This window comes from Sturnus vulgaris, unplaced genomic scaffold (assembly GCF_052056855.1).
Source record: "Sturnus vulgaris isolate bStuVul1 unplaced genomic scaffold, bStuVul1.hap1 Scaffold_194, whole genome shotgun sequence".
Lineage (NCBI taxonomy): Eukaryota > Metazoa > Chordata > Aves > Passeriformes > Sturnidae > Sturnus > Sturnus vulgaris.
Window position 1 is genome coordinate 7,060,032 of NW_028276164.1, and position 70,048 is coordinate 7,130,079.

The 70,048-nt window shown below is 51.6% G+C and overlaps 3 protein-coding genes and 1 pseudogene across 7 annotated transcripts in view; 3 read left to right on the forward strand and 1 right to left on the reverse strand.

Moving 5' to 3' along the window:
• Positions 1 to 7,117, forward strand: part of LOC148218221 (uncharacterized) — an 84,969-nt gene extending 77,852 nt beyond the window's left edge. Inside the window, exon 4 of the mRNA XM_088157927.1 lies at positions 5,948 to 7,117. Coding sequence (XP_088014053.1) covers positions 5,948 to 6,739 — 792 coding nt within the window. The 3' untranslated portion in view covers positions 6,740 to 7,117. The remainder of the gene's footprint in view (positions 1 to 5,947) is intronic.
• A 2,322-nt stretch (positions 7,118 to 9,439) lies between these two features.
• On the forward strand, positions 9,440 to 27,546 carry LOC148218223 (uncharacterized). 4 transcript variants are annotated; one of them, XM_088157966.1, is made up of 4 exons: positions 20,773 to 21,072; positions 21,170 to 21,241; positions 21,330 to 21,401; positions 26,650 to 27,546. In XM_088157966.1, exon 4 carries the CDS (start codon positions 26,660 to 26,662, stop codon positions 27,314 to 27,316), a length of 657 nt encoding a protein of 218 aa, XP_088014092.1. In that variant the 5' UTR covers positions 20,773 to 21,072; positions 21,170 to 21,241; positions 21,330 to 21,401; positions 26,650 to 26,659; the 3' UTR covers positions 27,317 to 27,546. The 4 variants fall into 4 exon arrangements, with proteins under 4 accessions (XP_088014094.1, XP_088014092.1, XP_088014093.1 ...); XM_088157967.1 differs by lacking the exon at positions 21,330 to 21,401; XM_088157968.1 differs by lacking the exons at positions 20,773 to 21,072; positions 21,170 to 21,241; positions 21,330 to 21,401 and adding an exon at positions 9,440 to 10,256.
• LOC148218224 (uncharacterized) lies at positions 24,076 to 38,193 on the reverse strand. Of its 2 annotated transcripts, none has more exons than XM_088157965.1 (2): positions 38,133 to 38,193; positions 24,076 to 25,832 (listed from the first exon to the last, which is right to left on the reverse strand). In XM_088157965.1, exon 2 carries the CDS (start codon positions 25,146 to 25,148, stop codon positions 24,375 to 24,377), a length of 774 nt encoding a protein of 257 aa, XP_088014091.1. In that variant the 5' UTR covers positions 25,149 to 25,832; positions 38,133 to 38,193; the 3' UTR covers positions 24,076 to 24,374. The 2 variants fall into 2 exon arrangements, 1 of the variants encoding a protein (XP_088014091.1); XR_015800562.1 differs by lacking the exon at positions 38,133 to 38,193 and adding an exon at positions 36,666 to 38,011 and having other exon boundaries at positions 25,064 to 25,832.
• Positions 38,194 to 38,579: 386 nt separating this feature from the next.
• LOC148218225 (uncharacterized) lies at positions 38,580 to 44,971 on the forward strand (annotated as a pseudogene).
• Positions 44,972 to 70,048: the final 25,077 nt, after the last annotated feature.

Sequence of the window (70,048 nt, forward strand, 5' to 3'; positions counted from 1 at the left end):
CCCGGGCTGTGGGAGGGCAAAGGCGGAGATGAGGAACAGCCCTGGAACGGCCCCGAGCTCGATCCGAGATTGGCCTGAGAACACAAACAAAGTTCTCCGCAGCTCCCGGCACGCGTTTCCCGGGCCAGCGCGTTAGGGCTCCGACGCAGCCCTAAGAGCCAGCGCCGAGGCTGGGCCGTGTGTAGAGCCCGCCCCTCGCTCCGATTCGCTGATTCTGCCGTCACTTCTCATTCTCGCGCGCTGATTGGGAAGAGCGGGGACAAGCCCGCCGCCGGGGCGCCCCTGGCGCGGCAAAGACACCATTGTGGGAACGTCTGTGTGGGCCGGCAACGGCGACAGCCAGCGGAGCCCGCGGAGGCGGCCCCGACGCGGGTAGGAGCCGCGCTCGGTTCTGCGGGGGCTCGGGGCTCGCTGCGGGCCGAGAGAGCGGCAGCGGATTCTGATGGGTTCATTGTCCCTGTGCCTGGCCCGTGGGCTGAGGGCGCCGCGGGAGCGGCTGCCCGCGATCTCCTTCCTGCTGGGGCCTCTGCAGGAGCCGGTGTTGGATCAGCGCTGGCTCGTCTCGGGTCCTGGAGGTACTGAGGTGGCTGCCCCGTCCTCGGGACGCTGCGCTGGGGGCCGCCTCCGAGCTCTGCTTCGGCAGCTACCGGGGCTCGCACAGACGCTCTGGTAATGGCTCCTTTGCCGCGCCAGGGCGCCTCGCCTGCCTCACTTGGGCCGGGCATGTCCTTGCTCTGCCCAATCAGGGCGAGAGAACGAGGAGTGACGGCAGAATCAGCCAATCGCAGCGAGGGACGGGCTCTGCACGCGCCTGGGACTTGCCTGCTTTTCCCCGAGCTCCGCCATTTTTCGGAAACCTCGCTAAGGAGCCGTCTCGGGGCTGGGCCCTGCACGGGCAGGAGGCCAAGGAACCGCTGCTGCCCTGAACCGCCGGGAGCTCGGGGTGTGCGGGAGCTGAGGGCGCTGGGAGTTGTGCCCAGCCCGTGTTCCCGCAAGCCTGAGGGCGCTGCGGGACCGGCTGCCCGCGGTCTCTTTTCCGCTGGGGCCTCGGCAGGAGCCGGTGCCGGAGCAGCGCTGGCTCGTCCCGGTTCTTGTGGGTGGCATAGAGGTGGCTGCCCTGTGTCTGGGGCTGTGCGGGAAAATTCCCGTGGCCAGAGGTTTCTGTGTCCAGAGGAGACAGAGGAGTCCTGTAAAACTGACTTTCTTCATGGACAAAGGGAGAGGCCATGCGGTCTCTATAAACGCACCCTCCTTTTTATCCTCATTTTCCCGGCTGCATTCCCCCTCTCCCTTTCGCCACCGACTGAGGTACTTTGAAGGCTCAGACTTCCCGATCCGACTAGTGCATGTCCTCGTTAATATGCACTCCTCTTTTTGTATGACATTCGATATTCCTGGCTCTGTTAAGTGTTCCTCTTTCTCGAAGGTCAGGATTATAGGATCTAGGCCGAGCCCGCTATCTCCGTAAATTAGTGACGTTTTCTGGAACTGATGGTTTGTCTTGTAACTTCCTTTTACACAAGATCTGGCCCTATCTCCAGGCACATTCATCTTACTCTGTTGAAACCCTCTTCTCATTTTCTCAGTAATTATCCTTACTAACTTTAATTACCATTGGCTTAGTCTCTTTTCCTTGGTCCTCTTTGGTTTGGGATTATTCTCAGTGTCCTCATTCCTTGTCCTTTTGTAGCCGTTTCTGGATCAGGAGGCCTGGCTGCCACCTCCATCCCCTTGCTCACCTGCTGAATGAGCTGCACTCAGCAAGGTGTCGTGCATGGTAAAAAGATGAGAGTTGCTACAGGACATCAGAGGAGGAACAGCATTCGTTTAACCCATGGTGTGCCAGGGAACCACAAGAACGTGTCCCATTCCCATCCTTTACCTGTTTGGACTAGTACATGAGCTCCTTTCTTATTTCCTTCGTTATCAGTATTACCAGTTTTCTGTTGTCATGTATTTGCCAACAGCAGTTTGAGCTATTTAATTTTCCACAAACTCCTCCTCTTTGTGTTAACAGATAATCTGATCCCATGCCATGGTGAAATGTCTCGTTCTTCCGTGGATTGTTCGGATGGAAGTTCAGGAACTGGAGCTGTCTGGGCTATTATTTTTCGGAGGACTTTTAATATATTCTTTAGTTAATAATAATAATATGAAAATGAATCATAATAGTAATAATGATAATAATGTGTAGTTTTTAAGCTACTTATGCCACTGAAATTATGGATGCATTTTCTGTCTCCTGATAGGATTGCGTTACGGTTCCCAAGGGCTGGTCCATGGTGTTGTAGGATTTTTGTGGTGTCTCTTCATCTTTTCCCCATTTTTAGGCGTGCCCTCCAGCCAGGGAAGAGTCGATTGACCACTTTTCTCTAATTAAATCATCAAATACTTGAATTCCCAATTAATTTCTCAAGGCAAGGAAAAACACTTCAGTGCTCTAATATACCCTATGTAACATAGACAGTGACAGCACATGTTGGAGCAGGGAGAGGGATGATTACCCCCACTTTTTTTCGTAAAGTTTACCCAACATTCTCCGTTTGCTGTTTCCCTTTGGAGCTTAACCAATTTCTGTTGCAGTCAGATATCCCCAATATGGACTCTGCCTTTAGTTGTGCAAATTCCGTCTGTGCAAGCAGGCAGAGCTGGGGGTGAGGGACAGAGGGAATCACCGAATTCCTCCCCCAGGCAGGAAGACGCTTGTATATTGTCCACACTTTGCTCCAACAGTGTTAATTTCCATTTCTATAGGTCCTCTCTTGGCTGTCTGGAATGAAGCTTCTGTTCAAGACCAGCCATTGGAAGACTCACATTTCATCCCCCCACCATCTCCTTTTATTTTCCTTTTGTTTTTCTTTTTAACAATATTCTATTAACTGTTTATGCATTAAAGCATCTCCATTAATAGTCTTCTAGTATTGCAAAGTGCAACCTAAAGGTGAACACCTAAAAACCCATACCAAAATTTTGCCATCATTAATAGACATGTACAAAGATACACAAAAAGTTTGCAGTGCAATCAATTTTTTTCTGCTTCTTCTCCTAGGAGTAAAAAGTGCTTGTCACATCCCTGACCCAAACCTAACTGATGATATAGAAGTAGGATTATTAAAAAAAATTAATATAGTGGTGAAATCTTGTCACTGAAAATGTGGCAAAAACAAAAGCAATCCAACAATATCTTTCATGTGAGAGTCAAGGCATTACTTGATTCTGGCCAGGGTGTGGAACAGAAATCATTTCATCTACACATAGCCCGAGTGTGCAGAGAAAATCATTCCATGACATGTGAGTTTTGCTAGATTTTTCCTAAACTTTATGCAGTCTGAACCCATTGAAATCCATTGGTTTAGTGTTTGTTGCTTCCAAGTTGTGACGTTCTCAGTATTTGGTTTCCTATTGGACTCGGATTTCTTCCCGTCTAATGTTAATTAGATCCACACTCCCGGAGTTCATTGTCAGCCTTTTCCAGACCAGGTGTCTCCATCTGTGCCGAGGGCAGTGTCTGGCGTGGGTGTTCCTTGATGTTTGCTGATGTTTCGTTTGTTCACTTTGTGGGTATCTTTTGGACTATTCCCAGGCGCTTGAAATGGTTAACTCATCTCTGTTGAACGGTGGAAATCTCTTTAAAAAACCCTTTCAAATTCCTTTCCCCGGTGCAAAGGAAAACCAAGCCAGAGTAGAGAAATTAGATTTTTTAAAAATTATATTTGGTATATATTCCAGCAATGGAATCCCAGTCAGCCCAGTGTGTGAGTGTAACTGAGGGGCAGAGTGGAATTGTGCCGTTGTCTTCCCCAGCAGCTGTGGCAGTGCAGGCACAGAAAGCAGCGAAGCTCCAGCAGTGGCAGCAAGGATTGGCCCCAGTGTGTGGAGATGCCAAAGGAGGGTGCCCAGGCAGAGGATTTCAGCAGAGGATCTGTGGGCAGGCCCAGGGGCTTGGCCCGATGTGGAGCCCTGGCTGCTGCTGCGTTGCCTTCAGTGCAGGGTCAGTGGTGCCCTCCCATGCTGCTCCTGCAGCCGGGAATTCCAAATCTCCGGTGCTTGAGAGCCCCTGAGCCCAGGGTGAGGGGTCCCCCCGTGTTGAGCTGTGCTGGCGGCTGTTTCTGTGCTCAGGGACACTTGGAATGGGCCACGGCACTTGGCCACCAGTGGTGCTTCTTTACACTCCTTAGGCAGGACCCGATGGCCTGGGTGGATGTTGTGAACAGCAAAGTGCCAAGGCAGGCTCTGTGCCAGCCCAGCTTCCTGTGGGAGAGATTTCACCAGAGACAGGATTCTGGCCACAGACTGCTTGAAATATCCATCCCTTATCTCCACCCCGCACTAGGTGGAGAATTAGCAGGGTAAGGAATTCCAAAGATTAATTCCAAGGGAAATAATTGAATATCTGCCCTGGGTCTGCCTCTTATTCTTGCCCAAGCCAATGGCAAAAGCTGTATCCATTGCATCTTGGTTTCTATCACCAGCTTCCAGAGGTGTTTCTTTATTTCCCTGTTTATTCTTTCTACCTGCCCTGAGCTCTGGGGGTGCCAGGGATTGTGGAGGTCCCATTGTATTCCTAAAGCAGCCATAACCCCCTGAAGGATCTTTGCTGTGAAAAGAGTTCCCCATCTGAGAGTCTGTTTTTTCCACAATTCTTTATCTTGGAGATATTTGTTTTAAAAATACCTTAATAAGTGATCCAGAGATTGCTGAAGAAGTCAGAATAGCTTTTTTCACCCTGTTAGCTGCCATGCTGTCACCAGAAGATATTTGAGCCTTCCTGCTCTGGGCATTTCAGTGCCAGGCTCTTCCAAGCACACCCAGCTCCGCCGGTTGAGCTGACCATGCAGGCGGTAACCTGTACTTGGTCTAATTCCCTTTCCTTAATCAGAGCGTGTATTGGAGCTCTTTTCCCTTCTCCTGCCCTTGAAGAGCCATCCATAAACACATTTTGTCCCTCAGGCCACGGAATGTCTCCTAAATCTCTCCCAGCCTGGCTCTGGAGCTCTGTCACTTGAATGCAGTCATGGTGGGGAGCGCCAAGGCCGGGCCCCCCCGTGCTGTGGTGGCGGCAGCAGCGGCTGCAGTGGGGAGCGAGTGCGGGCGGGAGCGGCCGAGAGCCCAGCGCTGCCCCAGCCCGAGCTGCCCCAGCTCCATCGCTGCCCCTGCGCTGGGATGCTGTGGGTTTGGGGGGAAGAGGGAGCCGGCAGTGGCTGCTGGACCTAGGGGTAGCAGGAGAAGGGAAGGAGAAGCAGGGATGGAGAACAAAATGTTCAAAGGATGCACGGGGAGGAGAAGGTGGGATTGAGAAGGAGGAATAGTAGGGACACAGGAGTAGGAAGAGCAGAAAGATGAAGGAGCACAAGGTTCCCCCCTCCCTATATCTGCAGCCTCTCCCCAGGCCTCAGGAGCATTGTCCCCATCACATGCAGCAGGTGACCGGAGAGGGGGATCCATGATTTTCACATGGGTTAATCTTGGTATTTCTGAGCTTTATTTGGTTAAATGTTGGTGCTTTGGTTTTTTGCAGGGGCTGAATCTCAGTATTTTGGAGAGGTTTTTGTCTAAATCTTGGTGTTCTGTGTCATGATGGGAGGATTTTTCGTCTTAATCTTGGTGGTTTGGAGGTTCTTACGCAAGATGTCCAATGTCTTCCTGAGTTGCACTTGGGCAGGGAAGAACCCCCAGCCCAACACACTCTTCTCTTCTTTTTTCCCCAAACCAGGATTTTTCATTCCCAAGACGTTGGCAGATGGAGGAGGAGGAAAAGCCCCAGAGATCCCTCTCGAGGAGCGGCTGCAAACCCAGCCCAGGGAGCTGCGAGGAGGAAAGACCCTCCCTGAGCTGGGAAGGCGGCCGGAGATCCAGGCAGAGCTCAGAGCTGGTGGAGAAGCCTCCTGGAGGGGAGAAGCCCCACAAGTGCTTGAAATGTGGGAAGGGTTTTAACTCCATCTCTCAGCTGATCCAGCACCAGAGAATCCACACTGGTGGAAAGCCCTATGAGTGTGGGGATTGTGGGAAGAGCTTCAGCAACAGCTCCGGCCTGAGCCGGCACCAGAGGATCCACACTGGGGAAAAGCCTTACGAGTGTGGGGAATGTGGGAAGGGATTCAGAGACAGCTCCAGCCTGATCCGGCACCAGGTGATCCACACTGGGGAAAAGCCCTACGAGTGTGGGGAATGTGGGAAGAGCTTCAGCGACAGCTCCAACCTGATGCAGCACCAGGTGGTCCACACAGGGGAGCGGCCTTACAGCTGCTTGGAATGTGGGAAGAGCTTTGGGTGGATGTCCGACCTGATAAACCACCAGCGCACCCACACTGGGGAGAAGCCCTACAAGTGTCCTGAGTGTGGGAAGAGGTTTCAGAGAAGCTCCACTCTCATCAGACATGAGCGGATTCACACAGAGGAGAGGCCCTTCCGCTGCCCCGACTGCGGGAAGAGATTCAACCGCAACTCCACCCTCACTCTCCACCGGCGCATCCACACTGGTGAGAGGCCCTACAAGTGTCCTGAGTGTGGGAAGAGGTTTCAGACCACCTTCAATCTCCTCGAACATGAGCGGATTCACACAGAACAGAGGCCCTTCTGCTGCCCTGACTGTGGGAAGGGCTTCACACGCAACTCTTACCTCATCAGACACCAGAGCATCCACACCAGGGATGCGAGTGCCCCAGGTCTGGGAGGAGCTTCGTGCTCTGCTCCAGCTCCATCCCCCATGGGAGGATCGGTGTTGGATGATCCCCAGTGACCCCCGTTGGGCAGAGCCCTGGTGATCTGTGGTCCTGGTGATCCGTGTTGGGAAGACACCTGGCTGGGGGGGTCTGCATCATCCTGTCTCCCTGTGGGCACCTGGATGAACTCAGGGGCAGGAACGTCAGGACACGACATTGGGAATTCTTTGGGGAGAGTGGATTTGTTGACTTTCAATCCTAGAAAATCTTCTTTGTTCAATCCTGTATTCCGATGGCATCTAGGAATACTGAATGGTCATGGAGGTCTTTTCTACTGTGGTGGTTTGTAAAGATTTCCTGAAATTTTTTATCTGCTGAGACCTGGCCAGTCTCCCTTGTATCTGACAAGTACCAATCAGTGTAGGATTTTTAATCCTGACACATTGTTACACCAATACGGAAGTTTATGCCTCTTTGTGAAACACATGTAAAGACAAAAAAAACCGGGAAAGTTCTCTTTCCCTTCCGGCCTCTCACAAAGTAACGCCGGCCCAGGCTCCCTCCACATGGCCAGGCGGGCTCTGACGCAGGGCTCTGGAAGCTGCCGGTCCTCGTTTTCAAGCAGAGACCCCGATAGGCAGGGAAGGGACAGGAAAGCCCCGTTGCTCAGATCCTACCCCCTCCTTCCCAGCGTGGCCGAGGCTCAGCAGAGCCCTGCCCTGCCGCTGGCCCGGAGCGGCTCCGAACGGCCGGGCCCGCTCTGCTGCCCACGCAGGCTGGGGGAAAAACAACTGAGCCCTGTTCTGGCAAGGCCCTACACACTCCTGCCTGCTGGGCAGGGTGGAGGAAGAACCCCCGGCCCGTGGCTGGAATTGAGTGCAGCGGGCGCTGGAGAACAGCCATGAAACCAGAAACTCATCACGGCTCCTCTGACTAAAGCCCTTTTTGAACATGGGTCTTATCATTGAAGTTACTGTGGCTATTATCCAGTTCATTTTGTGGGTTGATAAGATGAGGAATTCATGGATTTTTAACTTCCTCTGGAAAACAGCCACATGGATTCAGAGCTATTGCACTCTAAGTGTGTAGTTTTGGGGTTTACTTCAATAATGGTACTTACTGTGAAGAAGTTATAGCAGGGGAAATTTACTCCCAGCCTATCACACAGTTTTTTAAGTCCATTCCACCAGTTTTCAAGGAGTTCAGATCCACTCTAAATGCTCATGATATCATACAGTGGTTGGTGTTGCTGATATGCCTGTTCTATTTAGCAGTCAGAGAGAGGGGAGATTGACTTGGATAACAACCCTGATACCTACCCCAGGAAATCGAGATGCTGCCCCAGAGCCTGACCCTGCCCCACAGCCCACTTCAGAAAGGAACCACCCAGAGTAGGTAGGGGAAGGAGATGAGCCAGATGCTGAAGGAGTACCTTTCCCCAGCTGGTGAGAAACCCTCCCCCTGCCTTCAAGAGGGAGAGTCTGATGGTGCAGCAGTGGAACCCACAGACATTACATCTGTCCAGGTTCCAAATGTACCACAAGGGCAGTCACAGCCAGCAGCAGTCACCCCTGTGGAAACAAAGTCTAAGATGAAAACAAAGCACCTAGATAATAAGGATAAGAAAGGAGGGTCCTCACAACCAGCAGGGGAGACAGAGGTTGAGATCATCACCAAGTCCCTGTTGTATCAAGGTAATCTGTGAAAAGACATTGTATGATGCACCGTGAGGCTTTTACAACCTGATTACTTTGGGTCTGGGACCTTATGGGTACAGGTGTGCAAATGGATGGTAGAGAGGAAAGGAATTTGGGATCCTTGACCCAGGACTCAGGTGTGGATCAGGTATTTGTAAGGGAGCCAGGCCTCCTTTCCTTCTGGGAGTGGCTTTTAATGAGTTTGAGGGAGAGGTTTTTCCACAGAGAGAGAATGCAGGAGCACCACCATAGAATGCCTTGGAAAACCCTTGAGGAAGGGATCCAACAGCTGAGAGAAGTGGCAGTGCTGGAGGTGCTCTTTGGGAGGGATGGACAGCATGACAATGACCCTGACAAGGTCAGGTGCACAGGGCAGATGTTGTGGAATCTGGCAGACCTGGGGCCATCTCAATACACCACCTTCATTGCAACAATTAATGCTGATAATAACAGAGACAGTGGGTTCTGTTGCCAACAAGCTTAGAAATTTTGAGAGTATGATCAAGGCTCGATACAGGCTCATGTCTCTGCTGTAATTGTCAGACTCCAAGAGGAGATGAGGGAGATGAGGGAGGAGATGAGGGAGGAGGGGAGGAGGAACAGTTCCCAAGCAGCACCAGTGCGAGTCACAGACCCTAAAGTTAGAATACACTCTGAGTATTTTATTGATAACTTACATCTTGCACTTCATGACATTAAATTGTGTTAATCAGACTCTGTCATATCACGAGTTCCTGGAACACATTTTCAAGCCCTTCCAGCTGTAGCCCAAGGGAAGCTTTTTCTGTCTTGCATCACAAAATTGGCAGGTGTTTTGCAAAGACAGCCCTTTAAAAAGGACTTGTTACGTGCATTAACATCCAAGGGGTTGCTTTCAAAGACAGACAAAAACCCATGATCAAACAGCATCCAACATATTAAAAACAAGTACTTTATTTTTAGCTCTTGCTTTTAATATTTTCCAAGCTGGCCTCCTCTTCCACTGCAGTGTTTTTCTTTGGACAGAAAAACACCTTTGCCAGATGATGTGACTTAACAAGGCAAACAGAACTTACACACAATGGATATATTAAAGCTAAACATGCAGAGTCCCATTTCACAATCATCATCATTTATTTTCTGTTCATTTTGTATTGAGAAGGGTGAGAACTGTATCTCAGATCCCCTGGCTAGTTTGGTGCCATAGCCACTGATTACCTGTCCTTTCTAATTATCTGTCCTTTCTGTAGTTCCTCTGGCCATTTGTTGCTCTTTGATCGCTGCCTCCTTCACCTGATTTTTATATTTTTCTGGATTTGTGGGGGTTTTTATATGGGTTTTTATTTTTTCTTGGTGGTTGTTTTGTTTGCCTGCTTTGTTGGGTCACAGTTTTAGTTTTGTTATTTGGTTGGGGTTTTTTCCAGTTACCAGTAGGAATCAGCTTGTGATTTGGATTGTAAAGTTTTGAAGACAGGTGTTGCACATAAAGGTTGTTTTTGTTTTTAAAGTCATCTCTCACACAGCTCTGCAAGGCCCTGTGACTTTGAGGACTGTGGGCTCTCAGACAGCAAATTGTGCATGAATAGGAGACTTGTAGTTCCTATCTGCATTACACACAGCAAAATGTAAAGTGTTTGGAATGGGATCAATTCTAACCTTTTTTTTTTATTTTTTTTTTTTTTTTTTTTTTTTTTTTTTATTTGCTGCCATGCCATAAATTGTGTCAGATTCATCAGTGAACTCGGTTCTTCCAGGATGGAGTGTGCAAGGATAATCCCTTAGCTCCTGTGTGGAGCTGGTGTGCACCAGGCCAGACACAGCACTGTCATCCACAGCCAGCCTCTGTCTGCACAGAGAGCAGGGAGCTGCAGCTCTGAGGAACTCAGGGCTTAGTGAGCAAACACACCAAATCCCTCAGGTAGATCAGTTACTTTACTGGACTATTTGTTGCTATGTATTTAGTATATATTTATTTATAGTATATGCTGCTGGTATATTTTTATATCCCCACCCAAAGCTGAAAAAAAAGAACCCTGGCAGTTTGCTTTAGCTGTGAAGTCAAGAGACTCATTTCAACAGGTTCCAGCTTTGCTCCTTGTTTGAATTCAAAGCAAGCAAAAACCTCTTCTGTTGGTCACATCAAACCAGCATAAGTCTGTGAAAGACAGAAGAGTGTAAAAATTAGTTCATTTTCTAGTACTTACAGTCTTCTAACTCAGCCATGGGATAATTATGCCATAATTCACTAGATCAAATAACTGATAAAAGCAATAGAAAAGAAATTTTTTTAAAGCTAGGTTTAAAAAAAATGGATTAATTTCATAAACAAAACCATGTAGTAAAAATACAGTAATTTAAACTTCTCAAAGCCCTTTGATAATGGAGCCCTGCACCCTAGTCATGTGCAGTGCAGCCTCAGCTGTCCCTTTGAGCCCAGAGCTGCCAAGGATCAGGGCTGGGATGAGCCTTCACCCAAAAGTGAATCCAAAATCAGTCGAGAACAGGGCTCACACACAGAGCAAAGTCTCAAGACCAAAGCCAAACCTCCATTGGGTTGGATTTGTTTAAACACTGAATTGTAGAAAATTTGCTCATCCTGCAATGTCACTGTTACCATGAAACTTTACATGAGCTGCTAAATAACCACATTCCCATCCTGAAATGCATTCCCAAATATTGTTGTGAACTTGCTCTGCCTCTGCCCGCTGCTCCTGGGGCTGCTCTTGGCCACGCAGCCTCAGTGGGAGCCAGCACTGGCTGCAGCCCCAGCGGGCTCCCCAGGACAAGGCCCAGCAATTAAGAGGCCAATTAAAGCACTGGGCAACAGCAGAACCCTTATCAGAGTTATTTGGACAACAGGGACTTGCCACAGCTCCACAGCAGCATGACCATGAGCCAGGCTACCAATGCAATGAGCAGAGTTTTAATAAAACTGCGGAGAAAAATCAGCAACTTACCGTCCTATCTGATAGAGCTTCCGAATGCCAAAATAGCAGCAGAGCAGGACAAGTGGCACAGTGAACATTGTCACTACTGTGCCGATCATGCAGGACCTGCGCACATCCTGGGGGCAGACAATTCTTGGAAGGCGCTCTGGATCCTGAGCATCTATTCCTGTTTCAGGGATAACATCTGTGTGAGCAATGGGGAGCGTGAGCCCGTGCTGTGCTCCACTGCTGAGCTGGCAGCTCGCTGCATACGGCCAGGACGTTCTCTGTTTGCCCCAGAGCTGGGGCCTGCAGGCACCTTGGCACCCCTTGGCACAGGCTGTGCCACCCAACAAAGCCCAGGAGGCCGGGAGGAGAGCCCGGGGCCAGCGCAGCTGCTTGGGCAGTCGCTGCTTCCAGGGAGCCGCGCCCAACCCATCCCTGAGCAGCCACTGCCAGCCCCGACCCTCCCTGCCCCGTGACAGCTCCCCCAGCCCAAGGGGACAGAGCCAGGCCCTGTCAGGACACACTGGAGCCCTGCTCTCCCCCTCTGCCCTTTCCCCACCATGGTCACCCCTTGCAGCCCCGCCCAAGTTTTGGGCGGTGTCTCCCACGGAGGGATCCCAGCAGGATTGCTCAGCCTGGCTGAGCCTGGCACAGCAATCACCTTCTGTGGCTCTGCCTGGCATCTCCTCCCTTTGTGTACCAGGGGCTGGCACGGAGCCATTGCTTTCTCCAGGAAGCGCTGCCTTCACCAAGGCCTTTTGGTCCACCTCTGGAGAAAGGAAGAGGCACAGCTGGATCAGATGGAATCATTCCCCATTGGGGAGGGGGCATCTTCAGTAAGTAATATTTGTCCAAGACATGGATAAGGATCAGGAGAAGGCCCAGGCTCTTGGGGTTGCCACGGGGCCTTCCCTCCTCCAAAGAGCCACCCCTCCTGATCTAGCCTGAGGCCAGGAAATTTCAGGGGATCTCAGGGTGTGCATGGCCCGTGGAGCACTTTGGGCTCCCTGTCAGCTGATGCCAAATGCCTTCCTGCGGAGACAGGGGAGAAGCTGCAGCCAGGCCAGGCTGGGAAACAGCCCTGCAGGCTGTGACAGCAGCAGTGGGACAGCGAGGCTGCCATGGATCCCTTCCTGCTGTGCCGGGCTCGGCGTGTCCAGATGTGCAGAGAAAGCCCCCGGCTGCTGAGTGTCAGGAGAAGGCTGAGAGAAATTCACCCACCATGGCATCTCTCCGGATCACTCAGTGTCTGGTCCGTGTATTTCGATGCCTTCAGGAACTGATTGTCTCCTGTAGGTTCATTCATCCCTCTCGGAGGACCTTAGGAGAAAGTATTTCAATTCTCCCATGAATGGATCCCACAACAGCAGTGCTTAGCCTGTGGGCTCAGCAGGGACACACTACTCACCCCTGCCATGGGAGCTGGGCTTGTGTGCAGCAACCAGCCCTGGAGTTTGAAAAGTGCTCCCTGCAGACACACCTGTAACTCAACAGCCACAGAAGCTTCTGTCACCTGGCACCTGCCAGCTTGTCAAAGATTATTCTTTGGTGGAAAGCTGAGAAGATACCTGCAGGAGGCTCCAGAGGCTGCAAATCTGCATGAAGCCAAGCTGCTGGAATAACATTCCTAGCACGCTCACCTAGAAGGAAGCACAGATGAGAACCATTTCCATGGTGTGCTGGGATCCCCTTCTGCCTTAGGGAACTGGGCACTGCAAGGGGGTCGGGTAAGGCTGTGGGAGCCAGATGTGAATGGACATGGCCAAAGCTGCAGAAGGGCCTGGGGAGCTCTGGGCTGGCTCTGGTCACTCTGCACACTCTTTCCATGCCCTGTGCAAATCCTTGGCAGGGAGGCAGCAGCAGAGATGTCAGCTCAAGGCTCAGCAGGACTCAGGCCCAGAGGCACAGCAATTACCTCCTGTGACTATCCCTGACATCGCCTCCCTTCCTGCAGCAGAGGCTGCCAATGAGCCACTGTTTCCTCTGGGAAACTCAGCCTTCTGCACAGCCTGTCCTTCCATCTCTGGAGAAAGGAAAAGTGACAGATGGATCAGATGGAGCTGTTCCCCACTGGGGATCGGGCATCTTCAGGAGGCAAAGCTTGTCAAAGATATTTATAAGGATTAGGAGAAAGGCCAGGTTATTGGGGCTGGCCAGGGCCTCCCTCCTCCAAACTGCCACCCCTCCTGATGTGCTGGGAGACCAGGAAATTTCAGGGGACCTCAGGATGTGCATGGCCCATGGAGCACTTTGGGCTCCTTTTCAGGTGATGCCAAAGGCCTTCCTGCAGAGACAGGGGAGAAGCTGCAGCCAGGCCAGGCTGGGAAACAGCCCTGCAGGCTGTGACAGCAGCAGTGGGACAGCGAGGCTGCCATGGATCCCTTCCTGCTGTGCCGGGCTCGGCGTGTCCAGATGTGCAGAGAAAGCCCCCGGCTGCTGAGTGTCAGGAGAAGGCTGAGGGAAATGCACCCACCACGGCGTCTCTGCAGATCACTCAGCATCTGGTCCATGTATATGGATGCCTTCAGAGACTGCTTGTCTCCTGTAAGCTTGTTCCTCCCTCTCGGAGGACCTTAGGAGAAAGTATTTCCATTTCAGATGAATGGATCCCACAACAGCAGTGCTCAGCCTGTGGGCTCAGCAGGGACACACTACTCACCCCTGCCATGGGAGCCGGGCTTGTGTGCAGCAACCAGCTCTGGAGTTTGAAAAGTGCTCCCTGCAGACACACCTGTAACTCAACAGCCACAGAAGCTTCTGTCACCTGGTTCCTGCCAGCTTGTCAAAGATTATTCTTTGGTGGAAAGCTGAGAAGATACCTGCAGGAGGCTCCAGAGGCTGCAAATCTGCATGAATCCAAGCTGCTGGAATAACATTCCTAGCACTCTCACCTAGAGGGGAGCACAGATGAGAACCATTTCCATGGTGTGCTGGGATCCCCTTCTGCCTTAGGGAACTGGGCACTGCAAGGGGGTTGGGTAAGGCTGTGGGAACCAGATATGAACGGACATGGTCAAAGCTGCAGAAGGGCCTGGGGAGCTCTGGGCTGGCTCTGGTCACTCTGCACACTCTTTCCATGCCCTGTTCAACATCCCTGGAGGAGCAGTTGCAGCACCCATGGCCTCTGGGGATTCTATCAGTCCTCAAGAGGAAAACCGCCCTAAATCCTTGGGGAACACTGCAGCAGGCAGTGCCACAAACATCCCACCCAACCTCCCTCCCTCCTCCTGCTGGGCCAGCTCCCCCAGTCCAAGGGAACAGAGCCAGGCCCTGTCAGGACACACTGGAGCCCTGCTCTCCCCCTCTGCCCTTTCCCCACCATGGTCACCCCTTGCAGCCCCTCCCAGGTTTTGGGCGGTGCCTCCCACGGAGGGATCCCAGCAGGATTGCTCAGTACCCGAGTGCCCTGAGCCTTCTCGGGATAATTCCTCTGGGCTGTGCCGGTTTTGTCCGGCCTGTGCCGGCACTGCCAAGCAGCAGAGATGGCTGCGCAAAGGCTCAGCAGGGCTCAGGCTCAAAGGCTCAGCAATTACCTCCTGTGACTGTGCCTGGCAGTCAGGGGAGAAAGGACTCCCTGGAGCTGCCAGCAGCTCTGAACCCAGCCCCGGCCAGGGCCAGGGCTTGGCAGCGGCAGTGGGAGCAGCTCAGGCTGCCTGGGGCTGGCAAAGGAGCCACACAAGGCACAGCCTTGGGGCATAGCCCTGGGCCCTTCCCTTCCCTCTCTGCTCTTCTCCGTGGCTGCACAGGGATTGCATTGCACACGGGAAGAGGATTGACAGCTTAATGCTCCTTCCTCCCACTGACAGCAATCCTGTGGTATCAGTCAGGGCTCCAGAAGGGAGCAGGGCAAAGATTCCAGAATACCTCAACCCTGGGAGTATTTAAAGGGAAACATGACAGGAATGAGCACTTGCCACAGTGACAGAGATTATTTTGTCAGGAAAGGCACACTGAGAACTTGCCTCCACCATGCTCTAGAACCTTCATCCTGTCATTCACCAGTTTTTCAAAATAATCCATGTCACCATCCCAGCCTAGAAGGAAGCACAGACGAGAACCATTTCCATGGTTTTCTGGGATCCCCTTCTGCCTTAGGGAACTGGGCACTGCAAGGGGGTCGGGTAAGGCTGTGGGAGCCAGATGTGAATGGAACATGGCCAAAGCTGCAGAGGGGCCTGGGGAGCTCTGGGCTGGCTCTGGTCACTCTCCACACTCTTTCCATGCCCTGTTCAACATCCCTGGAAGAGAAACCGAGCCAGCCCAGGGCCCCTGCAGACTCTCTCCCTCCCACAGAGGAAAACCTCCCTAAAGCCCTATGGAAAACCATCCCCAACGCTTCCTGGGGAGAAGGGAGCGCTGTTCCAGGAAAGGGGAGCCAGGCCCCCAGCTCACCTGCTCCCTGTGCTCTCCACGGAGCTGCCTGGGCAGCCCTGGCAGGCAGGGCCAGTGCCAGGAGGAGCAGGAGGAAGAGGCGCAGAGCCAGGGCCATGGTGCCTTGCCCTGTGCCAGTCGCGCAGCTCTTGCTGCCCCCGCTGTCCTGACACCGCTGTCCCAATGTCAGCACCACTGCCGCCGCTGCTGCCGCAGCAGTTGTGCTCAAGGCCTGACTGCTCGGTGCCTGTGGTGCTGTGCAACCACGGGGCTCTGGCACCTCTGGGACCTCACAGCCTGCTGTGACCTCAGCCTGCTGTGACCCCAGAGCCTGCTGTGACCTCATGGCCTTAGCTGTGCCCCCGGAGTGCACCCCCATCTGCACGAATGCACTGCCCTGATTGTAAATGTTTTGCTCCATCAAAGGCCATTGCTTAGCAAAACCTTTGTTTTGCCTGCTGACACTGCTGGTCAGGCTGTGTCTCTGGAGATGCTCTCCATGGCTCCCCTCTTTTCCTGGGTGTGCCACTGGTGGAGGTCCAGTCCCAGATGATGCCACTGACGGAGATGTGCCCCCAGCCCAGGGACGCTCAGCACGGGCTCCCCCAGCCCCTCGGGGCCCCGTTAATGGTCACAGCAGCTCCTGCCTGGCTCCTGCCTGCCCGCACCGTGGGCATCCATGGCTGCTCCTGGACATGGAGCTCAGCCAGTGCTGGTGCCGTGTGGGCTGTGCTGGTGGTACCACCTGGACACAGCGGTGACAGCTCCATCTCTTTATTGAAACAGAAACCATGGGCCAAATCCTGCCCTGGCACGGGGTAGGGGGGGCAGAGTGGTGGCACCTTCAGTATCATTTGGAAGGCAGGTCAGGGGGTTTTGGCCGTGGAGGAGGTGGCCGTGGTGGTGTCAGTTGGGTATGGAAGGTGCTGAACTGGTTCTCGGGTTGCTGGACAAGTGGGGATGGGCTGGGAGGGGGTGGAGACATCTTGGACATCCCCGTGGGGAGTGGAGGTGGTTCAGGGATTCCTGCAGGCAGTGGAGGTGGCACTGGGATCTCCACATGGATCGGATGTTTCCTCCTTGATGGCAGCTGTTCTGGGGCCGTCCTCCCAGGGCTTTTCATGGGGCTGCCAGGGTTCTCATCACTGCTGGAGGAGCTGCTCAAGTTGTCTGGCTCTGAAATCCAGCCACCATCCTTCAGCTGCTGTCCAGAGGTGCGACTGTGGAGAGAGGAGTGGGTGAGGCCCCAGCTCACACAGGGACCCTCCTGCACAACAGGGCCCAGAGCTGGCAAGGCTACCCAGCACGGCTGGAGCTGCTGGCACACCTTGGCTCAGCTGGACAGCTGCCCCTCAAAGCCCTGGCGAGCAGGGGATGGCTCTGGGCAAGGGTCCCTGGCCAGGAGCGGGCCCCAGAGCACGTCTGCCTTCCAAGGGCGATCTGGTCCCTGCTCTTTCTCCTCCCCACCTTGCTCTGCCTCTGCCCGCTGCTCCTGGGGCTGCTCTTGGCCACACAGCCTCAGTGGGAGCCAGCACTGGCTGCAGCCCCAGCGGGCTCCCCAGGACAAGGCCCAGCAATTAAGAGGCCAATTAAAGCACTGGGCAGCAGCAGAACCCTCAGCAGAACTATGTGGACAACCACTGACCATCCACAACTCCACAGCAGCCTCACTGGGAGTGTTTCCTATCAGCTGCCTTTAAAGAAGCTGGAGGGTGGAGATCAACAACAACAACAATAACAACAACAACAACTTACTGTTTGCTTTCCTTTCTTTCCACCACCGGAACCCGACATAGCACAGGACCATGGAAAGTGGCACAGTGAACATTGTCACTACTGTGCCGATCATGCAGGACCTGCGCACATCCTGGGGGCAGACAATTCTTGGGGTGCTCGGTGGATTTTCGGCATCTGTATCTGACTTGCCAATCCCTTCTGTGGGAGCAATGGGGAGCGTGAGCCCGTGCTGTGCTCCACTGCTGAGCTGGCAGCTCGCTGCATACGGCCAGGACGTTCTCTGTTTGCCCCAGAGCTGGGGCCTGCAGGCACCTTGGCACCCCTTGGCACAGGCTGTGCTACCCAACAAAGCCCAGGAGGCCGGGAGGAGAGCCCGGGGCCAGCGCAGCTGCTTGGGCAGTCGCTGCTTCCAGGGAGCCGCGCCCAACCCATCCCTGAGCAGCCACTGCCAGCCCCGACCCTCCCTGCCCCGTGACAGCTCCCCCAGCCCACAGAATGGATCCCACAACAGCAGTGCTCAGCCTGTGGGCTCAGCAGGGACACACCACTCACCCCTGCTATGGGAACTGGGCTTGTGTGCAGCAACCAACAAAGGAGCTTGGAAAGTGCTTTGCCCAAGGGGGCAGACTGTCAAAGAGTCTACAGCCAGGAAAGAGATTGTCCCAGGAATTGTGTGTTGCTCTTCTTCCCTGCAGTCGGTCCCAGAAACATCCCTCAGACTGCTGTGTAAATGCCCACACGTGGTCTGATAAGCCCCCCTGCTTTTGCAGTTTGCACTCAGAAACTTTGCAACAAATCCACCAATAAATTCCAGGTCACCTCTGTGAATTGCACACTACAGTTTCCTTCATTTATTCCCAATACCTGGATGCTTCTGTATATAGTAATGGTCTTGAGGATCTCTCATCCTTTTCAATGATTTTTTAATATTGAGACAGATGAAACAGCCTTATTGTTTTTAGTTATGGCAGATCTGAGGTTTTTGGGGTTTTGGTTTTTTGGTGGGTTTTTTGTTGTTGTTGTTTTCTTGTTTTGTTTTGTTTTGTTTTGTTTTGGTTTTGTTTTTGTTTTGTTTTTTGTTTTGTTTTGTTTTGTTTTTCTTTACATGATGGTTTACTTATAAATCCACACATAAACTTATTTTTATTTAGGTTTTTTTGTTCCCAAGCAATTATTTTGACAATCTGTCATTCACGTCTTAGTTAATCTTCCATATATGAACAATTTTGACTCTGTTTTTGTAGAAATAGAATGGTCTCAGAAAGCTGTATTTTTAATTTTGTTGACATTCTCTCTCCCTGCTCCCAGCTTTTACTACAATCCTTTTTGAAACATCCCTGAGGAGAGGTAGAATTATTTGGGAAATACTTGGCTGTGTAACAGATTGCCTGTGTAATGGATTATTATTTTTAGTGCTATAAACCTACATTGCTTCAAGCTTCACAGCCACAGTCCTGATTTGTTGCTCACTGCATGGATGCCTGTTTGAATTAAAACAATGTTTGTGAGGCAGCTGAAGAGCTTAGACCTCAGAGATTAAAATTCCTGGGAGGAGGAAGAAAGGATAAAATCCCGTTTCAAAGGCTGTTTTTCATTTCTAGTATGCCAGAAGTATGGTAGACTACACCTGCCTTCAAATGTCATTTAATTACAGAAAAACTCTCGACAGTGCCAGACACCAGGACAAATTAGTCAGCACTTGGCCTCACAATGCATCAGCCTTAATTCCAGTGAGAGGTAGGTTTTAATTGGAGTCAGATTAGAGCAAATCAACACTGTGTGAATGGCAAAGGGAATTTGCTTGTGAGCGGATGAATATGTCCCGCTCAATAATGAACAAAATTTGCCTTTACTTGGAAGAAAGTAAACATGAAGCAATGCATATTTGGGTTTTATCCAGTGATAAATGGGGCAAGAAGCTGTAACAACTTACCTGTTTTACATAACACAAGAACTGACACAGCCAATAGCACACCCACATAAAGGGATATTCAGGACATTCCTTTGTTTCTTAACAAGAAATGGGCAGACAAAATGCTGGCATTTATCTGAACTGGAAGTCGTTTTCCTCTCCTGTTTCTGTTTGAGCACACTGTCTGTTGTTTGCAGACTTCACTGTCCAGCCCATCAATCCTCTCTTGGCCAATTGCTAAATGGCACAACTACCAAAATACAGGTGCCAGCATCGTCACCCCAGCATTAATCCAGCGCTGCTTTGAAGGTGCACAGGAGCACAGAATGGCTTGAGTTGGAAGGGACATTTAAAGGCCATCTGATCCAATGCCCTGCAGTGAGCAGGGACACCTTTAACTAGATCAGGTTGCCCAAAGCATGAGCTTGAATGTCTGCAGAGATGGTTGCCCACCTCTCCGGGTAACCTGTGCCAGGGTTTCAAAACCCACAGTGTAAAAAACGTCTTTCTCATGTCTAGTCTGAATCTACTGTCTTTTAGATTAAAGCCATTACCCTTCGGTCTTGTGACAACAGGCTCCACTAAAAATTCTGTCCTATCTTTTTTACAAGGTCCCTTAAGGTACTGAAAGGCAGCAATCAGGTCTCCCTGGAGCCTTCTCTCTTCCAGGATGAACACCCCCAGCTTCCCAGCCTGTTTCCAAAGCAGAGAGGCTCCAGCCCTCAGATCATTTTGTGCCTTCTCTGGACTAGCTCCAACAGGACCATGTCCTTCCTGTGTTGGGACCCAGAGCTGGATGCAGTACTCCAGGTGGGGTCTCATCAGACCAGAGGGGTGGAATTACCTCCTTCAACATTCACTCCTTTGGATGTGTCATTGCTGGCTCATGCCCAGCCTCTCATCTAGCAGCACCCACAAGCCCTTCTTGGCAGAGCTGCTCTCCATCCCTTCATCCCCCAGGCTGTGAGATCAGCTGGACTGGGACTGTGTCACAGCCCTTGGACAGAGCTGCTGGGCAGGATGAGCTCCCTCCCAAAGAACATAGATCCCACTCCCCACAAAATTCCACCCTCGCTGTGAGGTCACAGCAGGCTGTGAGGTCCCAGAGGTGCCAGAGCCCCTTGGTTGCACAGCACCACAGGCACCGATCAGTCAGGCCTTGAGCGCAACTGCTGCGGCAGCAGCGGCGGCGGCGGCAGTGGTGCTGACATTGGGACAGCGGTGTCAGGACAGCGGGGGCAGCAAGAGCTGCGCGACTGGCACAGGGCAAGGCACCATGGCCCTGGCTCTGCGCCTCTTCCTCCTGCTCCTCCTGGCACTGGCCCTGCCTGCCAGGGCTGCCCAGGCAGCTCCGTGGAGAGCACAGGGAGCAGGTGAGCTGGGGGCCTGGCTCCCCTTTCCTGGGACAGCGCTCCCTTCTCCCCAGGAAGCGTTGGGGATGGTTTTCCATAGGGCTTTAGGGAGGTTTTCCTCTGTGGGAGGGAGAGAGTCTGCAGGGGCCCTGGGCTGGCCTGGTTTCCCCTCCAGGGATGTTGAACAGGGCATGGAAAGAGTGTGCAGAGTGACCAGAGCTACCATAGAGCTCCCCAGGCCCCTCTGCAGCTTTGGCCATGTCCATTCACACCTGGTTCCCACAGCCTCACCCTATGCATACACATGAAGTGCAACTATTTTGCTCTAAGGTCTTCCAAAATCCAAGAGCCAAGACACAGGAGACCAGAAATCTCTGGAGGCTGCCAAACATCTGGACCAAATGCTAAGTGATCTGGAGAGACACCGTGGTGGGTGTATTTCCCTTCCTTGCACTGCCCAGCTCCCTATGGTGGAAGGGGATCCCAGCACACCATGGAAATGCTTCTGATCTGTGCTTCCTTCTAGGTGACATTCCTGGGAAGGCTTCTCAAGGAAGTTGGGTGGAAGATGATTTGGAACTCTTGGGAGCTTCTGCAGGTAAGTTCTTAACTTCCCCTCACAGCAAAATCATTAGCAACCTGGCAGAAACCAGGTGACAGAAGCTTCTGTGGCTGTTGAGTTACAGGTGTGTCTGCAGGGAGCACTTTGGCAGTTCCAGGGCTGGATGCTGTGCACAAACCCAGTTCCCATGGCAAGGGTGAGTGGTGTGTCCCTGCTGAGCCCACAGGCTGAGCACTGCTGTTGTGGGATCCATTCTGTGGGCTGGGGGAGCTGTCACGGGGCAGGGAGGGTCGGGGCTGGCAGTGGCTGCTCAGGGATGGGTTGGGCGCGGCTCCCTGGAAGCAGCGACTGCCCAAGCAGCTGCGCTGGCCCCGGGCTCTCCTCCCGGCCTCCTGGGCTTTGTTGGGTAGCACAGCCTGTGCCAAGGGGTGCCAAGGTGCCTGCAGGCCCCAGCTCTGGGGCAAACAGAGAACGTCCTGGCCGTATGCAGCGAGCTGCCAGCTCAGCAGTGGAGCACAGCACGGGCTCACGCTCCCCATTGCTCCCACAGAAGGGATTGGCAAGTCAGATACAGATGCCGAAAATCCACCGAGCACCCCAAGAATTGTCTGCCCCCAGGATGTGCGCAGGTCCTGCATGATCGGCACAGTAGTGACAATGTTCACTGTGCCACTTTCCATGGTCCTGTGCTATGTCGGGTTCCGGTGGTGGAAGGAAAGGAAAGCAAACAGTAAGTTGTTGTTGTTGTTATTGTTGTTGTTGTTGATCTCCACCCTCCAGCTTCTTTAAAGGCAGCTGATAGGAAACACTCCCAGTGAGGCTGCTGTGGAGTTGTGGATGGTCAGTGGTTGTCCACATAGTTCTGCTGAGGGTTCTGCTGCTGCCCAGTGCTTTAATTGGCCTCTTAATTGCTGGGCCTTGTCCTGGGGAGCCCGCTGGGGCTGCAGCCAGTGCTGGCTCCCACTGAGGCTGTGTGGCCAAGAGCAGCCCCAGGAGCAGCGGGCAGAGGCAGAGCAAGGTGGGGAGGAGAAAGAGCAGGGACCAGATCGCCCTTGGAAGGCAGACGTGCTCTGGGGCCCGCTCCTGGCCAGGGACCCTTGCCCAGAGCCATCCCCTGCTCGCCAGGGCTTTGAGGGGCAGCTGTCCAGCTGAGCCAAGGTGTGCCAGCAGCTCCAGCCGTGCTGGGTAGCCTTGCCAGCTCTGGGCCCTGCTGTGCAGGAGGGTCCCTGTGTGAGCTGGGGCCTCACCCACTCCTCTCTCCACACTCGCCCTGCTGCAGCTCCACCATCCCGGTCAGGGAGGCCCGACTCTCCCTCGCCCCCAGGGAGCCCAAGGACCGTCCGGTTTGACAGTTCTCACACACGGCCTCAGCAGCAGCAGTCGCCCAGGAAAGCAGAGCACCAGCCTTCCCTGCCTCCCCCACGGCCCCCCAGCCCGGCCGTGAAGCGGAAGCCCCCCGAGATCCCCCCACCTCCTCCCCTGCCCAGCCAGCCACCCTGGTCCAGCTAGGACTGACACTGGGCCAGCCACGGCAGGACTTGGGCCGGCAACAGCTTGGGGCATCTGCTCTTCTCTACAAATAACACGTGTTACCTATGGATAACATCCAGAGGCAGTTTTCATACTGTTGTGCCTTCAAGAGGAAGGGTTGAAGATTCTTCCCATGCCCTGCCTCATCCTTTGCTGTTTTGATTTTCATACACCTGGGCCCTGGCTGAATCTTTTCAAAGAACATTTTAAGCACTGCATGTTTTACCTCACTTCTCAAGGGAAAGCAATAAAAAAATTTCTTCAGTTCAGACCTCATTTTTAGTGTGGTTGGCCACCCACATTTTGAGCAACTAATTTTCCTTGGTACCTCTTCCTTTTTCCTTACTATCTATAAAACGTACATCTGGACATGAAAATCACCACTATTACTGAGATTCACCTCAAAGTCCAGAGGACAATCTAGCACAAAATATTCTCCCTGTGTACTGCACAACAAGAAATATTCCGAGGAAAATACAGTGGCAGCTGAGGCTTGTGGAACTCCCAGAACACTGAGCCTGCACAGGAGGCAAACAGCCCTGGCAGTGCCTGAGGGGACTTCTCCTCACAGACCCCTCTCAAAGTGTGTCACTTCAGCAGGGGAAGGCTTTCAAACCTTTGCCTTTCCTTTCTCCTGTGCTAAAATTTAAGGCTCCTCCTGAGAAAATACTGAGCTACAAACAATTCTCCATTCCTCAACAAAGCTACTCAGGTGCTCTACCTAAGAAAGAGCAAAACTAAAGGTGGTCAGAAATTTCCCATCAAGGCCTATTTGCAGAGAAACCCCACCATATGGGAGCAAATATTTATTAGCATCAGTTCACTCAAAAGAAACCAAACTCTGTATTAAGCAGCGTTTTAAACGAAGTTGAATTATTTTTCCTCACATATCAGCTGGACTGGTTTGCTCCTTTTTTGTCCTAGAGAGAATATTAGAACGATTTGCTCTTGACAGGACTCCCTGGGTGGCCCCCAGGCCTGGCTCCTCACCACGCCTTGCCTGGGCTGTTAACGCAGCCTGTCAGCACCACCTGACTTTGGCAGCCTGTTCAGACCTCGGGCACGGCTGGTGCCACGGTCCCCTCTGGTGTCACGGTCCCCTCTGGCTCCTGGCGTGTCCCTGCTGCTGGATGAGCCCTGCTCGTGCCGTGCCTGCGTTCAACAATGCTGGTCCTGCTCCCCAGGCAAAGAGAGACCAAAATCACTGCTTTGGGCAGCTCGTTTCAACAAGTTTAACGCTTACTCATCTCTAACACAGACATCTTAACATCCACATACCAACACCAGAAAGTCACCTCATCTACAGAGATGAGGAAGCCTGAGCAAACAGAAGATCGGAGTTCAAGCACATGGGGTTTTTTATTTAGTGGAAGCACTCACTCGTTCACAAGCCTTACTTGTCAAACTGGATTGTGCGATGCTATTGTCTTGCTTGTGTTAGAGAGAAACCAGGGAGAAATTAGCTAAGAAATAAGAACCACACTTGGGGCTCAGGCTTGGCAGACAAAGGGAGCAGGGCGGCACCTGCCCGCTTTGCCCGAGTCCCTGCTCCTGCCGGATAAAGGCGGACGCGGCTCCGTGCGGGGCGAGCCGGGCGCTCCGTGCCGGGGCCGGGGCCGAGCGCTCGGGCGGGCGGCGCTCAGGATGCTCGGGTACCGCCGCGGGCCGGGCGGGCGCGAAGGAGCCGCCTGAGGGCTGGGACCCCTCCGGGCGGCCGGCCCGGCGCACGCAGTGGCTGCTCAGCGCCCTCGCCCACCGCCCCGGGCTGGAGCGCGGCGTGGAGAACGAGATGGTCGTGCTGGCCAGCGGCCCGGAGCAGTCCTTGCAGGAGATCTTCCAGCATCGGGACTGCGCCGGGCCGGGCCGCATCCCCGGCGAGGAGTCCTGCACGCTGTGCCGGGCGCTGGGGCCGGAGGAGGCGGCGGAACCCGAGGAGTGCGCGGGGCTGTGGGACGGGCTCTGGACCGAGCTCACCTTCCGCCAGCTCCACGCGCGGCTCTGCGGCCACTTCAGCACCCGCGCGGGGCCGCGGCTGCCGCTGGGCCGGGAGGGCGAGCACATCGAGAGCCACATCCGCCCGCGCAGCCCCCGCCGAGTCCGAGCGGCGGCCGCCGGGGCCCTGCTCCCGAGAGCGCTGCGAGGAGATGGTGGCGCTGGAGCGGGCCGAGGAGCGCATGGCCGAGCTGCAGCAGGAGAAGGGCAGCCTGCGGCAGCTGCTGGAGGACGTGCGGGCCGCCCTGCAGAGCAGCGATGCGCGGTGCCCGGCGCTGCGGCTGAGTCCAGGCCGGCTTCTGCACCGCGCTCCCGGCGGCGGCTCAGGTGGCCCCGAGCGCTTCAGGAGAGATGCTGCTCTCGGAAAGTCAGTGTTTAGAACACCTCCACCTCCGGACTGAGACCGAAGTTGCTCGTTCATCCTCGGTATTAACTTTCTAGCAAAGTTTAGTTACAAGGGAGGCTTTTAGGAGAAATGTAAGGCATCGGTGTGCCATTAAATATATTTGTGATGAGCACTGTTCAAAGTGTAGGGGAATTGAGCTTAACAATCCCACGTGTCCAATGCTGCTGCTGCTTCTCCTGCACGTGCAGCCAGGATGTGCTGATAGTAGATGCTGGGTATGCACTGCTGCAGGGTTTTTCCTGAAGTAAGAAAGAACTTTGGGATTCTTACCTGCACAAGCACGTGCAGTGCCTCAGTCATAAGTGCCTCAGAAATATCAGAAGTGTCTCTTCTTCAGAGTGTGGTCACAAGGGTTCAGAGTTGGAGCCAGTTCTGCGGGCAGGCTGATGAATAGTCTGGGGCTCCTCTGCAGAGCCCCATACATTCTGGGGCTGCTTTCTGCTGGTTCTGCTGGACTGGCTCGAGTGAAATACACACCCAATTAACAACAGTTAAATTACTCTGGCATGAAACCGTGTGGAACAGGCAGAGCAGTGAAGGGCAGCATGGACCAGTTGTTCTGGCAGGTCTGACGAGGTCTGGTTTGATACAGCACTCACAGAACTCTGCTCCACCTGTGACACTTCCACTTGCAACAGATGACTGTTCCTCTTCACAATATCCAGCAAGGCAGGTCAAAGACACTTTTACCATTTTCATCTGCAAAAGGGAGAGGAAATCAGCAGCAAACATGAAATAACCAGTCAGAGGTCCCGGGAAGAATCAAAAGAACAAAGAGTGGTGGAAAAAGCAGGTGGAGCAGTGATCCTTATCTGTGTGGGAGATATCCTCTGCTAATGGGCCATCTGGTAAAACCATGTGGGGCAGTGTTCTTTATCTTTCCCACAACCCATCCTTCCTCCAGGAAGATATCTTCTGTTAATGGGCCATTGAGTGCCACTGCATGACTGATAAAATTCCATCATCCCATTGGGAGATGCTCCAGCCAGGGAGAGGAGCCAAGCCTTTCCTACCTAGATAAAATCTGAGAGTTGGAACACCAAGGCAGCCCTTACCCACTGGTTTCCAGAGGACAAGAGCTACCAGACCTTTCTTACAGCATCTCTACTACAACAAGACCACTTCATTGGGACTGCTACCACCACCCTAACTAGCGGGGTATCAGGTTGTATTCTGATTCTGTCAGTTGTTTTCTTTTGTACTATTGCATGTATTATTTTTCTCTTCTCTTTTTTCCTATAAAATTGTATTTCTGAACTGGAGTCTCTCACTGGCTTTGCTTTCAAACCAGCACACGTTTGGAGGGGATTTTGGCTGAATCTATATTTTTGGGGAGTTTTTGATCCATGTCTTAAAGTCTGGAGGATTTTGGGTGGGAATCTTGGTGTGTGGGAGGTTATTACAGACACAAGATGCTCAATGACTTCCAGACACGAACTTGGGCGAGGAGGAACACCCAGTTTATGGAGCTCTCTTCTTGTTATTTCCCCCTAAACCAGGAATTTTCATTCCTCAGGTGTGCAGGGATGGAGGAGGCAGAAAAGCCCCGGAGATCTTTAAGGAGGAGGGGCTGCAAACCCAGCCCAGGGAGCTGCGAGGAGGAAAGACCCTCCCTGAGCCGGGAAGGTGGACGGAGATCCAGGCAGAGCTCAGAGCTGGTGGAGAAGCCTCATGGAGGGAAGAAGCCCTACAAGTGCTTGGAATGTGGGAAGAGTTTCAGGTGGACCTCCGAGCTAATCCAACACCAGAGGATGCACACTGTGGAGAAGCCCTTCGAGTGTGGGGAATGTGGGAAGAGCTTCAGAGACAGGTCCCATCTGATCCGGCACCAGGTGATCCACACTGGGGAACAGCCCTACACCTGCTTGGAATGTGGGATGAGCTTTGGGTGGAGCTCTGCCCTGAGAAAACACCAGCGCATCCACACCGGGGAGAGGCCCTACGAGTGTCCCAAGTGTGGGAAGAGGTTTCACACCAGCTCCAATTTCCTCCTACATGAGCGGATTCACACAGAGGAGAGGCCCTTCCGCTGCCCCGACTGCTGGAAGGGATTCAATCTCAACTCCACCCTCACTGTCCACCGGCGCATGCACACTGGGGAGAGGCCCTACGAGGATCCTGAGTGTGGGAAGAGCTTCTCACACAGCTCTAACTTGACCCAACACCAACGTAGGCACCACTAAGGGAAGCCTTTTGAGTGCCCCAAGTGTGGGAAGAGCTTCATGCTCTGCTCCAGCTGCATCCCCCATGGGAGGATCAGTGTTGGATGATCCCCAGTGACCCCCGTTGGGCAGAGCCCTGGTGATCCCTGGTCCTGGTGATCCCCATTTGGTGGGGGAAGGGGTTGGAGATATTTCTTTCACTTCTCCTTGTACTTCTGTGATTTGGTTGTAATAAATTCCGTTGCTGTGCCCAGGCTGGGTCTGTTGTTCCCATGCAAGTGCACGGGGGGGATCTCTCCCATTGCTTCTCTCAACTCCCAGGCTTCTCATCAGCCAATCAGAGAAAGCGCCGAAATAATTGAGCCAATCAGAGCGCGCGGCGCTGATGACTCCTCAGGCAGTCCCAGAGCGCCCAGAGCTCCTCACCTGGACTCCACCCGCGCCCCGCCCCCCGCGCCCCCCGCCAGGAGAATTTGGGGAGGGGGAGGTGTCAGAGCCTGCCCGGCACTGGCCATGGGGCGTGTGGGGCAGCTGGGGCCCTACTGGTGCCACTGGGAGCCCCCCGGGCTGGGGTTGCGGAGCTCTGGGGTGAGCGGGAGGGGCGGGAAGGTGTCCCGATCCGCTGTTAATCGAGGCGGGAGTCGTGATGATTCGTTTTGATCTCAGAGTTACAAAAGACAACAACAGAAGGACAAATCAGTTTGCTCAAAAAATATTGCACTTTATTGAGGGCAAACAACTCAGTTTTGTGATAGAAGGAGAGTTAAAGAGAGAGAGAGAGAAATGGGTGAATCATGGTTTTAAAAAGTTAAGATTTTTGCTAAGGGTAAAAGTAGTTTCCATGACCAAGATGTAAGTTAGGTAGGTAAATGGTAAGTTAATAATTACTAGATGCTTAGGCTAGAGCTAATTGGTATAATTATCTGCTATTATGAATTTATGTATAGAAGAACGTAAAATAATAAACCATTAATCACAAAGCACCAGGCCTTGGCTTGTTCCAGGGCGTCACAGAGACCTGATGAAGACTCTCCCAACTTCATCCATTGAGACCACTGACCCATTTCCCATTTCGAGACCACCGACCCAATTCAAGAGAAGAACTGCCACGCATGAAGGACGAATGGGCTCATTTTAATATGGGATGGGGATGGGAGGTGCTGGGGTTATGCATATGTATTGTATGTAAGATCTTGGGCAATAAATAGAGGGCAAAGAACCTTGTTCAGGGCGGTCACTCCTTTCGGAGGTGACTCCCGTGCTTGTGAATAAACACACCACTTTTTAACTTTAATTAGTTACAGGGTCTCTGTCCGTGATTATTCCGGTTTTTAAGGATTCAGGCCCCGGCTCAGGGGGTAGCACAGCCCCCCCGTTCCCCGCTGTGGCGCTTTCCCACCCCCCTTTCGGGTGGCTGCAGCCCCCGCTGCTCAGCGCCGCCGGCTCAGGCTCCCGTTCTCCCCGCGGGGCCCGGAGCTCCCCCCCCGCCGTCTGCTGCCCGACTTGGGAGCTGCCTCTGCACTGCAGCCACAGGCGGCTGTGCGCTCATTTCGTCCCAAATCATTTTCGGTGATGATTATCCACTTCTTCACTGATTTGAGGCTTATCAGCTGTTGCAGACGCTGGGATGATGGTACAATGTTGTAGTGATTGGTAATCCTGTAATTTCACATGTGTTATTAATTATATCTGTTATCAGAAATGTTTTGCATTGTTGTATCTGAATTATTCCTGATTGCTGTAAGTTTTTGGTTTTACTATATATATTGTTTTGTTTTGATGTTCCCTTCATGTTCATGGCAAGAGTCACGCATGCTGTTTTTAAAACAAAGAAGGGGAAATTAACCCCTAAGAAAATATGAACAGTGCAATATTTATACAAAAAAAAAGAAAATATTTTTACGTAAGGCTCATCAATTGAATTTACAAAGACTAATTAATTCATTAACTTAAGGAGAAGATACGCATGTGTTTCTATCATCAACAAGTTCAAAGTAGTCACCTGTTCATTCAGCCAAACATGAGTTGCCTCCAAGAAAATTAAGCCCATTGAGAAGAAAAAGAACCTAATCACAAATTCAGCCTTCGTGGCCAAAACAAAACCAGAAGTAGGAGTGCCAAGACATGGCTGTGCCTGGAAATTTAGAGGCAAATTGCCAACAAAAGCCTTGTGTCAACATCATGGTATAGTGTTCCTACTAACCTTCTTCAGTTATTCCCTGTTCCAGGATCCAAGAGCACATTCAGTGATGTCAAAGATCAACATTTCCAGCTAATGGACTATTTGGACTTTAAAGCAATGCTCATTTCTTTCCATTTCCCTAGGACACACTGGACATTATTCTTTTGTTTCCTCATGCTGTGAAACCCTGTGTCCATGACATGATAGAATTTGCTAAGTTTTGTTGATTGTAATCGGTCTTTTGTGTATCTTATCCCATATCTAAGAGATAACCAGTAATAACCTTAATGAGATAACACCCTCACAAGAGAGAGCTATATTAATATCAGAACATATGAGCCTTTTCTGAATTAACAAAAAAGGGTGAGATGTTGCAGTCAGGTAGACAAATTATAAAAGGCTTCATAAAATCAGGTCTTGCTCTCTGCTAATTAATAGCTAGCCTGTCACTTCTTCTATGTGCAGCTAAGTAACTTGCTTGTTCCCAGGTGAAAACAATCTTAAACCTGAAAACAATTAACACAACAAGCTATTCTGGTAAGAGAACCATTTGCACCTGCAAGAAATAAGAAATCTGTCCTGCTGGGGACAAGGACGTTCATTCCCTTCCAGGAGCCCAATGCCCGGCTGGGGCTCCAGGGCAGGGGGTCCTTGAGCAGCTGCCCCAGAACCTCCGCCAGGGTCTCCCAGCGCAGCCGGAGCCGCTCGGCCTGGGGTCCCCAAAGGCCTCAGCGAGCCCCAAGTCCCTGCCAGGAACCCTCAACTCCCTCCAAGCCAGCATCTCCCACAGCCCCTGCAAGTTCCCCCCATGGCACCGGCCGTGGCCGTGTCCCCACATGTCACTGGCCATGTCCCACCATGTCCTCACCCATGGCTGTGTCCCCACCATGTTTCCATCCCTGTCACTGTCTCCCACATCTCCATCCCCATGGATGGCCACATCCCCCTCCATGTCCATGTGTACCCATGTCACTCTTCATGTCTGTGTCCCACCATGTCATTGTCCCCCCATTTCCCCACCCATGTCTCAGTTCAGTGTCTTTATTTTTACCCAGTGTTGGATGTTTTAAAGGGATGAAGAGAAATGAAGAGCAAATCAAAGCCAAAAGAAAAGGATTTCTATGTCCGTGCTGGCTGAGGATCCACGTGCTTGGGTGGGAGGGAAGAACCTTTTCTGAAGGGGTTTCCACCCCACTGTCTCCAAAATCTTGGTCTTTGCCCCAATCCATCACCATTTTGTTGTGGAAGACACCCTTTAGTAATAGGAAATCAAAATTGTGAGATCACTGAGATTGGAAAGGACCTCCAAGACCATTCAGTATTCCTGGATGCCACCACAAGATAGGAGTGAACACAGAAGATTTCCTAGGGTTGAAAGTCAACAAATCTGCTCTCCCCAAGGAATTCCCTGTCGCCGGTGGGACCCTCCGTGAGACCCCAAAATTGCCCAAGCAGTTCTTGGCAACAAGGCACGCTTGTAAGCCTTGCCCACATAAAATTTTGCTTGCAAAGTGCCTTCTGAGCCAGAAGAGATAATGATCGGAATAAAAATATAGGATTTTTTCCATATCTTTATTCTACGAAGGGGTCCAGTCTATCCAGTCTAGCATATTCAACAGGTGGGGTTTCTAAGGGGTTTTTATATGTTTTGAAGGTTTTACATTTTGCACCAATTACCAAGGGAATTCTAAAACTGACCAATCTACAAAGGACTTTAGGTAAGAAACTAACCAATTAATTCACGAGGAAAATGGACCACTAATATTACAAAAAGATAACATGAGGGTCTACCAAGGGGGGCAGAATATCTTTTGGCATTCGTCTCTCTGAGCAAGCAATTTTTCATCTTAAAGATATCGTTTTCCATGGGGCCCTTTCCAAAGACACAGAGAGGGTGTCTGCTTTGGGAATGGTTTCTGCTCCCTCCACAATTCCCAATGTCAGTTCGGGTCCCAGTGGAATTTCCTGCCCCTGCATTCATCCACATGTCCACAGGGAGAGAGGATGATGCAGAGCCCCCCCAGCCAGGTGTCTTCCCAACACGGATCATCAGGACCACGGATCACCAGGGCTCTGCCCAATGGGGGTCACTGGGGATCATCCAACACCAATCCTCCCATGGGGGATGGAGCTGGAGCAGAACAGAAGCTCTTCCCGAATTCAGGGCACTCTCAGGGCTACCCTTCGTGGAGCGTCCGTTGGTGTTGGGTCAATGCTGAGCTCCTGGAGAACCTCTTCCCACACTCAGGACACTCGTAGGGCCTCTCCCCAGTGTGGATGCGCCGGTGCCTGATGAGGGTGCCATTTTCCTTGAAGCCCTTCCCGCAGTCGGGGCAGCGGAAGGGCCTCTCCTCTGTGTGAATCCGCTCATGTTTGAGGAGATCAGAGCTGGTCTTAAAACTCTTCCCACACATAGGACACTTGTAGGGCCTCTCCCCAGTGTGGATGCGCTGGTGCTTTCTCAGGTCAGAGCTCCATCCAAAGCTATTCCCACATTCCAAGCAGGTGTAGGGCCGTTCCCCTGTGTGGATCACCTGGTGCTGGATCAGGCTGGAGCTGTTTCTGAAGCTCTTCCCACATTTCCCACACTCATAGGGCTTTTCCCCAGTGTGGATCCTCTGGTGCCGGATCAGGCTGGAGCTCCACCTGAAACCCTTCCCACATTCCAAGCACTCGTGGGGCTTCTCCCATCCAGGAGGCTTCTCCACCAGCTCTGAGCTCCGCCTGGATCTCCGGCCACCTTCCCGGCACAAGGAGGGTTTTTCCTCCTTGCAGCTCCCTGGGTTAGGTTTGCAGCCCCTCCTCCTGCGAGAACGCTGGGGCTTTTCCTCCTCCTTCTGCCCATGCATTGGGAAAGAAAAATCCTGGTTTGGGGGGGGAAAAAAAAAAAAGAGAGCTTTGTGCTGGGGGTTCTGTTTTGACCAAGCAGAACTCACAAAGTCATTGCACATCTTCTATCTGTAAAGATGTCCAAAATACCAAATCTACAAACATCATGACAAACACATCAAAAACTACCCAAACAGCAAGATTCAGCCAAAATCCCCTCCAAAATCAGCCAGCGCAAAAAACCCAAAGTACCAACTTTTAGCCAAATAAAGCTCACAAAAACCAAGATTCACCTGTGAAAATTGTCGATCCCCCTCCCCTGTCACCTGCTGCATGTGGGGGGAACACCACTTCTAGGGCTTGGCAGGGAGGCTGCACATACAGGGATGGGTGGAACATTGTGCTGTTTCCTGTTTCTACGCTTACTGCACCTCCTGTGTCCCTACTCTTCCTCATACTCCTGTTCCTCCTACTATTCCTCCTTCTCTTGCACAATCCCATCTTCTCCTTCCACGTGCATCGTTTGACCATTTTGTTTTTGAACCCTGCTTCTCCTTCCGCTCTCCTGCTGCCCCCAAGCCCAGTATCCACTGCCGGCTCCCTCTTCCCCCCAAACCCACAGCATCCCAGCGCAGGGGCAGCGATGGAGCTGGGGCAGCTCGAGCTGGGGCAGCGCTGGGCTCTCGGCCGCTCCCGCCCGCACTCGCTCCCCACTGCAGCCGCTGCCGCCACCACAGCGCGGGGGGGCCCGGCCTTGGCGCTCCTCCCCTCCCACCTCCCCAAATTCCCCTGCCGGGGGGCGCTGGGGCCCGGGCCGGGCGCAGGTGGCTCCAGGTGGGCAACGCTGGGAGCTGCGGCTCTGCCTGGACACTGCTGCGTCATCACCGCCGCGCGCTCTCATTGGCTCAGCGCTGCCCGAGGGGCGGGGCTGCACCAAGCCGGGACACCCTGCTCCAGGGGGGATGGCCCCAAAACGGGGGACCCCCATGCAAGGAACAACAGCAAAGGGTCTCTGCAAACACATGCTGCGAATCCGCTTGGACACAGGGCCGGGGACGTGGACATAAGGAAGGGACAGCAGAAGCCATCAGGGTCAGAAAATGTTATTAATTGACCACACAGACTGCTGCTCAGCTAAGGTCCTGCTCAATTCATGAACTCCCAGAAGAAGCACAAAAACTTGACAGAGCCATGAATATCACTAGCTATACAAAAGTGGGGTGCATATTAAGGCAGCCCAAGCACCCAGGGGCTCTCAGATCCTTACACCATCTTCAACCAGGTGCCCTCCTCACACTGCCACCGTTGATGGCAAAGATGCTTTCTGGGGGATGGCCACTTACACAGGATGGTAAAATGTATTTTGCCTTTGAGTGGGAACAAGAGGTAGAAGGGAAAATGGGAAAGACATGGACGGTCCTTCTGCAGGGATGCACGGAAGCACCAGCCTTATTCGGGCAAGCCTTGCAGAAGATATCACAAGAATTTACCCCACCCCCAGGGATTGGGTTAATGCAGGATGTGGATGACTTGCTGCAATCAGGAGGACAAGAAGGGGCAGAAGAAGTCTCTGTGAAATAACTTAATGTTCAGGCTAAAAAGCATCTTTGAGTATTTGGGAAAAAAAAGTACAAATGCTGGAGAAAAAGGTTAAATATTTGGGACATATTTTGACTGCAGGTTTCTGGTGTATTGACCCAGAGAGAGACCAGGGAAGCTCAGAAGTCATCCAGGACTAAAAAGGATTTGTAAGAAGTCTGAGGATTAACAGGAAATTGCAGGATCTGGATTGAGGATTCTCTGTTCTAGCCAGAACACTGTATACTTTTTAACACTAGATAGCATCAATGTTGTGGTAGGGACATGAGAAATGGAACAAAACTTAAGAAAATGAAATAAACAAATGATTGATGCCGCAGTCGTGGCTCTACCAGACTCAGGAAAAAAAATTAATTGTATGTGGATGTTAAACAGGGCCATGCCAAAGGAATTCTTGTGCTAAAATGGTTAGCCCAGTGGCCAGAGTGGCCTCACTGTCTGTAGAATTGTGCAGCCACAGCTTTAGTGGGACCTGAGGCCCAAAAACTGATGGCAGGAGATCTCCTGTTGTTGAAGTCTGGCACCAAGTGAAAGCTGTGATAACCAAAGGAGCCTCTACATGGATGAGCAGTGCTCGGTGATCACAGAATGAAACTTGTTCAGTGGCACAGGAGGATTTAGAATTGAGGACAGGGGAAGGGTTTAACCCAGGCTCCTGTTTGAACAGCCTGCACAGGGGGCTGGGAAGAATCCCATGACTGCATTCAAGTGACAGAGCTCCAGAGCCAGGCTGGGAGTGATTTAGGAGACATTCCCTGGCCTGAGGGACAAAATGTGCTTATGGATGGCTCTTCAAGGGCAGGAGAAGGGAAAAGAGCTCTAAGACAAGCTCTGATGAAGGAAAGGGAATTAGACCAAGTACAGGTTACCGCCTGCATGGTCAGCTCAACCGGCAGAGCTGGGTGTGCTTGGAAGAGCCTGGCACTTAAATGCCCTGAGCAGGAAGGCTCAAATATCTTCTGGTAACAGCATGGCAGCTAACAGGGTGACAAAAGCAATTCTGACTTCTTCTGTTGAGTCGACTGCTGCTGTACTTGAGACAGAAAACACAGCACTCGCTGATCCATGTAAAAAAGCCTTTATTTTTCTGACTACTTCTTACGTAGCTTTCTTAATGTTCCCAGGCTAGCGGCTGTGATTGGTTCCAAGTTTAGGCTGCTCAGCACTCTGAACAATAGCCCCTGCAGCTTAGGATGGAACTCATTGGGTTACATCCTCGTCTATCTTCAATTCTGTCCTACCTGAGTTCTCTCTCCTGTCTGTTAGGCCAGGCCGCTTCTCTTATCAGTGGCCAAATTCACTGCCCAGTGTAAGCCAGCTAACACTGTGACATTCCTCAACAATCACTGGATTGTTTATTAATGTATTCCTAAAACAAATAATTCCAAGATAAAGGATTGTGGAAAAAACAGACTCTCAGATGGGGAACTCATTTTACAGGAAAAACCCTTCAGGGGGTTATGGCTGCTTTAGGAATACAATGGGACCTCCACAAGCCCTGGCACCCACAGAGCTCTGGGCAGGTAGAAAGAAGGAATGGGGAAATAAAGAAACACCTTTGGAAGCTGGTGAGAGAAACCAAGATGCCATGGATACAGCTTTTGCCATTGGCTTGGGCAAGAATAAGAGGCAGACCCAGGGCAGATATTCAATTATTTCCCTTGGAATCGATCTTTGGAATTCCTTACCCTGGGAATTCTCTGCCTAGTGCAGGGTGGAGATAAGGGATGTATATTTCAAGCAGTCTGTGGCCAGAATCCTCTCTTGTGAAATCTCTGCCACAGGAAGCTGGGCTGGCACAGAGCCTGCCCTGGCACTTTGCTGTTCACAACATCCACCCAGGACATCGGGACCTGCCTAAGGAGTGCAAAGAAGCACCACTGGTGGCCAAGTGCCGTGGCCCATTCCAAGTGTCCTTGAGCACAGAAACAGCCGCCAGCACAGCTCAACACGGGGGGACCCCTCACCCTGGGCTCAGGGGCTCTCAAGCACCGGAGATTTGGAATTCCCGGCTGCAGGAGCAGCATGGGAGGGCACCACTGACCCTGCACTGAAGGCAACGCAGCAGCAGCCAGGGCTCCACATCGGGCCAAGCCCCTGGGCCTGCCCACAGATCCTCTGCTGAAATCCTCTGCCTGGGCACCCTCCTTTGGCATCTCCACACACTGGGGCCAATCCTTGCTGCCACTGCTGGAGCTTCGCTGCTTTCTGTGCCTGCACTGCCACAGCTGCTGGGGAAGACAACGGCACAATTCCACTCTGCCTCTCGGTTACACTCACACACTGGGCTGACTGGGATTCCATTGCTGGAATATATACCAAATCTAATTGAAAAAAAAAAATCTAATTTCTCTACTCTGGCCTGGTTTGCCTTTGCACTGGGGAAAGGAATTTTAAAGGGTTTTTTAAAGAGATTTCCACCACTCAACAGAGATGAGTTTATCATCTCAAGAGACTGGGAATAGCCCAAAATATACCCACAAAGTGAACAAACATCAAGGGAACAACGGCCAGCAGCAAACATCAAGGAACACCCACGCCAGACACTGCCCTCCGCACAGATGGAGACACCTGGTCTGGGAAAGTCTGAGAATGAAATCCAGGAGTGTGGACCTAATTAACATTAGACGGGAAGAAATCTGAGTCCAATAGGAAACCAAATACTGAGAACGTCACAACTTGGAAGAAACAAACAATAAACCAATGGACTTCAATGGGTTCAGACTGCATAAAGTTTAGGAAAAATCTAGCAAAACTCACGTGTCACGGAATGATGTTCTCTGCACACTCAGGCCATTATGTGTGGATGAAATGATTTCTGTTGCACATCCTGCCCAGAATCAAATAACGCCTTGCCTCTCCAACACTGAAGATATCAAGTAAAAAGCAGATTGTAGAGGGTCCACATTTGAGTCATGCAATGCCTGCTCTGGAAGAGAACCTTTGGCTCCAGGCAGTCAGAAGAGCTTTAGAAACGCTGATTAACACTGCTGGGGATAAGTACCCATTTATCATTTGAACTACAGCATTAGATTACAAGATGTCCTCGAAATAATAATAAAGCAGACAAATCCAGCTCCGAACCTTATGACAACCAAACACGCCAAAAATGAAGGCCACATTTGTAGAAAATTAAATTATTCAAACTGCTATTTGCAAACAGATAATAACCAAAAAGTGGTGAAACAGATAACAAAGGAAAGAAGAAAGTAGCTCATATTCTGGTAGAAATGTAGAATGGATGAGATTTAGACAAGTTTTTGGGGCTCCATGGGTTAAACGAATGCTGTTCCTCCTCTGATGTGCTGCAGCAACTCTCATCTTTTTACCATGCACGACACCTTGCTGAGTGCAGCTCATTCAGCAGGTTAGCAAGGGGATGCAGGTGGCAGCCAGGCCTCTTGATCCACAAATGTCTATAAAAGGACAGGGAATGAGGACACTGAGAATAATCCCAAACCAAAGAGGACCAAGGAAAAGAGACTAAGCCAATGGAAATTAAAGTTAGTAAAGACAATTACTGAAAAAATGAGAAGAGGATTTGAGTAGAGTAAGATGAATATGCCTGGAGATAGGGCCAGGAATTTGTATAAAATGAAGTAATGGGAGAAACCATCGTTTTCAGAAACTGTTACTAATTTCCAGAGACACCTGCTCAGCCAAGATCCTGCTCAGTGCCTGACCTTCGAGAAGGAGAAACACTTAACAGAGCCAGGAAGATCGGATGTTATACAAAAGGAGAGGTACATATTAACGAGGACATGCAGTAGGCGGATTGGGAAGTCTGAACTTTCCAAGAACCTCAGTTGGTGGCGAAAGGGAAACGGGGAATGCAGCCGGGAAAATGAGGATAGAAAGGAGACTGCGTACTACAACAACTGGAGAGACCGCATGGCAAATGCCGCATGGCGTCTCCCTTTGTTCACGAAGGAAGTCACTTTTACAGGACTCCTCTGTCTCCTTTGGTCACACAAACCTCCGGCCACGGGAATTTTCCCGAACAGCTCCAGGAACAGGACAGCCACCTCTATGCTACCCACAGGAATCGGGACGAGCCAGCGCTGCTCCGGCACCGGCTCCTGCCGAGGCCCCAGCGGGAAGGAGACAGCTCCTCAGCCCAGCGCCAACACGGGCCAGGACCGGCACAACCAACCCGCCAGAGCCCCCTGCCGCCCCCTCGGCCCGCAGCGAGCCCCGAGCCCCCGCAGAACCGAGCGCGGCTCCCACCTACGCTGGGGCCGCCTGCGAGCTCCGCCACGGCCTCACTGGACTCGGGCCGCCGCCGCTGCCGCCGCCGCGGCCGGGCCCGCACAAACTGCCCGACAATGGCGCCTTTACTGCACCCCGCCTAAAAGCCTTGTCCCCGCTCTCCCCAATCAGCGCGCGAGAACCAGGAGTGACATTTGCACAATCAGCCAATGGCAGCGAGGGGCGGGCTCTGCACACGGCCCAGCCTCGGCCCGCGCTCTCAGGGCCCCCGGGCTGTGGGAGGGCAAAGGCGGAGATGAGGAACAGCCCTGGAACGGCCCCGAGCTCGATCCGAGATTGGCCTGAGAACACAAACAAAGTTCTCCGCAGCTCCCGGCACGCGTTTCCCGGGCCAGCGCGTTAGGGCTCCGACGCAGCCCTAAGAGCCAGCGCCGAGGCTGGGCCGTGTGTAGAGCCCGCCCCTCGCTGCGATTCGCTGAATCTGCCGTCACTTCTCATTCTCGCGCGCTGATTGGGAAGAGCGGGGACAAGCCCGCCGCCGGGGCGCCCCTGGCGCGGCAAAGACGCCATTGTGGGGTCTTCTGTGTGGGCCGGCAACGGCGACAGCCCCCGGAGCCCGCGGAGGCGGCCCCAACGCAGGTAGGATTCGTTAGGGATCCCAGGGGCTGGTCCTTGGTGTTGTAGGATTTGTTCTGGTGTCTGTTCATCTTTTCTCCATTTTTGGGCGTGCCTTCCAGCCAGGGAAGAGTCAATTGACCACTTTTTTCTAATTAAATCATCAAGTACTTGAATTCCCAACTGATTTCTCAGGGCAAGGAAAAACACATCAGTGCTCTAATACACCCTAATGTAACATAGACAGTGACAGCACATGTTGGAGCGGGGAGAGGGGTGATTACCCCCACTTTTTTTCGTAAAGTTTTCCCAACATTCTCCGTTTGCTGTTTCCCTTTGGAGCTTAACCAATTTCTGTTGCAGTCAGATATCCCCAATATGGACTCTGCCTTTAGTTGTGCAAATTCCATCTGTGCAAGCAGGCAGAGCTTGGGGTGAGGGGCAGAGAGAATCACCGAATTCCTCCTCCAGGCAAAAAAGACCCTGGTACATTGTCCACACTTTGCTCCAGCAGTGTTAATTTCCACTTCTAAAGGTCCTCTCCTGGCTGTCTGGAATGAAGCTTCTGTTAAAGACCACCATTGGAAGACTCACATTTCATCCCCCCACCATCTCCTTTTATTTTCTCTTTGTTTTTCTTTTTAACAATATTCATAAATAATTTTAACAATATTCATAAACATTAACTGTTTATGCATTGAAGCATCACTATTAATAGTCTTCTAGTATTGCAAAGTGCAACCTAAAGGTGAACACCTAAAAACCCATACCAGAATTTTGCCATCACTAAGAGACATGTACAAAGATACACAAAAGGTTTGCAGTGCAATCAATTTTTTTCTGCTTCTTCTCCTAGGAGTAAAAAGTGCTTGTCACATCCCTGACCCAAACCTAACTGATGATATAGAAGTAGGATTATTAAAAAAAATTAATATAGTGGTGAAATCTTGTCACTGAAAATGTGGCAAAAACAAAAGCAATCCAACAATATCTTTCATGTGAGAGTCAAGGCATTACTTGATTCTGGCCAGGGTGTGGAACAGAAATCATTTCATCCACACATAATGGCCTGAGTGTGCAGAGAACATCATTCCGTGACACGTGAGTTTTGCTAGATTTTTCCTAAACTTTATGCAGTCTGAACCCATTGAAATCCATTGGTTTAGTGTTTGTTGCTTCCAAGTTGTGACGTTCTCAGTATTTGGTTTCCTATTGGACTCAGATTTCTTCCCGTCTAATGTTAATTAGGTCCACACTCCCGGAGTTCATTGTCAGCCTTTTCCAGACCAGGTGTCTCCATCTGTGCGGAGGGCAGTGTCTGGCGTGGGTGTTCCTTGATGTTTGCTGCTGGCCGTTGTTCCCTTGATGTTTGTTCACTTTGTGGGTATATTTTGGGCTATTCCCAGTCTCTTGAGATGATAAACTCATCTCTGTTGAGTGGTGGAAATCTCTTTAAAAAACCCTTTAAAATTCCTTTCCCCAGTGCAAAGGCAAACCAGGCCAGAGTAGAGAAATTAGATTTTTTTTTTTCAATTAGATTTGGTATATATTCCAGCAATGGAATCCCAGTCAGCCCAGTGTGTGAGTGTAACTGAGGGGCAGAGTGGAATTGTGCCGTTGTCTTCCCCAGCAGCTGTGGCAGTGCAGGCACAGAAAGCAGCGAAGCTCCAGCAGTGGCAGCAAGGATTGGCCCCAGTGTGTGGAGATGCCAAAGGAGGGTGCCCAGGCAGAGGATTTCAGCAGAGGATCTGTGGGCAGGCCCAGGGGCTTGGCCCGATGTGGAGCCCTGGCTGCTGCTGCGTTGCCTTCAGTGCAGGGTCAGTGGTGCCCTCCCATGCTGCTCCTGCAGCCGGGAATTCCAAATCTCCGGTGCTTGAGAGCCCCTGAGCCCAGGGTGAGGGGTCCCCCCGTGTTGAGCTGTGCTGGCGGCTGTTTCTGTGCTCAAGGACACTTGGAATGGGCCACGGCACTTGGCCACCAGTGGTGCTTCTTTGCACTCCTTAGGCAGGTCCCGATGTCCTGGGTGGATGTTGTGAACAGCAAAGTGCCAGGGCAGGCTCTGTGCCAGCCCAGCTTCCTGTGGCAGAGATTTCACAAGAGAGGATTCTGGCCACAGACTGCTTGAAATATACATCCCTTATCTCCACCCTGCACTAGGCAGAGAATTCCCAGGGTAAGGAATTCCAAAGATCGATTCCAAGGGAAATAATTGAATATCTGCCCTGGGTCTGCCTCTTATTCTTGCCCAAGCCAATGGCAAAAGCTGTATCCATGGCATCTTGGTTTCTCTCACCAGCTTCCAAAGGTGTTTCTTTATTTCCCCATTCCTTCTTTCTACCTGCCCAGAGCTCTGTGGGTGCCAGGGCTTGTGGAGGTCCCATTGTATTCCTAAAGCAGCCATAACCCCCTGAAGGGTTTTTCCTGTAAAATGAGTTCCCCATCTCAGAGTCTGTTAGTTCCACAATTCTTTATCTTGGAGATATTTGTTTTAAAAATACTTTAATAAGTGATCCAGAGATTGCTGGAGAAGTCAGAATTGCTTTTTTCACCCTGTTAGCTGCCATGCTGTCACCAGAAGAAATTTGAGCCTTCCTGCTCAGGGCATTTAAGTGCCAGGCTCTTCCAAGCACACCCAGCTCTGCCGGTTGAGCTGACCATGCAGGCGGTAACCTGAGCTTGGTCTAATTCCCTTTCCTTCATCAGAGCTTGTCTTAGAGCTCTTTTCCCTTCTTCTGCCCTTGAAGAGCCATCCATAAGCACATTTTGTCCCTCAGGCCAGGGAATGTCTCCTAAATCACTCCTAGGCTGGCTCTGGGGCTCTGTCACTTGAATGCAGTCATGGTGGGGAGCACCAAGGCCGGGCCCCCTCGGGCTGTGGTGGCGGCAGCGGCTGCAGTGGGGAGCGAGTGCGGGCGGGAGCGGCCGAGAGCCCAGCGCTGCCCCAGCCCGAGCTGCCCCAGCTCCATCGCTGCCCCTGCGCTGGGATGCTGTGGGTTTCGGGGGAAGAGGGAGCTGGCAGTGGGTGCTGGGCCTGGGGGCAGGAGGCGAAGGGAAGGAGAAGCAGGGATGGAGAACAAAATAGTCAAAGGATGCATGGGGAGGAGAAGGTGGGATTGAGTAGGAGGAATAGTAGGGACACAGGAGTAGGAAGAGCAGAAACAGGAAGGAGCACAAGGTTCCACCCCTCCCTGTGTCTGCAGCCTCTCCCCAGGCCTCAGGAGCATTGTCCCCATCACATGCAGCAGGTGACTGGAGAGGGGGATCCATGATTTTCACATGGGTTAATCTTGGTATTTCTGAGCTTTATTTGGCTAAATGTTGGTGCTTTGGTTTTTTGCAGGGGCTGAATCTCAGTATTTTGGAGAGGGTTTTGGCTAAATCTTGGTGTTTGTGGGGTTTTTGATCTGTGTCATGATGGGAGGATTTTTCGTCTGAATCTTGGTGTTTTAGACGTTCTTACGCAAGATGCCCAATGACCTCCTGAGTTGCACTTGGGCAGGGAGGAACCACCAGCCCAACACACTCTCCTCTTCTCTTTTCCCCAAACCAGGATTTTTCATTCCCAAGACGTTGGCAGATGGAGGAGGAGGAAAAGCCCCAGAGATCCCTCTCAAGGAGCGGCTGCAAACCCAGCCCAGGGAGCTGTGAGGAGGAAAGACCCTCCCTGAGCTGGGAAGGCGGCCGGAGATCCAGGCAGAGCTCAGAGCTGGTGGAGAAGCCTCCTGGAGGGGAGAAGCCCCACAAGTGATTGAAATGTGGGAAGGGTTTTAACTCCATCTCTGAGCTGATCCTGCACCAGAGAATCCACACTAGTGGAAAGCCCTATGAATGTGGGGATTGTGGGAAGAGCTTCAGCAACAGCTCCGGCCTGAGCCGGCACCCGGTGATCCACACTGGGGAAAAGCCTTACGAGTGTGGGGAATGTGGGAAGGGATTCAGAGACAGCTTCTGCCTGATCCAGCACCAGGTGATCCACACAGGGGAACGGCCCTACAAGTGCTTGGAATGTGGGAAGAGCTTTGGGTGGATGTCCAACCTGATAAACCACCAGTGCACACACAGTGGGGAGAGGCCCTACAAGTGTCTCAAGTGTGGGAAGAGGTTTCACAGAAGCTCCACTCTCATCAGACATGAGCGGATTCACACAGAGGAGAGGCCCTTCCACTGCCCCGACTGCGGGAAGAGATTCAACCGCAACTCCACCCTCACTGTCCACCAGCGCATCCACACTGGGGAGAGGCCCTACGAGTGTCCTGAGTGGGAAGAGGTTTCAGACCACCTTCAATCTCCTCGTACATGAGCGGATTCACACAGAACAGAGGCCCTTCTGCTGCCCCGACTTTGGGAAGGGATTCAAGCACAACTCCCCTCTCACTGCCCACCGGCGCATCCACACTGGGGAGAGGCCCTACAAGTGTCCTGAGTGTGGGAAGAGCTTCTCACAGAGCTCAGCCTTGACCCGACACCAACGGAGTCTCCACTAAGGGAAGCCCTGTGAGTGCCTGGAGTGTGGGAAGAGCTTCGTGCTCTGCTCCAGTTCCATCCCCCATGGGAGGATCAGTGTTGGATGATCCCCAGTGACCCCCGTTGGGCAGAGCCCTGGTGATCTGTGGTCCTGGTGATCCGTGTTGGGTGGGGCAAGGGGTTGGAGAGATTTTTCTGCTCTGGGAGTGGACAGGGAATGGAATGGCTGTGGACTGAGAAGAAATGGGAGGGACTCTGGTGACACGGGGAAGGACTGTGAGGACAGCAGGAGCAATTGGGATGAACTTGGAGAGCCACCGGAGTCACTTGGAGTGAGGAGCAGGAGGCCCCGGGGATGGGCACAAGAAGGGCTGATGTGTCTCGGGTGATTCCCAGGGAGGTTTTGAGGGGCTCCAGAGTCTTTCCCAGAGCAGGGCCCGAGGGGACACGCTTTGCCCCACGCTCACCTCTGCGCTCCACGAGGAACAGGCTGGACAACTCGTAGTTGTGCCGGCAGTGCCTGTCCACCGCAGCCCGTCTGTACTCCATCCATTGCGGGTCGCTGTTCCAGTGCCTGGCAGCCTTGTCCCCAAAGGAGGTGTCCCCACGTGCAGCCCCACATCGCTGCCGAAGTGCAGGAACTGCTCCCGGTTGGAGATGTTCCTCTCCACGAACCTCAGCCGGTCGGTGCCGTGAATGAAGTGACGCTCGGACTTCACCATCTCCTGGAACAGCGCTGTGTGTGCAGGACATAGGTCCGGGGGTGCCCCCCAGCAGCCCCCCAGCAGCCCACAGTAGCCAAGAGCTCCAGGGCAACCCCGACTCCGCATCCCCAGTGCCCCACAGCCACCATGGGACCCTTCTTCCCGCAGTCCCAATTCCTCTTTTCCACCCTTCTCTGTATTTTCCTCCCCATTTCCCAACACTCCCCAGTCACCAGCCCCCCCCCAACATCTCTTTGGGGGTCCCACCTCCCCATTTCCCTTCCTCTCCCCACTGTTCCCACCATTCCCACCACTTCCCTTCCTGCCCCTCCCGCTCACCCGAGAGCTCTGCGCCCCCAGCCCGGGGGGCTCCCAGTGGCACCAGTAGGGCCCCAGCTGCCCCACACGCCCCATGGCCAGCGCCGGGCAGGGTCTGACACCTCCCCCGCCCCAAATTCTCCTGGCAGGGGGCGCTGGGGGCGGGGCGCGGGTGGAGTCCAGGTGAGGAGCTCTGGGCGCTCTGGTACTGCCTGAGGAGTCATCAGTGCCGCGTGCTCTGATTGGCTCAATTATTTTGGTGCCTTCTCTGATTGGCTGAGGAGAGGCCTGGGAGTCGAGAGGAGGACCGGGAGAGATCCTACCCCAGGCTAGCGGTGGAAGAACATCCAATTAACAAGGCATGCAGATCATTTCCCAGCGGTCCCCACACTCCTGTAGGAACTAAATGCACCGAGGATCTCACGAGGGTCACCAACTCTCTGGCGGCCAAATCCAGCCCTGCGCTCCCTGAGGGTGCGGGCACTCTGGGAAGGGCTCAGCTGCAGGTCAGATGGCCAGAGAGTGGCTTGGTGGTCACCTCGTGTGTGAGGCAGTGATGGTCTGGGGAGATGCGTGGACACCACATGATCAGAGAGCTGACTGGGTCAAGGGACACGTCAACAGCGACACCGCAATGACAGGCAGCCAATGCGGGCTTGTTTCAGTAAAGTTTGGGTTCGGTTTGGGTTAAGTTTTGAGTATAAAAAACGTTCAGTTGGTTACAATAAACGATCTTCTTTGGAGCAAGCAAGCAAATCCGTGTGTCTTTGTTCCTCATTGCTACACATGACCATGAGATGACCATGATATGATTGTAGCCTTGAGTTGACCACAAGACGATCATGAGATGACCATGACCATTTGATGGTCATTACTGTGACCATGCCCATGAGGTGATCATGACCATGAGAGGACCATGACCATGAGCATGAGATGATGGTGCTCAGGAAATTACTGTGACCATGGCCATGACATGACTGTGGCCATGAGCTGACCACAACATAACCATGACCAGTTCATGAGTGTGAGCATTTCATGACCATGACACAGCCGTGAGGTGATTACGGTCATGAGGTGACTATGAAGTGACCATGACTTAACCATAGCCATGGGGTTATAAAAACCATGACATGAGGCATGGATCACCATGGCCATGATACAAGAATGACCATGAGATGACCATAACAATGAGACAACCATGAGCTTAAGATGACTATGACCAAGAGATGGCCATGAGATGACCACAACACAACCATGGCCATGAGACCATTGTGACCACGAGGTGATTCTGAGATGACCATGTAATGACCATGACTGTGAGATAACCACAACATGACCATGGCAGGATCAAGACCATGACATGATAGTGACCATGAGATGGCCACAAGATGATCATGAGATGACCATGACCATGCAATGACCATGACACAACCATGATCTTGAGATGACTGTGACCATATGATGACAATGACCATGATATGAACTTGGTTTGAACTATGACCATGACCATGATATGATGGTGATCAGGCAATGACCATAAAATGGCCCTGAGATGACTGTGACCATGAGAGGACCAGGATCATGGGGTGACCATTACAACAATATAACCATGACTGTGAGGTGACCATGAACTTGAGATGATTGTGACCAAGAGATGACCATGAGATGCCCACAACACACCATGGCCAGGTGCATCATGATCATGATTTGACTGTGAGATGCCCATTACAGCGACATGACCGTGAGCATGAGATTACCAAAACAGAACGATGATCGTGACATGACCATGGCTGTGAGACAATCGTGACCATGAGGTGACTGTGAGATGACCATGAGATGACCATGACTATGAGACAATATGATTTACCAAAATATGAGTATTGGTTTATTGGTCCGATACTCAGCTGTAACAGACAAAAGACTCTCTAACAATTTAAAGTTAGAAAGTGTATGTTTATTCAGTGCTGGGCAGCAGCCTGAGCCCCCCCCCCCCCCCCCCGCTTCCTATAGTAATTAGCTTGAATGGCTATTAAGCAAGAGCGGTTGGCTTCTTGAATTAAGTCTGGAGTCCTTTTCGTGAGGAGGGGTCTCAAAAGGAAGAAGTAATGTGAGTGTTCCTCCCCCTGAACTCTCGACCTTTTCTATCAATGACAATAAAAATGGCTAATGGGGCAACTCCAGTTTCCTTCTCTTTGTGACTTTGAATTCGTTCCTGGTTGCAATTGTTTGTGTTTCTATGAATCTACCGACTAGTTTCATCTTTTCCCATTGCAAGCACAGCTGAGCAAACATAAAATGACAGGCAAACAATTATTTAAGTTTCACATAACTGTCTCAAACCCGATTTTCTTCTAACTAACTTCTAACTTTTCATTATTTTCAGCAAGGTAAATCTATCTAATGGCTTTTTATATAATTCTCGTAAATAACTAACTTTTAAATAAACCCCTAACTTTTCTAAGATAAGTGTTTCACTCTCCTCGGGCTCCACCCCCTTTCCAATCCCTTTTTCCAGCTCTTTTCCTCAGCAGACCCAAACCTGTGGATTTTGGGGAGCAGGAGGGGTCGCTCTGCTCGGGGGTCTCAGAGGTGCCCCAGGGAGGCCCCGAGGCCCCAGCGCGGTTCCCTCCGGCCCCTTGGAGCATTTGGAATCTCCAACTCTCAGCCAGCGCTGCCCGTGGGATTCAATCCCCCCTGCAGGGTTCTCTCCCAGACCGAGTTTATTTCCAGAGGGGTTTGTGGTTTCCCTTCGAGCCGGGGCCTGACGGCACCGGAGCGGCCACGGGTGCCGGGGCAGGAAGGGCTGTGGGACGGCACCTGGCCACAAACCTCCGGGAGGGGGACAAGGGCTAGGGGGACACAGAGAATAAACACGGGGTTATGGAAAAAGTAAATAATGTATTTTATCTAAAATTAAATTTTAAATAAGAATTAAAAAAATAAAGTAATGGCAGAGCTACTTCTTCTGGGATTTTGGGTTTCTTGTCCTTGTTCCGGACTGGATCTGAGCCAGAAACCAGTGGGTAGGATAGACATTGCTGCTGAAAGGGCTTCATAGTGCCAAAACTAAAGTGTCGAGTACCAAGTAACACCCTGAGATTACGGGAGTCCCAGCACCCACGTTGGACTCCCTCGTTTGGAGCTGAAAGCGGAGCTCCACTTGTGACTCTGCTTTGTAACGAGGAATGTAAAAATCCAACACCGTTCCCAGTTCCCTCCCTCCGCTGCCCAGCCGTGCAGGGAGAAGGGATGGGGGTTACGGTCAGTTCGTGCCGCTGCTTCCCCCTCAGGGACAGGAATCCTTGCCCTGCTCCAGGGCGTGGGGTCCCTTCCATGGGGTCAGTCCGTGCCCTGTCCAGCGGGGGTCCCTCCCCAGCCGTGCGGTCACTCCTCGGCCCGGCCCTGAGGCGCGGGGCAGCCGCGCTCCGGCCCCGTCAGCGCCAGCGCCGGTTCGTGCCGGGCAGGAGCGGCAGAAGGAGCCGGGCAGCGGTGGGGGCTCAGTGCTGTCAGGAGGAAGAAGAGGAGGAAGAGGAAGGGGCTGGGGCCACCTGCGATGTCCGATCCCTGGGGAGCAGCGGCGGGCGGGGCCCTGTTGGAGCCGCCGTGAGGGATTTGTGCTACCCCGGGTCCCTGAAGGATTCGCTCCGCGAGACGGGCAAGGTGGGAATGAAAGGAGAGAATAAAATGCAAAGAGCCGCACCAAGAGCATCTCCTCTGTCCGCGTCTGAAGGAGCTGCACAGAAGCACTAGCAGACGGTGAACAGAATCAAATACAGAGAAAATAATAACATAGAATAAAAAGTTCTACGGGTAGGTCCCTGGGCCCGGTGTCACTGAAGAGCCGCTCCGCGGGACGGGCGCGGTCAGTGAGGCCAGAAGGGCAGCGCCGGGGCGGGTGGAAGGTGTGAATAGAATTAAATATAGAGAAGAGAATAAAATACAAGGAAAGAGCCGCACCGAGGGTTCCCCACCACCCGTGTTACGGAAGAACAGCACCAAGAGGCGGTGACAGTAGAGAACAGAATAGAAAAAACCAAAAAAACCCGCACCGCCAGTGGCCGCTGCCCGACACTAAAAGAGCAGCACCGAGGGCTCGTCGGGGCAGCACCGGGGCTTCTCGGCCGCCCCGTGTCACTGAAGGAGCCGCAGCGAGGCACGGGCGGGGCGCGGCCCGGATCGAGCCCCTCGAGCTGCGCGACGAGCGGCGACTCCGCGGGACGGCGGCGGGGCCGAGCGGCGGTGGCAGCCGGAGCCGGGGAAGCGGCTTCGAGAGGCTGAGACGAGCGGGGTGTTCTCAACCAGCTCCGCTCAACCCTTGGGCACTGCGCTGGGGCCGCCGCAGAATTTTCAGCCCCGGCCGCCCCCACGGGCCGGACCCCGCGGATCCCGCTGCCGCCACCTTGGTCCCTCAGAGCCCAGAAATGACAGAGGACACACAGCTGACACCGGGAATAATTTCATGTATCAACACTTTATTATTCCCCAGTATACCTTTTCCAGTATACGTAATACCTGTGTGCCCTTTAACTCTTTTGTAATTGGTCAATACAAATCAGTATTCCATGCTCCTTTTCCTTTAATGATACTCATCTGTCTTACACAGCTGCACCCTATTAGGGATGAGGCTCGGCCACAGCCCCATTCCTAATTTCTCACAATCTACTCTTCTACACAGAAACACCTGAAAATCGATCCCAGGCCCAAAAAAACCTTCCCGTGTGCAGCGAGAGTCGCGGGGGTTTCTTATGAACTCCCCTCCCATCAGTCCCTCCTGGGCAGTGCCGGGCATTAGCGCAGCTCCCGGGGCTCTCCTGGCACCAGCTGCTGCCACAGGGCACGGGCTTGCAGCACTTGGGTATTAAACACGACAAATCTGGGGAGGGAGACAGCCCTAGAAACCAGGACTTTGCCCTCAGGAGCTTGGAGCTGCATGAGGGGGATAAAGGATCCCCTGCACACACTGATTCCCCCGGCAGCGGCTCTGTCCCGCCAAGAACGGGGCTGTGTTTGGCAGAGGTGGGATGGCTGGGATGGCGTCTGCCATGAGACAGCCACACGTTGGGATGAAGAGCTTGGGGCGATCTGGTCACTGAGGAGGTTCTGGAGTGCCTTGCAATCCTGAGGGATGAGTTACTGGGAGGGGGAAGTCACCTGGCTCTTGTCGAGTTCTTCATGGGTCTGGGTCTTCCGAGAGACAAGAGCAGTTGTTGGTTGCTGTAAAGTTGTTTATTGCAGAAGTACATCAGTCTTGAAGGCAAAGAGTTCAGAATATTCGAGTCCATGCTAAAGGCTTTTAACATAAAATCCCGGATAGAAGAAGCAGCAGCAGCAGCCTGGCATTTCTTCTTCTTCTTCCGGGTGGTGATGAAGATGGTGATCTCTCACCCCAGTACAGGGGTTTTTATTCGTAAATCATCCAATGAGCTAAAAACACGAACCTAAAACATTCCTCTGTTTTAAACCTACTAGAATCTTAGTTCTAGAGTATGAAAGTAGTGTCATAATTTACACATACAGTTCTATCTATTCCTGTAAATGGTTCTTGTGTTCTATCTAGAAAATGTAAGCAATGCTCTTACTATCTTTTCATTATATCTGTGTACTGGTTTCAAAGCAAAACCAGTGAGAGACTCCAAGTCAGAAATACAATTTGATAGGAAAAATAAAACAAAAGTACATGCAATAGTACAAAAGAAAACAACTGACAACCAGAATACAACCTGACACCCTGCTAGTTAGGGTGGTGGTAGCAGTCCAGATGAAGTGGTCTTGTTGTAGTAGTGATGCTGTAGAAAGGTCTGGTAGCTCTTGTCCTCTGGAAACCAGTGGGTAAGGGCTGCCTTGGTGTTCCAAAGCTCAGTTTTTATCTAGGTAGGAAAGGCTTGGCTCCTCCCCCTGGCTGGAGCATCTCCCAATGGGATGATGGAATTTTATCAGTCATGCAGTGGGACTCAATGGCCCATTAACAGAAGATATCTTCCTGGAGGAAGGATGGGTTGTGGGAAAGATAAAGAACACTGCCCCCCCTCGTTTTAATAGATGGCCCTTTAGCAGAGGATATCTCCCATGGAGACAAGGATCACTGTCCCACCTGGTTTCCACAGCTCATGAAGAGGTCATAGAATACATCATTTCGGGCATATCTTTACATTGTAACCTAGCACAGTCCAGGGCTAATTTTCTGAACTTTAAAATACATTTTAGGGGTTTAAACACTCTTAAGGCACTTACAATATATTCTTACTTAAAACTAAAACTTCTACTTCATATCTATGTGATTAAATAATATTCCTACTGAATTAAAACTAAAACTTACCCTTCTACTTCATGTCTGTGTGGCTTAATATATTTTAATTTCTCTAAAGGCTTTAATACAATCCCTGCATTCTTTTCTCTGAGTGACTCAGAGAGGCTTCTAATTTTACAGACTCCAACAGGCTCTGACATTGGAGTGGGGCCCCACAGGGAAGGACTTGGGGAGCCCATATTAGGGAAGATCCTGCTGCTTTCTGCCAGTTTTAGGAGGTTATAAACGGATTTGGGGGATTTCCCGGTTAGTTTATGGGCAGATCTGACCTCCTTTTTGGGAGAATCCTGATCATTTCCACCAATTTTGGGGGTTCTAAACGCCTTGTGGTGGACTCAGTTCCGTGGGTTCTGGTGCCGCCTGCCCACGCTTCCAACTGGTCCGGACTGGTGCTCCCAGTGCCGCGTGGGGCGGGGCCGCGGGGACCCCCCCAGGGCACAGCGTGGCTGCTTTAGGGCTGGCGGCACCGCCCGGCGCTGGGCATGGGGCGTGTCGGGGGAGCTGGGGCCCTACTGGTGCTACTGGTGGCGCTGGGAGCTCACCTGGCTGGGGGCCAGCGGGACTCGGGTGAACGTGTGTGCTCCCCCCGGGGACCCCCAGCCCGGTGTCACTCTACCCCCGAACGGCTGCTTCCAGTATTCCCAATAAAGCTTCCCAGTTTGCCTGCTCCTGTTTATTGGGGGCCAGTAGGAAGGACTTGGCGGGACCCCACAGCGGGAGCCATGATTGGGGGGGTCGCAGAACTGGCCCCAGCATGGATCAGGAATGGGGACCCCAAGGAATGGTCGTGTCCCCCCATTCTCACCCTACTCTGGGGGACCTTGGGGGGAACCCTGAACCCCAACATGGCACCGCCCCAACCCCAAAGGTGCCAGGACCCCAATAAACAAACAGGGGAATTTGGGGAGGGGTTGCATGGGGGTGCCCAGGCTGGCCCAAGAGCCCAGCGCTGCCCCAGCCCAACCTGCCCTGGCTCCATCCCAGCTCCTACCACAGGATGTGATGGTGTTGGGAAAACCGGGGGGTGAAGGGTGGGTGCTGGGCCCAGGGGGAGCAGGAAAAGGGATGGAGAAGGAGGAGGGCTGATGAAGGAGTCAGGAGAAGGACTGGAGAGGAGGCAGGACTAGAAAGGAGGAGGAGTGGGACATCTCTCAATGCAATTTGGCAGTCCCAGGGCCTTGGCCAATTCTTTAGGGGTACCAGCCCCCTCTTTTCCCATGCTCTTCCAGCCCTTTTCCACTGCCCCCCAGTCAACCACCCCTAACCTCATGCTTCTTTTTGAGGCTTCCAGGTCCTTCCTGCTACCTCTGGGAGTCCCATCCCCCTTTCCCTCAATTCAGGCACCTCTTGAAATCTTCTTTCTGGTGGAATCCCAAAGTATTGTGATTTAGAGTGCAGTTTTAGAGGGGGACAGCTCTGTCTGGCTTTCCTCTCCCTGTTGTGGCCTCTCAGCTGCCCCCGACACCCTGGGGGTGCTGGGATTTTCCTGCTGGGGACAAGGACGTTGATTCCCTTCCAGGAGCCCAATGCCCGGCTGGGGCTCCAGGGCAGGGGGTCCTTGAGCAGCTGCCCCAGAACCTCCGCCAGGGTCTCCCAGGGTCTCCCAGCGCAGCCGGAGCTGTTCAGCCTGGGGTCCCCAAAGGCCTCAGCAAGCCCCAGGTTCCTGCCAGGAACCCTCAACTCCCTCCAAGCCAGCATCCCCCACAGCCCCTGCAAGTTCCCCCCATGGCACCGGTCGTGGCCATGTCCCCACATGTCACTGGCCATGTCCCATCATGTCCTCACCCATGGCAGTGTCCCCACCATGTTTCCTTCCCAGTCACTGTCCCCCACATCTCCATCCATGCCTGTGTCCCCCCATGTCCCCACGAATGGCCACATCCCCCTCCATGTCCATGTGTCCCCATGTCACTCTTCATGTCTGTGTCCCCACCATGTCATTGTCCCCCCATGTCCCTACCCATGTCTCAGTTCAGTGTCTTTATTTTCAACCCAGTGTTGGATGTTTTAAAGGGATGAAGAGAAATGAAAAGGAAATCAAGGCCAAAAGAAAATTATTTCTGTGTCCATGCTGGCTGAGGATCCATGTGCTTGGGTGGGAGGGAAGAACCTTTTCTGGAGGTGTTTCCACCCCACTGTCTCCAAAATCTTGGTCTTTGCCCCAGTTCATCATGATTTTGGCTGCAGACGACACGCTTTAGTAATAAAAAATCAAAATTGCAAGATCATTGAGGTTGGAAAGGACCTTCAAGACCATTCAGTATTGCTGGATGCCACCAGAAGATTGAAAAAAGAAGATTTCCTAGGGTTGAAAGTCAACAAGTTCACTCTCCCCAAGAAATTCCCAATATCAGTTTGGATCTTGATGGACGTTCCTGCCCCTGTGTTCATCCAGGTACCCACAGGGAGACAGGATGAGGCAGAGTCCCCTCAGCCAGGTGTCTTCCCAACACGGATTACCAGGGCTCTGCCCAACGGGGGTCACTGGGGATCATCCAACACCGAATCCTCCCATGGGGGATGGAGCTGCAGCAGAGCACGAAGCTCTTCCCACACTCCAGGCACTCACAGGGCTTCCCTTAGTGGTGACTCCGTTGGTGTTGGGTCAAGTGAGAGCTCCTGGAGAAGCTCTTCCCACACTCACTACACTCGTAGGGCCTCTCCCCAGTGTCCTAGGGTGATGTTATGGTGTTTGTATCTCCAATCGTGTGTCCTGATTATGTTTGGTATTATGTCCTGTGCTTCCAGGACTGACTCTGAGAGTGAAGCTTTGTTTTGTCTTGTTATCAGCCGGCTCACCTCCCCCATGGTCTATGTTTAGGAGAGGTTTTAGCTCGGCTTGCTTGCTTGCCTGCTTGCTTGCTTGCTTGCCTGCTTGCTTGCCTGCTTGCCTGCTTGCTTGCTTCTGCCTCTTTTTCTTTCCTTCGCTTTGCCCTTGCTTTTTGCTTATTAGTTAGTTCAGCTAGGCAGTCCAACTTTTTCCCTGGACTGTTTTCTCTTCCACCCCGTCCCCTCCCTCTCCTGGATACCATCTGAACGGACGGGGACCTGGGAAACCCCAAGGAACACCGGGAGTCTACCCTTTGTCACCTGCAGCAGTCATCCCCAGCGCCAGAGACTGATAACTGAGCGACCACTCGCCAGAGAGACTGAACTTGTCATCCCTTCAGAACGGTGAAAGAGTTTTTTTGTCAGGTGGTGTTGTCTTTTTTTCCCTGTGCTGGGGAGTATCTTGCTTGTTAAATAAACAGGTTTTTTCTCCCACTCTTCTCCAAGGAAATTCTTCCCGAACCCGGTGGGGGAGGGGGGGGAGGAGTCGTGGGGTTTGCTGTCTGGGGGCTCCTCCTGGAGGTTTTCCCCCAAATTTGGCCAAAACCAGGACAAATATATTGGCGCCCAACTCGAGGCTTGAGAAAGTGGGAAAAAACCCTGTTCTAATAATAATAATTTGGTTCAAATTCTTTTGTGTTGGTATAGAGCAGTTATTGGCTATGTTGTTGGAATTCATGTCTTTTGGGGTGGAGGCCTGCATGGGTTTTTGGTCCCTAGGGTTTTTTGAGGTCTTAATACCTCTGTGGTCCCTGGGTTTATTTGCTTATCCAGAAATAGCTCCGGTATTGTCCCTAATGCGTAGTTTCTGTAGTAGAGGGGCATTGACCAAAATATCCATCGGGCTGGGCTTGGTTTTAATGGCCTGCAGGAGATTTATAAAGGTGTTGGGAGTCTGTTCCAGGAATGTATGGTTCTTGGTTGTGGTTGTGTACTCAGTTTGTTAGAGGAGAAGCAGGGGATGAGGCTTTTCAGCCTTTGTTCTCCTTCTTCTCCTCTGAATTTGTTACATCCTTATTAGAGAATGTTCAGTTCCCCCTGAGTGTTAAAGAGACCATCTTTCTGGTGTTTAATATAGTAAGCTTTCTCTATACAGTTTGCAGTTTCTCTAGAATGAGAGCTGAGATTTCTAGAGGGGCTGAGATCCCTGACCCCAGAGTAGAGCCAGGCGTGAGGAATCCTGAATGGTGTGGGAAATGGGAGGATATGGGCCAAATCTTAAAGGAATTTTCTGACCCTACATCCTGGGATTTTCCATGTGAACAAATTCAGAACCCAGCTGAGGTGGCAAAGTACCTGAAAGAGAAGTGTCATGGTAATTCTAAGGAGAAGAAGATCATTGCAGTGAGCTGGGCCCTGGCATATGCTTACCGTACCCTGCTAGATACTGTAGGGCAGCAGACAGAGGAAGGGGGACAGGCAGATAAATCAGCCACTATCCCAGTCACTCAGGCTGCAGCCAACACCCCAGGCTCGAGGCCAACAACTACACCAGACAGTGAGCCTAAGCCAGCAGCTAAACCTGTCAGTAAGCCTCAACCAATGGCTGTTGCTACCAGCACGAGAAGTGGAAAGTGCACAGACAAGACTGATAGACCAGTGGATGACGATGATGAAGATGATGCAGGAGAAGGACCCTCAACGCCTCCTGACATAAAACCAGGAGTCAAAGCAACTGGTACAAGATCAGAGGCCAATATTGAGTCTTTTTCCCTAAAGGACCTCCGTGGCCTAAGAAAGGATTACACCCGACAACCTGATGAGTCTATAATTAGTTGGTTGGTCCATCTTTGGGATGCTGCAGGCGAGGCTACAATTCTGGATGGCACTGAAGCCAGGCATTTGGGATCCCTGTCACATGATCCTGTCATCGACCAAGGAATGATGAGGGGGCCTAACCCTCACAGCCTCTGGGCACGGGTCCTGGACAGTGTAGCACAAAGATACCTGTGTGCAGACGATCTTTATATGCAGCAGACCCAGTGGAAGACGATAGAACAAGGGATCCAACGCCTGAGAGAAATGGCAGTGGCAGAGATTATCTTCTCAGATGACATAACAACTAGGAATCCGGACTTGGTACCATGTACATCTGTGATGTGGCGAAAACTTGTACGACTTGGGCCCCATGAATATGCTTCTGCTTTAGCAATAATGAAGCAGGACGAGAGGGATGAGACCGTGCTTGATATGGCAAAGAAGCTCCGAGCATATGCAGATGCTGTGCATGGCCCAACACATGCCAGAATTGCAGCTGTGGAAACACGTCTGCAGAAATTAGAAGACAAGATAGAGGAGAATCATAAAAGACTCAGGGAGGAGATTAAAGAGGACCTTCTCCAAATCTCAGCAGTACAAATTAGAGGCCCTGGTATCCAACGCAGACGTTCCCCTGATGGGGAGAGGAGGTACACCCCACGAGCTGAGCTGTGGTTCTTCCTACGTGATTGTGGAGAAAACATGAGGAGATGGGATGGAAAATCTACTGCTGCTCTGGCACAACGGGTGCGTGAATTGAAGGAAGGCAAGACTCAAAGAGAAGTTCCACCAAAAGGAGAGCAGCTCCAGTTGCCCGTAGCCAAGCTGCCAAGTATTATGATGATGATATGTCTGATCCCCTTGAAGGAACCTCTAAGACATATGCCGAAGGAAAGAAGGATAAACAGGCTTAGAGGGGCCCTGCCTCTAGCCAGGGAGAGGCGAGGGAAAATCGTGTTTTCTGGACTGTGTGGATTCGTTGGCCTGGCACATCGGAACCACAAAAGTATAAAGCTTTGGTTGATACTGGTGCCCAATGCACATTAGTCCCATCAAGATATGTGGGGGCAGAATCTGTTTCTATTGCTGGTGTGACAGGTGGATCACAGGACTTTACCTTGGTGGAAGCTGATGTGAGCTTGACTGGACATGAATGGAAAAAACATCCTATTGTGACTGGCCCAGAGGCCCCATGCATTTTGGGCATAGATTACCTCCGAAGGGGGTATTTTAAAGATCCAAAAGGATTCAGGTGGGCATTTGGGATAGCAGCTGTGGTGACAGAGGGCATCCAGCAATTGAACACCTAGTCTGGACTGTCTGAGAATCCAAGTACTGTAGGACTTCTGAAGGGAGAAGAGCAAAAGGTACCAATTGCCACTTCCATAGTGCATCGCCGACAATACAGAACAACTCGAGATGCTGTGGTTCCCATCCATAAAATGATTCGTGAGCTGGAGAGCCAAGGGGTGGTCAGCAAAACCCACTCACCCTTCAACAGCCCCATCTGGCCTGTGAGTAAATCTGAAGGAGAATGGAGACTGACCGTAGACTATCGTGCATTGAATGAGGTGACTCCACCACTGAGTGCTGCTGTGCCAGACATGCTGGAACTGCAGTACGAGCTGGAGTCCAAGGCAGCAAAGTGGTACGCCACTATCGATATTGCCAATGCATTTTTCTCCATTCCTCTGGCAGCAGAATGCAGGCCTCAGTTTGCTTTCACATGGAGGGGAGTGCAGTACACCTGGAATCGACTGCCCCAGGGGTGGAAGCACAGTCCTACTATCTGCCATGGACTGATCCAGACTACACTAGAAAAAGGTGAGGCTCCAGAACATTTACAATATATTGATGATATCATTGTGTGGGGGAACACAGCAGCAGAAGTGTTCAAGAAAGGAGAGAGAATCATCCGAATCCTCCTGGAAGCTGGCTTTGCCATCAAGAAGAGTAAAGTTAAGGGACATGCTCAAGAGATCCAGTTCCTGGGAGTGAAGTGGCAAGATGGACGGCGTCAGATTCCTACTGATGTCATCAACAAAATCACAGCTATGTCCCCACCAACCAACAAGAAGGAGACACAAGCTTTCTTGGGCGCCATAGGTTTTTGGAGGATGCACATTCCTGAGTACAGTCAGATTGTGAGCCCTCTTTACCTGGTTACCTGCAAGAAGAACGATTTCCATTGGGGCCCTGAGCAGCAACAAGCTTTTGCCCAGATAAAGCAGGAAATTGCTCATGCAGTAGCCCTTGGCCCAGTCAGGACGGGGCCAGATGTGAAGAACGTGCTCTACTCTGCAGCCGGGAACCATGGTCTGTCCTGGAGTCTGTGGCAGAAGGTGCCTGGTGAGACTCGAGGCCGACCATTAGGATTTTGGAGTCGGAGCTACAGAGGGTCTGAAGCTAACTACACTCCAACAGAGAAGGAGATCTTGGCTGCCTACGAAGGAGTCCAAGCAGCCTCAGAGGTGATTGGCACAGAAGCACAACTCCTTCTGGCACCCTGACTACCGGTGCTGGGGTGGATGTTCAGAGGAAAGGTTCCCTCCACCCACCATGCCACCAGTGCTACATGGAGCAAGTGGATTGCCCTCATTACACAGCGCACCCGGATTGGAAAACTGAATCGCCCTGGGATTTTGGAAGTAATTACAAATTGGCCTGAAGGTGAAAGTTTTGGTGTCACAGATGAGGAACAAGAACCAGTGACACGGGCTGAAGAAGCTCCACCATATAACCAACTGCCAGCAGAGGAAACACGCTATGCTCTATTCACCGATGGTTCCTGTCGCATTGTGGGGATGAATCGGAGGTGGAAAGCAGCCGTATGGAGCCCCACACGACGGGTAGCAGAGGCCACTGAAGGAGAGGGTGGATCCAGTCAACTTGCTGAACTCAAAGCAGTTCAACTGGCCTTAGACATTGCAGAAAGAGAGAAGTGGCCAAAGCTTTACCTTTATACCGATTCATGGATGGTAGCCAATGCTCTGTGGGGATGGTTAGAGAGATGGAAAGAGGCTAACTGGCAGCGTAGAGGAAAACCAATTTGGGCTGCCGAAGAGTGGAAAGATATCGCTACCCGGTTAGAGAAATTACCTGTGAAGGTTCGCCATGTAGATGCCCATGTTCCCAGAAGTAGGGCTAATGAAGAGCAGCAAAACAATCAGCAGGTAGATCAGGCTGCAAAGATAGGGGTGTCAAAGATAGACCTTGATTGGGAACACAAGGGAGAGTTGTTCCTGGCTCGATGGGCCCATGATGCCTCAGGTCATCAGGGCAGAGATGCCACATATAAGTGGGCACGAGACCGAGGGGTGGATCTAACCATGGACAGTATTTCTCAAGTTATCCATGACTGTGAGACGTGCGCTGCCATCAAGCAAGCCAAGCGGGTGAAGCCCCTCTGGTATGGGGGGCGGTGGTCCAAGTACAAGTATGGAGAGGCCTGGCAGGTTGATTACATCACACTGCCCCAGACACGCCAAGGCAAGCGCTATGTACTGACCATGGTGGAAGCCACCACTGGATGGTTGGAGACCTACCCTGTGTCTCATGCTACAGCCCGTAACACCATCCTGGGCCTTGAAAAGCAGGTCCTTTGGAGGCATGGCACCCCTGAGAGGATTGAGTCAGACAATGGGACTCATTTCAAGAATAGCCTTATCAAGACCTGGGCTAGGGAACACGGCATTGAGTGGGTGTACCATATCCCCTACCATGCACCAGTTGCAGGGAAAGTGGAAAGGTACAATGGACTGTTAAAAACCACCTTGAGAGCATTGGGTGGGGGATCTTTCAAAAACTGGGAGCAGCATTTAGCAAAGGCCACTTGGTTAGTTAACACCCGGGGTTCCACCAACCGAGCGGGCCCTGCCCAGTCTGAGTCCCTGAATATAGTAGATGGAGACAAAGTCCCAGTGGCACATATCAGAGGTTTGTTAGGGAAGGCAGTTTGGATCAATTCTGCCCCGAGTACAGACAAACCCATTCGTGGGATTGTCTTTGCTCAAGGACCAGGTTGTACATGGTGGATAATGCAGAGAGATGGAACAACACGATGTGTGCCTCAGGGAGATCTGATTGTGGGGTGAGGCAGCATGAGACAGAAGGAAATGTGTAAGTGTCGAAGGTTTGAGCAAGTGAGATGGAAGAAAATGTGTCCGAGTAAGTGAAAGATGGAAATTTCTACTTGCTGAAGTTTTTACATGCTGTTTAGTATGTTCACGATATGGAGATAAGGGGTGGAATGTCCTAGGGTGATGTTATGGTGTTTGTATCTCCAATCGTGTGTCCTGATTATGTTTGGTATTATGTCCTGTGCTTCCAGGACTGACTCTGAGAGTGAAGCTTTGTTTTGTCTTGTTATCAGCCGGCTCACCTCCCCCATGGTCTATGTTTAGGAGAGGTTTTAGCTCGGCTTGCTTGCTTGCCTGCTTGCTTGCTTGCTTGCCTGCTTGCTTGCCTGCTTGCCTGCTTGCTCGCTTCTGCCTCTTTTTCTTTCCTTCGCTTTGCCCTTGCTTTTTGCTTATTAGTTAGTTCAGCTAGGCAGTCCAACTTTTTCCCTGGACTGTTTTCTCTTCCACCCCGTCCCCTCCCTCTCCTGGATACCATCTGAACGGACAGGGACCTGGGAAACCCCAAGAAACACCGGGAGTCTACCCTTTGTCACCTGCAGCAGTCATCCCCAGCGCCAGAGACTGATAACTGAGCGACCACTCGCCAGAGAGACTGAACTTGTCATCCCTTCAGAACGGTGAAAGAGTTTTTTTGTCAGGTGGTGTTGTCTTTTTTTCCCTGTGCTGGGGAGTGTCTTGCTTGTTAAATAAACAGGTTTTTTCTCCCACTCTTCTCCAAGGAAATTCTTCCCGAACCCGGTGGGCGGGGGGGGGGGGGGGGGAGGAGTCGTGGGGTTTGCTGTCTGGGGGCTCCTCCTGGAGGTTTTCCCCCAAATTTGGCCAAAACCAGGACACCCAGTGTGGATGCGCCGGTGGACAGTGAGATGGGAGTTTTGCTTGAATCTCTTCCCGCAGTCGGGGCAGCGGAAGGGCCTCTCGTCTCTGTGAATCCGCTCATGTCTGAGGAGATGGGAGCTGGTCTGAAACCTCTTCCCACACTTGGGACACTCGTAGGGCCTCTCCCCAGTGTGGATGCGCTGGTGTCTTCTCAGGTCAGAGCTCCACCCAAAGCTCTCCCGACATTCTAAGCAGGTGTAGGGCCGTTCCCCTGTGTGGATCACCTGGTGCTGCATCAGATAAGCAATAGTCCTGAAGCTCTTCCTGCATTTCCCACACTCATAGGGCTTTTCCCCACTGTGGATCCTCTGGTGTTGGATTAGCTCGGAACTCCACCTGAAACCCTTCCCACATTTCAATCACTTGTGGTGCTTCTCCCCTCCATGAGGCTTCTCCATCAGCTCTGAGCTCCGTCTGGATCTCCAGTATCCTTCCCGGCTCAGGGAGGGTCTTTCATCCTCGGTGCTCCCTGGGCTGGATTTGTAGCCCCGCTTCCTGTGGGATCCCTGGGACTTTTCCTCCTCCTCCATCCATCCACGCCTTGGGAATGACAAAACCTGGTTTGGAGGAAAACACAAGAGAGCACCTTGGGCTGAAGGTTCCTCCTTCCCAAGTGCAACTCAGGAAGTCATTGAGCATCTTGTGTCTATAAGAACCTCCAAAACACAATGATTCAGCACAAAAATTATCCAAACATCAAGACACAGATAAAAAACTCCCCAACAAGCAAGTTTTAGCCAAAATCCCATCCAAAATATAAAGATTCAGCCCCTGCAAAAAATCAAAGCACCAACATTTAGCCCAATAAAGCTCACAAACACCAATATTCACCCCTGTGAAAATCATGCATGGTCCTCTTCAGTCACCTGCTGCATGTGGGGGAGCAACACTCCTGGGGCAGGGGCAGAGGCTGCAGATACAGGGAAGAGTGGAACATTGTGCTGCTTCTCATTTCTGCTCCTCCTCTGGTGTCCCTACTCTTCCGCACTCCTTTTCCTCCCATTATTCCTCTTTCTCCTGCACAATCCCACCTGCCTCTCCCACGTGCAGCGTTTGATCATTTTGTTCTTCAACCCTGCTTCTCCTTCCCTTCTCCTCCGGCCCCCAGGCCCAGCACCCACTGCCGGCTCCCTCTTCCCCCCAAACCCACAGCATCCCAGCGCAGGGGCAGCGATGGAGCTGGGGCAGCTCGGGCTGGGGCAGCGCTGGGCTCTCGGCCGCTCCCGCCCGCACTCGCTCCCCACTGCAGCCGCTGCCGCCACCACAGCGCGGGGGGGCCCGGCCTTGGCGCTCCCCCCCTCCCACCTCCCCAAATTCCCCTGCCGGGGGGCGCTGGGGCCAGGAGACAGACGACTGACAGATCAGGGGGGCTGGGAAGAGTCGGCAGCCAGAGAGCACTGAAAATCTCAGCAGGGACTACAGTGGGGTCTGCAGGGACTAAACATGGCAGGGCAGAAAGGGTAGAAAGGGAAAGCCAGGAAGGGCTCCTGGCAAAAGGGATGATGATCCCAAAATATCTCTGAAGGGTTACTTGAGAGCATGTTGAGGGAGTATGCACATTCTCTCAGAGGTAATCAAGGACATGGACGCCAAGGGGGGCAATAAGGGAAGTCCAGAAGGGATTTAGACAACAAGGGATGGATGGTGTTGGTGTGCTAGAAAGGGATTGGGGGAAGGGAGGAATATGGTTCAGGCAAGAAGAAGCAGGAGGAATCTATCTATGTGGTAAGAAAAAGGATGATGGAAAAGAGGAGAAAGAGAAAAATACTGAGGATTGGGATGTTTTTCAGCAGGCTCTTATCCTCAGAAGTTGCCAGCTGATGCAGATCCTTTGTATCCCCGGTTGCCAGGACAGGCATACAAGGAGGTCAGGATTCCAGGGGGTTTCTCTGTGCTGGGCAGCGGCAGGAGCGGGCGCAGAGGGGCGGCACCGGGAGCACGGGCTGGGGGCCTGTGGGGAGCTGCGGGGCCGGGCCGGGGCTGTGGGGCAGCCGGGGCTCAGCGCCGGGTGCTGCCTGAGCCCAGCACCCCCCGGCAATTGCAGGCCCGGCAGTGGCCCCCGGCCCCCAGGAGGCTGCGGGACACCCTGGCCGCTGCCCGGCCCCATGGAGCTGCCGGCCCTGCCCGTCGGGGGGCCGCGTTTGGACACTGCGGCAGGACAGGCACCGGCTCTGGGATACGGGCTGGCCACGGCAGCGACAGCACAAGGAGCAGCACGAAGGAACAGCTGGGAAATGGGCATTGGACGTGCAAGGATCGAGATTAGCTCTTATGCATTTTGTTTGGGTCACTGCAGAAAGGAATGATTTTGCAGAAAGCTCAGCAGCTGTCAGAGGATGAGCACCCCCACGCACTGAGGGGGCTGCAGGAGGGGCAGAAGAAGCCCCTGGAGCACTTGGTCACAAAGGCACAGCAGGGGAATGCAAGAAGGGAGGAGGAAGCGGCCAAGGGGAAGGCAAAGGCCATGGCAGAGTTTCTACAGCCCCTGAGTGATGAACCCCAGGGCCCAAGGGGGCCCCAGCACCCAGGGGACGGGGTCGGCCACAAGGACCTGGCTGAGGCATTGCCCTCCTCGGTAGGGGAGAGCCAACCCAAACAGTCCCTGGGAAGGAATCAGGGTTCCATTTGCAGGGCAGAAGGACACTGGAAGCAGATACAGGAGCACCCTCAGGAGGAGCAAGTCCAGCCCTTGATGGACATACATTGTCAGGGGTGTCACAGCTCCCATTACACCAAGGATACACCGCATTGGGGCCCTTGAGAACATTCAGGGTGGATCTGGATCGAGAGGAGGCCTTTCCTGATGGACACAGAGACCTCTCCATCCACTCCCAATCTTAGATTTAAGGGGACAAAACGCAAAAAATTATTCAGGGGATAAACTGGAAAGGTGAGCTGGTGTGTTTTATTCAACCACTATTAGCAGATGTGGGGGATGGGTTTGTAATTTAGGATTTTTTATTTCCTCCTAATTGTGATTGGAATTTACTGGGAAGGGATTTGATGGCTAAATTGGGAATGGAAATTGATATTGTAAAAGGTGATACAGAGGCTAGTTCTGTTGTGCCTTTGTGTCAAATGTCTGGCAAGGCCTATGCTGAAGTGAAACCAGAAGTGTGGGCAGCTCCAGGAAAATAGGGAAATTAGATATGGAGCTTCTCCAAAGTACTTGGAAGCAACAAGGACAAGTGGCGTCTGAAAGCAATACCCTATTTCCAAGGAAGGGAAGGAAGGGCTTACAGCCTCTTATTAAGTCCCTGCTAAAGGCAGGGCTTTTGGAGGGATTTCTTCATAAGACATTCCTATCTTGCCAGTCAAGAAACTGGAGGGATGGACACCAGGAGGAAAGCAGAATTTTCAAGTGTTAAAAGGCAGATTAACTGAGTCTCCTGCCCTGGCCCCACCACAAAGGGAAAAAGAATTTGAATTGTATGAGAATGCTAAACAGGGCCATGCCAAAGGAATTCTCATGCTAAAATATTTAACCCAGTGGCCAGAGTGGCCTCATTGTCTGCAGAATTGTGCAGCCACAGCTTTAATGGGACCTGAGGCCCAAAAACTGCTGGAAGGAGGATCTCCTGTTGGTCAAGTCTTGCATCAAATTAAAGCTTTGATAACCAAAAGAGTGCCTGCACTGCCACAGCTGCTGGGGAAGACAATGGCAGAATTCCACTCTGCCTCTCAGTTACACTCACACACTGGCCTGCCCGGGATTCCATTGTTGGAAAATATACCTAGTTTAAATTTTTAAAAGTTATTTCTCAACTCCGGCTTGTTTTGCCTTTGCACTGGGGGAAGAAATTTGAAAGAACTTTTTAAGGGGTGTTACACCAGTCAATAGGGATGAGTTTAACATGTCAACAGACTGGGAAGAGCCCAAAAGATACCCACAAAGAGAGTGCCCATCAACAAAACCTCAACGAAACATCAGCAAGTATCAAAGAACACCCACCCCAGACACTGCCCCCGGCATAGAGCATAGATGGAGACACCTGGTCTGGAAAAGGCTGAGAAGGAAATCCAGGAGTTCGGACCTAATTAACATCACAAGAGGAGAAATCCGGGTCTGCGAAGAAACAAAATACTAAGAACCACACAACTTTGAAGTGGATTACTATGGGTTCAGGCTGTAAAAACTTTATGAAAATCTAGTAAAACTCACGTGTCATGGAATGATTTTCTTTGCACATCCGGGCTATGCGTGGATGAAATGATTTCTGTTGCACACCCCGACCAGAATCAAGTAAAACCTTGACTCTCTAACACTAAAGATATTATTGGAGAGTTTTGCTTTTCCTGCAGTTTAACTGACAAGATTACACCATTAGAAAAAAATTTCATAATAATCCTATATTTATATTATCAGTTAGGATTGGGCCAGGGTTGTGACAATTTTTACTCCCAGGAAAAGCAGAAAAAACTTGATTGCATTGGAATATTTTTGTACATATTTGCAGGAGGCTTTTAATGATGGCAGAATGTCGGAATGGATTTTTGGATGCGCATATTTAGGTTGCATTTGGCAAAACTAGAAGAGTATTAATGGTGAGACTTTAATGCATAACCAGTTAATACAAAATCGTTTAGAAAAAAAAGCAAAACAAAACAAAACAAGCAGGTTGTGGGGGTGCACATATGAATCACCTAATGGCAGCTCTGGAAGAGAAGCATCGGTTCCAGGCAGCCAGGAGAGGAGCTTTAGAAATGCAAATTACCTGAAGCAAAGTGTGGACAATGCCCCAGGATCTTCTTGCCTGGTGGAGGAATTTAGCTGATTCTCTCTGCCCCTCACCCCAAGCTCTGCCTGCTTGCACAGATGGAATTTGCACAACTAAAGGCAGAGCCCATAGTGAGGATATCTGACTGCAACAGAAATTGGTTAAGCTGCAAAGGGAAACAGCAAATGCAGAATGTTGGGAAAACTTCATGAAAAAAAAGTGGGAGGGGGAAATCATCCCTCTCCCCAGAGCACTGAGGTGTTTTTGCTACTCCAGAGAAATCACTTGGAAATCCAAACATTTGATGATTTAATCAGAGAAAAGTGGTCAATTGATGCAGCCCTGGCTGGAAGGAGCCCCCAAAAAAGGGAAAAAGATGAACAGCCACCAGAACAAATCCTACAACACCATGGACCAGCCCCTGGGATCCCTAACGAATTCATATCAGAAGACAGAAAATCCATCCATAATTTGAGTGGCATAATTAGGTTAAATAGTGTCCTCAAAATAATAACCAACCAGACAGCTCCAGCTCCAGACCTTCCTGACGACCAATCCACTGAAATGAGGAACGAGACATTTCACCATGGGATGGGATCAGGTTATCTATTCACAGAAGGAGGAAGTTTGTGGAAAACTGAATGACTCAAAGTGCTGTTCGCAAATGGATGATAACCGAAAAGCGGTGAAACAGATAACAAAGCAAATAAGAAAATAGCTCGTATTCTGGAGAAAGGATGGGAACGGGACACGTTTTCGTGGTTCCCTGGCAGATCATGACTTAAACGAATGCTGCTCCTCCTCTGACGTGCTGCAGCAACTCTCATCTTTCTACCATGCACGACACCTTGCGCCAAAGAGGATGCGGGAAAAGAGATTGAGTCAATGGAAATTAAAAGTTTGTAAAGGCAATTCTTGAGAAACCGAGAAAAGGAGGGATTGAAAGCAGTAAGATTAATATCGTAGTAGGGGTGCATATTAACGAAGAACATGCAGTAGGCGGATCAGGAAGTCTGAACCTTCCAAGTACCACAGCCAGTGGGGAAAGCGAGGGACATGCAGCCCTGAAAATGAGGATAAAAAGGAGGCAGCGCTTTAGAGACCGCATGGCAAATGCCGCATGGCCTCTCTCTTTGTTCAGGAATAAAGTCACTTTTACAGGACTCCTCCGTCTCCTTTGTGCACACAAATCTCTGGCCACGGGAATTTTCCCGCACAGTCCCGGGCACAGGGCAGACACCTCTGTCCCACCCACAGCAACCGGGACGAGCCAGCGCTGCTCCGGCACCGGCTCCTGCCGAGGCCCCAGCGGGAAGGAAACCGCGGGCAGCCGCTCCCGCAGCGCCCTCAGCCCAGCGCCAACACGGGCCGGCACCGGCACAACCAACCCGCCAGAGCCCCCTGCCGCCCCCTCGGCCCGCAGCGAGCCCCGAGCCCCCGCACAACCGAGCGCGGCTCCCACCTGCGCTGGGGCCGCCTCCGAGCTCCGCCGCCACCTCCCCGGGCTCCGGCCGCTGCCGCCGCTGCCGGGCCCGCACAGACGCTGCCACAATGGCGCCTTTGCTGCTCTGCCCAATCAGCGCGCGACAACCAGGAGTGACATTGGCACAATCAGCCAATGGCAGCGAGGGCCGGGCTCTGCACACGGCCCAGCCTCGGCCCGCGCTCTCAGGGCCCCCCGGGCTGTGGGAGGGCAAAGGCGGAGATGAGGAACAGCCCTGGAACGGGCCCGGGCCCGAGCCGCCATTGGCCTGGAAACACAAACAAAGTTCTCCGCAGCTCCCGGCACGCCTTTCCCAGCCCTGCCTGTTCGCTGCCTCCGGCTCAGCGGGAAGCCCTGGAGCATCACTTCTGCTACCCTCCAATTAGGAGCGTCTGTGAATGGCTTTGATTTCCCCCAGAATGGGAAAACTGCCCCAAACCCCTGTGGATGAGTGGAAAAGGGAAGAGATTTCTGGCAGGAAACTCCAAAATCTCAGAGCAGGATAATGAGAAGTAAATGAAGACACTTCAAACCAGGTTTCCCTCACCCCTCCCTCCTTCCAGCTGCACCTCCTACCCCGGCAGTGCAGGGTGTGAGAAACGACGCTCACTTTTAAAATTTTAAAGGTTTATGAAATCTTAAAAAAATGTAATAGTGGACTTGTGAGAAGCGACAGGTGTTGGAAAGGATAAGGATTTGACAGGAAGATCTCACAGATATGTATGTATAACAGAAAGGTCTTTGAATGTAGAATCTGAAGCAGGAATATAAATCATAGCAAATTTTGATGTAGAAGAATTGCTGAGCCAGTCTGACTGGGTAACTAGAAGGCAAAGAGCAAGTGAGTTGGAAGGGGCTTTTATGATTTAGAGCAAAGGATAAACCACCTCAAACAAAAGATTTTGGAAAAAAGTTTTTACCAAGCAAAAAGATTTTCGCAGACAAACAAGAGAGCCAATGTTGCAAGTAGAGAAAATATCTCAGAATTTTCCACTGCAAGAAAACTGAAAACGAACTTCTAGCTTAAACTGTAACACAGTAACCTTTTGTGATTGGACAATAGTAACATGAATATGGTTATGTTAGTAGTAAGGACAGGCTATAGGTAACAGTAAAGGTATCGATTGGGTGTCATGTATTGAGATGCTCTGTAATGAAACATATAGAATGCATTGTAACCAGAACTAGAGATGCTTCAGACGAACCTACAGCTGTGGCTGAAAAGGCTTCATGACCCGTGAATTGCTGTATCATCTGGATACAAGAAACAGCATTTGAAAGAGCCACCTGGAGCCCCACATCCCTCATTTCTGGCTCTTACACAAATGCAGAGCTGAGTCCTTTGTTTGAACTGCTAAAAGGAGACTCAGACCTTTTATCACCTAGAAGACTCAATTCACAAACTCATCAAGCCCTGCAGGGCAGAGCTTAGCAAAACGGCAAGGTGCACTATGTGCACTTCTTTTCATAATTTTGTGCACAACTAAACAGCCTCATGCTTTGATACTTCAACGGGACTCCGATGAACCAGACCCTTTGTTTATCATTGAATGGATTTTTTGGCCACACCAAGCAACCAAAGCCATCAGTACCCAGCATGGAATGATGGCACAGCTGATTGTTAAAGCCCGACAGAGACTAACTTCCCTGGCAGGAGTGGATTTTTCCACTATTTGCATGCCTATTACCACCTTTTATTTGGATTGGATATTTCAGGAATCTGAGGCTATTCAGATGGCCTTTGCTGAATTCAGCGGGCAAATTTCAATACACCCACCAAAACATAAGCTTTTAACCCCATAATTCCAATTGATAGAAAAACCAAAGAGAAGTGAAGTCCCACTTAAAGCTTTAACAGTGTTTAGAGATGGTTTTGGTCGCTCTCATAAATCAGTGGTGGTATGGAAGAGATCCCTCACCTGGTGCTCGGAAATCAGATGTGTCCACAGTTGAGGGGTCTCCCCAAATTGGTGAACTAGCTGCTGTTGTCAGCGCTTTTAAAAAATTTTCTGATCCCTTTAATTTGCTAACAGATTCAGCTTATGTTGGAGGAATTGTGATGACAGCTGAAGCATCAGTTTTGAAAGAGGTTGAATATTCACAACTCTTTTATTGGTTACAGCTTCTTGTTTTTTCCTTAGAGAAGAGAACATCTCCTTATTTTGTTATGCATATTCGATCACACACAGACCTTCCTGGATTTTTGGCTGAAGGGAACAGGCAGGCTGATTTTTTAGCAATGCATGTACTAAATTCTGTACAGAAGATGGACCAAGCTAAATTGAGTCATTCATTTTTTCTCCAGAACGCTGCTGCTTTGATTCAGAACTTTGGCATTACTAAAGCCCAAGCTTCACTAATTATCACTGTTTGTCCTGACTGTCAAAGGTGTTATTTTCCTTCTATTGCAGGAGGTGTTAATCCCCCGAGGGCTTCAAAGCCTTCAAATCTGGCAAAGAGATGTTACCCATTTTGCTGAGTTTGGCCGTTTAAAATACATTCATTCCTCTATTGACGCCTTTTCTGGTGCTCTTTTTGCATCAGTCCGTTCAGGGGAAACAGCTAAAGATGTCTGGAGACACTTTACTGCTGCTTTTGCAACTCTTGGTGCACCTTCTGAGGTGAAGACCGACAACGGCCCAGCTTATACTTCCCATCGAGCTGCTGCCTTTTTTGCTCCATGGGGAATTAGTGACAAAACAGGTATCCCTCATTCCCCAACAGGCCAATCTCTCATTGAATGAGCTCATGGCTCTCTTAAGCGTCTTTTAATACTACAAAAAGTGGGAGCTGGAGATGGCACCCCTGCCGAGAGACTGCAGAAAGCTCTTTATGTTTTTAACTTTTCGAAGTGTTCTTTCATGGACCCCAATCCACCAACTGTTCGACATTTTAATTTTAATTCACAATTGCAACACAAGGAAAGGCCCCCTGTTTTAACAAAAGATCCAGAATCCAGTAAAATATTGGCGACTTATCCTTTGATCACCTGGGGTCGAGGTTTTTCATGTGTCCTTACAGAGAATGGTTCCAAGTGGATCCCTGCAAATAATGTGAAGCCATTTCGAGAACCCCTGAATGCAGCACTGGAGGATTTGCCTTTAACTGCAGCACCTGAAGACCCACCTGTAATACCACCATGGAAGGAGGACACCCAGGAACAGCACTTTTAACTGAGGTTGACTGTGTTAGACATGCTACTCTACAAAATAGAGCAGCAATAGACTTTTTGCTTTTAGCACAGGGACATGTGGGTGAGAAATTGGATGTGTTGCCTTAACCTTTCTGACCACTCCCAGTCCATCTATGCCAGCATTCAAGCCCTGAAAGAAGGTGTGAATAAACTTCGGGTAGATAATGGGTACGACTGGCTGAACTGGCTCTTAGGGCACTGGGGACTCACTGGCTGGGTTAGGAATTTAGTTAAAATAGGTTTGTATGTATTAGGCATCATATTATGCATTGTAGTAGTTATTCCTTGTATTTTACAGCGTGTTAAGAATTTAATCGACAAATCGCTTAAGAGTGTATTTTTAGTTAAAAGAAACGGGGGAGATGTGGATATGGGTAATGCAAATGAGACTGATAGTACTGCAGATTTAATCAGCAAATGCAGCCTGACAACGAGGATGCCTGGCAAGAGCAAACAGAGACCTGACTGCAAGAGGACTGGATCAAGTCTGGGTTATGGGAAATAAGATTTTACTAAGTCCAAATGTAAAG

Coding starts and splice junctions, on each gene's coding strand:
- LOC148218224 (XM_088157965.1), bottom strand. CDS start 25,148: ATGAACGAGCAACTTCGGTCTCAGTCCGGAGGTGGAGGTGTTCTAAAC.
- LOC148218223 (XM_088157968.1), top strand. CDS start 26,660: ATGGAGGAGGCAGAAAAGCCCCGGAGATCTTTAAGGAGGAGGGGCTGC.